The 70,400-nt window shown below is 56.7% G+C and overlaps 1 protein-coding gene across 1 annotated transcript; it reads left to right on the top strand.

The window, feature by feature from the left end:
* The first annotated feature begins 29,533 nt into the window (after positions 1-29,533).
* LOC117646323 (probable dipeptidyl-aminopeptidase B) lies at positions 29,534-70,047 on the top strand. Its single transcript, XM_034387198.1, is given in 17 exon segments — positions 29,534-29,698; positions 47,132-47,176; positions 47,178-47,346; positions 62,557-62,651; positions 63,020-63,094; positions 63,636-63,688; positions 63,919-64,151; positions 64,471-64,637; positions 64,967-65,079; positions 65,471-65,851; positions 65,977-66,306; positions 66,675-66,793; positions 67,219-67,444; positions 68,002-68,196; positions 68,529-68,692; positions 69,416-69,627; positions 69,818-70,047. Coding segments are annotated over 17 exon segments (2,886 nt in total). The 3' UTR covers positions 69,962-70,047.
* The last annotated feature ends 353 nt before the right edge of the window (positions 70,048-70,400 follow it).

The raw sequence follows: 70,400 nt of genomic DNA, 5'->3' as shown, positions 1-70,400 counted from the left end.
TATCATTGCAGCGTGCATAGAGGCTAGCCTCACCCCCACCCCTCGGGTGAGAATGGTGATCTATGTGCCGGCACGCCCCCCCCCCCCCCCTGCCACGACTTGCCCGAGACTTGCTACATTCTCCGCGGCGCGTTTTGTCGCTGGCAATGTAAGAAATGAATCCCAGGTGCTCACTGGCTCATGCGAGTCGCGGAGCTTTTGTTGTTCCTTTTCGTTTTTTCTTGTTTACGTCGTTCCGGCGCTGCCGAGAGTGGTGCCGGCGGGTGGCGCACCTACGCACAGTGGGCCAGAAGGCCGGCGCAGGCGGCCAAAACTCCGGACGCGTTTTGAGCTCTAGGGCTGCTCAATAACACTCGAACCGAACGTTTGGCCCCACCAATGGATTTCTCTCCGAACGAGGATTCCTATGGTGGGGTCACACGTTTTCTTCGAGTCCTGTCAAACCACTCTGGAGCTCAAAACGCGTCTAGAATTTTGGCCGACTCCACCGGTCTTCTGTCCCACTGTGCTACGTCTGTGGCACCCGGATTACGCATATTTGTGTTTTTTATACATTTTTTAGTGTCGAGCAACGCGTTCCGCCGCCACCACGGAGACGCCTTACACGACGGCCCGGGTCCCGAGCGCTGAATTAATGATACAAGTCGCAGCCCCCCCCCCCTCGCCCCTTTCCCCATGCGAAAATCCCTTCCCCTTATTCCCTGCAGCAGGTGGTTAGATGTGGCGCAGCCGATAAAGACCGCCCTCGCCCTTGTTGTCGGCGTTCGGGCTGCAGGCTGATTCCGGGAGTCGCTTTCGTCGCTCTGTCTCTCTCGCACTCATGGGCGGCGCCGAACAGGTGGGAGAGAGACGGAGACGTGTCTCGGAGTCAGTCTCCAGGGGGAAGGCGGCGACCCGACAGGTCGGTCGGCCCGCTGCGGCCCGCTGTGGCGGCAGCAAGCCAGCAAGGCGGCGGCAGACCCAATCTATACAGAAATTGAAGAGCCTCCCTTCTCTTTATCTGGCCCGCCTGCCGCCTCACCCACCCCTTTTTTTTTTCGTCGGCGCGCCTGGGCCACCGTAATGAACGCGCCGTCGAAATAAAAGTGTCAGCTTTCTCTCCTAATGAAGCTGAAAGTGATTGGAAGGGGAGTGCGGTGCAAGTGGCGAGGGGGAAAACACGAGAAATAATAACGATGGCGAGGGAGCAGCTTGCGGAGGCGGCGGCTGGGGGGTCCGATCCCTCCTCCGGCCGCCCCGCCACGCACTTGCCGACCCGTGGTGCCGCCGTGCCGCCGGCCTACAAGCTGGGGGTTAATGTCGTTTGCCGAAGTGACGCCCTGCCGGCCTACCGGCCCGCTACTTGCCCCGCAGAACGGCCCGGCCCGGCCAGGGGGGCCGTCGGAGGGGGCGCCACCGGCGTCTTCTCCTTCTCAACGGTTTATCGGTTAACGGGTAAGCGGGCCGGCCTAAGTTGGCCCTCCATATTCCACGCGCGAATAGTTTAGCGGTGGGGCGGGGACGTCCGGCCGTTTACATTGTGGAGGCCACACACACACACACACACACACACACACACATAGACGTGCGCACAAACGTGCACGCTTCGGGATGGTCAAACTGCGCAGTTTCGCAGAGTCAACCAGTTAGTGGACGGTTGTTGCGTTCCGTCGTTGAAACTCGGAAAATACGTGTATAATCATATAGAAACTGTTCGGAAAACTGTCTTTATTTTGAAAAACTTTTGTCTCCTTTTTGTCGTGCCAGCGGAATGGGTAGGTAGGTTAGGCTGACCCCGCAAACCGCGTTGAACTTCGAAATTGAGGAACAAAATTAATTTTTCCTCACTTGCATTGATCTTTGTTATGGAGTTCGAACCGCACTGGTAAAACAAAGGCATAAAAATTACGCCCTTAAGGGCATAAATACTCTTTTACGCCCTTCCAGGCAGGGGCATAAATCGTTTTATGCCCTTGGGAAGGGCGTGAATGGTATAGGAATTTCAAGCAAAATTTTAATGCCCTTCCCAAAGGCATTAACGATTTATGCCCTTTAAGGGCGTAAATCGTTTACGCCCTTAAAGGGCATAATTTTTATGCCTTTGTTTCACCAGTGCGATTGTTACTGAAGGACAGCTTGGTTTCGATTCCATGCCCTCGTTTTTAAGAGGGTCCTCCACTGGCCGGTCATGTCAAGAGCAGCGGCGACCGCTCTGGTGCGTGGCGCGCCTGCCGACTGATTCCGCAAATCGTTTTCGTCGCTGTCCCCTACCCACTGTGTGGCCGTTATGCGAGCAACAGAGTTATGGACAGATCGCATGCGTTCCGTCTTTTAAAAATGGGAAAATGTGTATAGTGATGTCGACACGCTTTCGGCAAACCCGTCTTTTTTTGCCAAAATTTGCCCTTTTTTTGAGCGGAAGGGGTGGTAGGTTGGCTTCTCCCCCTCGTTACTTCTTCCTTATTTTTCCTCACTTGCTTGATCTTTCTTCTCGTTCGACCCTTCTTCTGAGTCAGCTTGGTTTCTTCCCGCCCCCCGTTTTAAAAGGGTTCGTGACGTCGGGGCCGGTATTCAAAAAGCAGCGGCACCCTCTGGTGCTGGGGGCCCCCTCCTGACTTTTTCCCGGCGACGCTCGTTTCTTTGGGGCTGTCCCTACCCACTGCAGTGCCCCCCCGTGTTAAATCGAGCGATTAAGTGAAATGGAGAAAAGAACAGCAGTGCGTTTGGTCAGTTGGTTTCGCGTGTAAAAAGCGTGTTGCCGGCGGGCACGCCCAGGCTTTTGCCCAAACGCCCAGTCTTGGGGCTTTTGGCGGAACAAGGTGGCGGTTTCGCTATCTGTCCCCCCCTTTCTAGGTCCCTTTCGGTAATTATATCGACCACCAACAGCTCTTTTTTACAGTGCAATGCTTAATAGCCGCGTCAGTTCGTGGAGTGGCGGCGGGTGGCGGGTAGTAAGCGGGAAAAATGGTTGCGGGCGGCGCGCGGTCTGGTCGGCACGCCAACATTTTCCGCAGTTAGTACACAGAGCAGACGTTGCCTTTCAAAAGGATACACCCTAAAATAATGATACGTTAATGAAAATGAACGGGTGTAGGTAACGAATTTTTGACAGTTGGCAAACCATTCTTGTAGCGCCAGGTTCGCAAAAGTCGCCCCCTCCACCACCGCCGTTCCGCTGAGGCGGCCCTCTGCATAGCGCTGCCCGCGGCCTCTTCCGTGTAGCAGCTACACTGTAGGTTGTTAAGGAGGCATGTAAGCGGATCTGGGGGGGGGGGGCGTTCTCAAGGAGCGAGCAACCCGAGTCCAGGTCTGGACGTGGAGGCCGCGCACCACTGATCGGTGGCTCCTGACATATGTTACTAGGGTTGTTTTGTTTTGGCGTGCCAGACGGCCTGTTGTCAGTTTCAAAACGTGACGGTTGCAACACTTTCACTGGTATGTGCAGACAACCGCAAGCGAAGAAATTTTACCGATGATCGGACAGTTTATTTTTGTGCGTGTGGGTGTAGGCCAGAACAGAACGGTTAAAAATAAATGAGATTTTATGAAATTTTATAACATATTTTTAATACGTCTCTACAATCATAACATGGTAATGAAAATTTCATTATCTCGGATATGAAATTTCATCACATAAAGTCATGCATTGACAGTTTCATAACAACATGAAGCCTGTTCTCTTATCTGGACAGTTGCTGGTTGAGACGTTTCTCAAGAAAGGGTTCCAAATTTTCCCAGGGACTCATCGCCAATCCTTTCACTAAACGCTAACTAGGAAAGCCAGAAACCGCTTTGCTCGTCTCGTTAGGTCTGCAGACTTACGTCAATGAGTCATAATCACAAACACCAACTTAGGACAGGATTTGGCACCTTGTGGTGGGCTCGTCAATTGAGCAGTGTTTCAAAATATCAACGAGTCGGGCAAGGAAAATTTTACTCGGCCTTGAGCGGGTTCTGTCGCAGTGCCCTTGGAGGCTGTCCCCCTTCCGCGCGGACCTTCAGGTTCAGGACGGTCCTTGAAGGGCGCCTCGCGTCGCGTCGCCCCAAGTTGTTAACGAGTGTCTTTGTCTGCGCCCAGCAAAGAACTGCCGAGACAGTGGCGTCCTAACTGGCAACGGGGTGGCCCTTTCAGTGTGCACACTAAATCCTCCCGACCACGACCATCCACATGCCAGCAGCAGCGCAAAGTTCGACAGCGCGTTGTTGTCTCAATATTTAAACGATCGCCTTACGCTGTGGGGCCGAGCGACGCTAGTTTATCGAGTCGGGGCGTTGTTGGCAACTTGGCCGATATGCATGTCATCAGGCGAGCGATTCGGAAGAGTCGTTGCGTCGCTCTGTCTCTGTCGCACCCACGAGGCTCATCGTTACGGTGCGAGAGAGAGCGACAAGCCGCCCGACAGGCGCCTCCGCACAGTGGGCCAGAAGACCAGGAGAAGAAGGCCGGCGGCTAAGACTCGAGGCGCGTTTCAAGCTCCTGAGTCGCCTTACAGGTCTCGCACCGAGGGTGTGGCCCCACTAACGGATTCCTCGTCCGGGGAGCAATCCATATTTGTAGGGGCACTTGTTCAGTTCAGTCCCGGTTCGCGTCCGGGACTTTGACCGCCTCCACCGGCCTGCTGGCCCACTGTGCACCGGGTCCGCAGCCCGACGGAAAAGGGAGCGACGCCGGTGATGGCGCTCCGCCGCTTCGGCCTGCATGGCAATTTCAACTTGTTGTGGGCACAAAGTTTTCACGCCGGACACCAGTAGTTTGACCGCCTCGGCGCGGCATCGGCGGCACGGCATGCCGCGCGCCGTCCGAGCTCTGTGTTATATTGCTTATTTTCCGAACCAAAAGAGACCCGACCGACCGAGAGGCGCCCTCGCATGTGTGTGTGTGTGTGTGTGTGTGTGTGTGTGTGTGTGTGTGCGTGCGTGTATGTGTGTGTGTAAGAGGGAGGTCGGGGGAGGAATTGATAGAGACCATCGGGTGTGGCCACGGAGGCGCTGCAGGCCACATGAGGGAGCTAAGAGGGCTGTGCGGGTCGCAGGGCGACGCAGGGCGACGCAGGGCGTCGCAGGGTCGGCCTATCTAGCTGGCGCAGCTGGCGCTAGTCCGTCAACAGTGGGCCTCGATCCATTCGCAGCAAAGGGTGAGGGGAAACGGAGGAAGACACACCTCCGGAGTTTCGCTCTCGAGGCATCTGGAAAGTTTTGCGCCTCGAGGGTGGTAACATCGCTATTTTTACGCACTAATTTTCGGTATTTTGCTGTTGAGTAGATTCGTTAGTGCCTCAGTTTGAACATGCCCATAATAGTTCCTTTAGCGATCATGGCAGCAGGTCTGTTTTTTGTTATTTTTTTTCTATCTCTTTTTTGTGTGGCTCTTTGGATGGGGTGCAACGCGAGTGCCGCAGTGCCGCGTTTTTGTGCCAATCACTTTTCGACCCCGTTTTACTGTTTTGCCGCGCTGCCTTGGCAAAGTCTGGCCCGCGCTGTAATTCTGCCAGAGAGGAATTTACGTCCGCGTGCGTGGCGTGGCGCGGCGCGGAGGGGCCTGAGAAGTGAGGCCCCGGCTCCTCCGAGAGCCCCTTCCCCAGTCGGAATAATCAGGGACGATATTGCGAGAGCTGCGTGCCTTGTGGAGCCGGCAGCGCCCAGCAGCGCCCGGCAGCGGGTGTGGTCACCTTCCCTTCTTGGTGCTCCTTGAAGGCCTCCGGGGCCGTCCTTCGTCCTCCGTCGGCATTCAAGCTCGAGAGTCCCTTCGTCACGACGTGTATGCTGAGAGGAAGATCGGGGGCTCTAATGGCCGTGGATAATGCCCTTATCGTCTCTGAATGACACGAGCGTCTTTCGGAATGGTGCGCCCCAGGCCTTTTCCGACCCATCCTTGTTGATGCGAACAGTAAGAATGGCCATCGTTTTACCGCCCGAATGTTTACTCGGCTCCTATTTACAGCTCGACCGTCCGCGCCCTCCCTCGACTCCTTTGCGACGAAACCGTCGAATAATTTGGCTCTCTTTTGTTTCAGGTGAGTTGGACGGAGCAGATTGGGTGGCGAGCGGACCGCGCCGTGCCGCACCTCGCTCGCGGTACGTGGAGTGAAATCACCGCCGGAGTGGGGGGTTTACGGCAAAAGTTGGTTTTAGAACAACGGCAAGGGAAATAAATCAGCGTGCGCTTTCATCCCGCCATGGGAGTAACCCCCTCGCTCAAGTGTGAACGTGTGTGTACTTCACACAGACACACGCACATTTACTCGAGGGGGTGTGCACTCGCGTAATAGTCGGTTCACTCTGTCCACAATAGCAGGCGTAATAAAGCGTATACAGAATAGTGGCATATTAGTCGAAATTACTTTGATTAAACCTATTTTGGAGCTGTTTTAGGCTGTTTTACGCCGAATTCGGAAGGTTGTAAGGCGTTAAAGACCATTACAGGCGTCATAGTCGGGTCACAGGTTTTGACAGTGGAGACACCTTCCCATGGATGCACAATGAGATCAGAACTACGCACTAGGATTGCACATGAGTTTTACTGTGCGGATACACGCGCAACCGTATGCTGATGATAATATTGTCTCATCATCTCGTCACTCCCCACAATTTTACACTTTTTGTCAAGTTGAATTTTATTAAAGGCCGATTCGAAGGTTGCCGCTTCTCCCTCCGCGCCCTTCCCCCCACACGGAGGGCGAGGCCGCCCAGGCGGGCTGGGCCCTTTCCCTCTCGATTTTCGAGGCGGGCTGCCTGTCACGGCTCGAGGCCACAATATCGCAGGTTTAAGGACGCGCGCGCGCTGGGCGCGGTGATTTGAATATATGTAGATGCCGCGGAACCGAAATGGAAGAAGCTGCGAGGTTGTCTTCGCAGGGCGGGGGGTTGCGGCCTTGAGAAAGAATTCGGAATGATGTGACAAAACCAATCCAGCAGGTTGTGATGGCATTTCGCTTTTCCAATTAACTTTTGTTATGTATCTTGTAAACGGTAAGGGATAGAGAAGCAACACGCAGGGATTGAATTTGGAATAAGATCACTGTGCATAAATTTCCTATTTTCAGCCGTTTACGAGTTATAACGTAATTTTGCTAAATTGAAACATTATCGCACCCTGCCAATCAGGTCATTTCTCACTCTCCTGGAAAATGGCGAAGCGACGCGATGTGCCTGGCTGCGCGGTCCGCAATGAGCGTGTCCCGCCGTTGTGACAAAATGCCGCTGCTCCGCCAGCGATTTGCCAATTCACCTGATAGGACGAGCGAGCGGCGACGGTGTCCACCCCGAAAGGGGGTGATTGCGAACGTTGCTTTCGTCGCTCTGTCTCTCTCGCACCCGTCACGGGCCGCTCCGTGAGAGCGAAGGAGACGGAGCGACACCGTTCGGCTCCAGCCTGCAGCGCGGCCAGGCCGGGCCAGGCCCGGAAATTGGTGCGGCTGCTTCGGAATAATCCCATCCGATGCGCCCCGTGGCATCGGCCCCGGACGCCGCAGGCAGCCGCCCCACAATGTCCGATCCCCTCTGGTGTCGTCCTCGGGACCTTATCTCTCATATCGCCCTTTGCACAAGATGAGCCCCTTCCTTATACGCCCCCCTTGCAGCCATGGATGCCTCCAGCCGGGACCCCGGCACGCACGCGCCCCCCCACACACACACACACACACAGACGCACACAGGGACTCCTCGACCGGCGCAGAGGAGCCGCCTTTCCAGATTTGAAATGAGCTTATGTCGGCTCCGCATTGCCGCCGGCCGGAGCCCGAACCGACCCCTTTATGAGGCTTGTGCGGGGAGCATCCCCCCGCCCCCCAGGCCCCCCAGGCCACCACCACACAAACCCTCCCGCCCTCTACACCACGGCCACACCATCCCCGCCACGTTCTTACACATCTCCTTCCCTCCTCACGTCAACGCGGCCCCACGGCCCACGTCTCTCACCTGAGGCACGCCGCGCGCAAGCTTGAAAATTACCCCCTCCTTTTGGCCGTGTTTTTGCGCGCTTTTGTCTCGGGCTTGTGATAAGACTCTCTGAAGGTGACTTGTCAAGGGAACTCTTTATGCTATGGTGCCAGGACTCGTAAAGGTCAAAGTGCCGGGAAAAAAGTTTGGTATTATCAAATATTTATGTTGAAAAGAAAACAGTATCTTCTTGCGTTTAAGTTTGCTGTCTGAATCACGCTGCTAAAAATGCAAAGTTTCAATTCTTGTAGTAATTTTTAGGTTTTTTTTTCCAGTCAAGTGTTCTTAAAATTCAAATTAACTGTTGTAATCTTAACAATCCTGTTATGAAATTCTTATCCGTTCGATAAGTCACCAAATCCGAGCCGAAGCTAGTTTTCCCCTTTTCCCAGGCTGCAATTACAGCACCTTGGATATAGCACTCATTACAGAAAGCCGTCGCTGCCTCGGCAATTTACGAGTTGAAGTTGAGCCGGGAGAGGGAGGGATGGGGTGTCGTTGTAAATCTTGTCACTCATTCCACCGAACGATATCTGATAGCCCCGGCCGGCCCCCGCCTGATGGCCTTTCTTATCTCGAGTCGAGTACCTCGGCGCACGGCCCGGCGCAGAGCGCACCCTGCCGGCGCCTCCCCGAGGGGGGGGGGGTCATTTGTTAAGGGGGGCCGCCCCACATATACACCGTAATGTGATATGTATGAGTCTGTGTAAGAGGGAGGGGACAAGTAACGTGACTGCACCTGTTCCATGAATAATGTATTGCCGTATTCAGATTTCTTTTTCCTGTTCCGCTCAACAGCATCATGGCCAATGTGTGCGCCTGCTTGGCGCTCGTGGAACGCGTCGAATTGCACTGGCGGCAGCGGACCGACAGTCGCTGTCGTCGCTCTGTCTCTCTCGCACCTATTTGGTCCACCCTCGGAGTGCGAGGGAGACAGCGACGAATACGAGTCGCGCGGAATCAGTCCGCTGGGCGGCCCGGCGGTCGCCATGGCAACGCCACGGCGGCTGTGGCATCGGCGAACATGCTGAAATACCTGTCAGCGCCGCGGCACACGCGCGGCGGCACGTCGCACACTGGAAATAAAGTTTGCGCTCTGAATGTCTCCCAATGAAACTTCTTCGTAAGACCGGGGTAAAATCGGTTCCTGGTTTTCCCAGCAAGCTCATGGTGAAGACAGGCGATTTCCGGAAAGCTCCTGGGAAAAGCAGGGACCCGTCTTTACCGGGTCATTTAGAGTGTCGATAAATCAAAATCGTTCATGGTCCACTTGTTATTTTCCACGCTGTTTTTGTGAGGTATTATAGTCTCAAATTTTACTAAACAAGACAGTGCCCCAAATCGGGAAAATGACTACCCTGTTTATTCAACAATCCCCTTTTACTGAGGTTTAAGGCGGGCTTCACCCACCAGCCTGTGTACACTCGCTTTCAAGAGCGCCAGTGGCGCGTGTGTTGCCAAGCCCGTGCTCCGTGAGGGAAAAAAGGGCTGCTGTGGGGAAAGCGAGAGGACAGCCTCATCCAGGCGCGCGGTTTGGTGTATATCGGCGCCGAGCGGCGTGGCGCGGAGTGCATAGGCGTGTATAAACTCGCGTGTTTGCTGCAGGCTGTCTCCGAGAGTCAGCTCTGTCTCTCTCGCACTCATTGGTGGGCCGTGCGGGTGCGAGAGAAACAGAGCTGCGAAAGCGGCTCTCGGAATCAGCCTGCAGGGGACTACCGGGACGGCGCGCCGCGGCGTGGAGGGCCCCTTCTTCCACTGCCGTGGACTGCGCAAGGCTGAAGTACCCCCCCCCCCTTTCCTTTGCCAGGGGATGGCTTTGCGGGGGAAGGCTGGAGGAGGAAGTTGCGCTGCGTGTTTGGTTACTCTCCCGCCTGCCCGACTGAACAGTACAGTCTTAACTGTATTTCCCGCGTGATGCGATCGCGGCGTAATGGGCCGCGCGGCACACTTTGACGCGCCGACTCCCCTCTCTGTTCATGGCTGGGGAGTGGGGGCAAGGAGCGGGACACACTGGTGTAAATCTTGTCAGCATGTCAGAAACCTGTCTGAAAACCTGATCAAAATTCGCGCACCTCTGAAATCTGAAAACATCTCCTGACAGTCTGTAGAACTCAAACCGTCAATATCAGAGTAAGTTTTCAGAATATCAGCTTTCAGAGGTGCGCGAATTTTGATCAGGATTTCAGACATGTTTCTGACATTTTGACAAAATTTACACGAGTGCAGAAAACAAACGGCCTGGGAACGGCAGTTTGGAACCGGCAGCCACGGATGTATTCTCGCGGCAGGTGACATACAGAAGAAAAAGACACATTGGCAAATTTTAAAAAAATGCCTCATCAATCTCATGTTTAACAACCACAACCCTACAAAAATTCCTGGCAAATTTAGGAATTGATTGAACTTTTGAAGTACAACAATTGTTGTACAAAGTACAATGGAACCGGCATGACGAGTGCAGTGCAGTACAGGCCTCTTGTAATTCGTAGGATTCCCGTTGTACTTTCTACAGTCCCCGTTTTACTTCTCTTTTACATGTTTCTTCTTACGTTTGTTGAATTTTTTTCTTGTAATGCAATACAGCATTAAAAATAATGATGATAAAAATATCAAATTCAACGGACACATTCTTTAAATATTTTTTTATGGATTGATAAATCAGTTGGAGTTGGAGGAGTGCACCTTTTCTCTCTGTCGGTTTGACTGAGTGAGCTCACGTTTAAAACGGTTCCTGGTTTTTCCAGGAGGCCCGGAGTAGACATATTGGTGATTTCCAGGGATTTCGTGGGAAAACCAGGAACCGTTTTAACCGTGCACGTGCCCGAGGCTCGTCCGGTTCGCTGGGCATCCCTAAATGGCGGGCAGCAGCAGTTACAGTTGACTCCCGCCCGATGCTCCCGGACCGGCCCGGGCCACGGGCCACGGGGCTCAATTTCTGGCCCCTTTATGACCGAGTTTGACTTGACTCATGCGGTTCGGCCAGTGGACCTACCCCGCCCCGCTCCGGAAGCGCCCCAATCCAGCAGTCTCTTGTCCGGCCCGCTCCAGATAGACCGGGCGGCGCAGGGCTGCGCGTCGGGACGTTTCCGGCACCATTCACCGTGGCGACTTTCCCCGTGGGGTGCGTCCGAATCGCCTCTATCCCGGGTTAAACAACGAAAGGGCGCCATTTTCTAACGCGTCGTTTTTTCGGGACAGTCGGTGCGCGGTGCGTCGCGACCCCCCTTTTTGTAGGTGTGTCCGGGCGGCCCGCACCCTGCTGGGCCCTGCTGGGCCCTGCTCGCCACTTGACCCTTACTTTACGAGCGCGCCCGGCTCAAGGCTCGGCCGGCTCGTATCGGACCAAGTGGATTTGTTCTCCTCGACCGGCTCGATAGTTTACCCTGCTCCAATTTATGACCATCCGTCGCACAGTGGGCCAGGACAGCGGTGGAGGCGGCCGAAATTCTAGACGCATTTTGAACTCCAGAGCCAGCACTCGAACCGAGCGTGTGACCTCACCAATGGATTGCTCGTTTGGAGAGCAATCCGTTGGTGGGGTGGTTCGAGTGTCATTTAGCGACTCTGGAGCGCAAAACTCGTCTCGAATTTCGACCGCCTCCACTGTGGCCCACTGTGCGTCGCCCTGCTGCCTCCCGGCTGGAATGTGCAGGCATCTGACAAAAAAGGAAGTTGGGTTGCGTGCGTGGGGCAGGTGGCGCTGTTTTTCGGCTCGAGCGGCAGCTGCTGGTACTGCGAGTCGCGTCGTGCCCTCCGCGGTCGGGGCCAGGTTGCCCGCCAATAACATTCCATCCCGAGGTCCTCTTTTTCTTGCGGTTTCGGGACAGCGAGCGGGATGAGTTGGGTGATGACGGGAGCGGCTCGCCACGGCCCAGCCGGCCCGGCCACGGATTGGACGGGCGGGGTTGGAAGCGGGGTAGGGGGAGGGGGGACGTTATTGCATCGCTGATAGTATTTGCAAGGGGGCATGGCAACTTAGGCGGCGAGTTTCTGTTTCGCCCCGACCGCCGCTCCGCTCGACGGAGGGGAAAAATTATTTGCCGAGTTGTCTGGCCGCGGCATGCGTGCCGCGAGAGAGCCGACCCGCTTACCGACCCACTGCATTCCGATACAAACGCCTGTGGAACCGGAAGGCCACTGGTAAGGACTGAGGACTGGAGGAGGGGCTGTAGTGGCAGACCGGCGAGGCTCGCTCCCGGCCGAGTACACAGTGGGGCAGAAGACCGGCGCCAGGGGCCTAAACTCTCCATTCCGTCGGTGGGGATCACACGTTCGGTTCGAGTCCTGCGCTGGTCTTCTGGCCCACTGTGCACCGGATCTTATACCTGGAGACAGTATCCTCTGCTCTAAAAATCATAGCCCATCTGAACGGTCACACTCACTCACTCACTCACTTACTTACACACACACACACACACACACACACACACACACACACACACACTTCTACTCTAGCGTTCTGTGGGGGGCCACAAGGCGTGTGGGCAGGAAGTGTGTCGCCGTATTATGTCACCGGCGGAGAAGTTTATCCCGGTGGCCTCACGAGGTTATGGCACAGTAGTCTGCTGTTGCGGAGGGATTGGGGAAGGGGGAGGGGACTTTCTCCGTTGACTTTGGTCCAGCCAGGGCTGGAGGTGGTGGGGGAGCCATCCATTAAGTTAACTGTCTGCGACCGCGGCGCCCGATTGTGACTTGCTAATTTGGCGGTGAATGCGAGGGAACCACGCTCCGAGGCGTCGTTGGAAGGTGTTGGTGGGGCGGTTTACTGGTTGCTTTTTATTGGTATGCCTCGTGACTTAACAGAAACCGCAATACAGCGTGAAGTTTGTCTCCGCCGACAACCCTGTCGCAGCGGTCTTGTCCCAAGTTTTCCTTAATAATCATGGATAACTGGCAGCACTCTTGGGGTTTCACGCAGACCTACGCAGACACTCGTCTGATGAAGCTGCAAGAAACACTGTGGCAAAAAAGTTACAGAGGAATCTGTGAACAACTTGTGACAATTCTCCGTGTACCTAGAAGTCCTGCCGAGAAGATTGACAAGACGCTACGGAAAATGTTTGGGTTTGCGTACGGAGAATCATTTTAAAGAACTGACTTTTCCTTTGTTTTTTTTTGCCACAGTGAAGCGGAGAGGGTAGGGGAGAGCGAGGGGCAGAGGCTCTAACAAAACAAACTGCCGTAAGGTGTTTCCCGGGAGTGTCCTGTATCAGAATGATCCTCCGCGAGAGCGCTATGAGGCTCACCAAAGTTTGTGGGCTCAGTTTCGCTTTTAGGTACACTTGGGGCTAAATGGTTGTGTTGTGGCGTCGGGGGCACACCTAGCAAAGTCGTCGGCGAAATCGGAGAAGATAAGTCTGTCACTTTCGGTCGCCGACACTGAATGAAAATTTTGCTTGTCACTTGACAAGTTCTAGTGTAATTGATATTTTTGCAAGAATCTCACCGGGCTAGTTGGTGACATTGTAGTCACGTTCATGAAATGAGCACAGGTAGCTTTGATGGCTGTCACCAATCAGTGGTGAAAGTGTCATGATTTTATGGTGATGCAAATTTCATTCATGATATTGTAATAATTAAAGTGACAACAAATTTTACAATGTAATGTGACGTGAGTTGATAGGAACAGGGCACGGCATGACGCCTTTCTTCAAGCAAACGATGCTCCGTTCTTCGTTAAATCTGTGCAAACCTTTGTCACGTTCTAAGACTCCTTGAAACAAAGCCACTCGCATGCGTGACGCCTCGGTTTTAGGGTGGTGCGAGTATTCGACTCACTTAACGCATTCACAGCGGCGTGGGCTGCGTGGCATATCTGTGGGCGAGACGCGTTGTTTTATGCATGACGCCAAGGCCTGGCGGCCGGGCAAAAGGGCTGCAGCCGATTGGCTGGACGGGCGGCATCGTGCCATAGTGACGTCATCAAAGAGGCGCCACGGCCTGGCGGGGCCCTTTGCACTGCGTCTACTGCGGTTCCCGGCGGTTCCTCTCCTCCTGGACGGTGGGCGCCTGCGAGATGATGATGTTGATTCCGAGCACGCTCCGCGGCCCCCCTCGGGGCGTTCGCGGGCCCCGTGGCGGGGCGTGGCAGGGCGTGGCGGGGCGTGGCGGGGCGTGGCGGGGCGTGGCGGGGCGTGGCGGGGCGTGGCGGGGCGTGGCGGGGCGTGGCGCGACCCCTTGTCTTGCCCCCGCGGCGCCACCCTTCACCGCGGGGGGCGCCTGCCTAAGGACCCCATGAAAGACGCATCCCCGCTCGACCTTTTTTTTTTGTTGTCCGGCCCGCGGCCGCCCCGACCTACACCAACAACTTGCACCGCACACCAGCAGTGGGGCGTTGCTTTTTATTGCATCGATTTTTCATTACGCGGAGGCACGCCGGTCGAAATGCGGCATTTAAAAAAAGGAGGGCTTCCAAGGCGGCAGAGTGGTCTGCGCGCTGCAATTCGCTCGTCGCCCGTTTTGCCACCTGCGAAAAGAGAATCAATTGGCGATGGAGCAGTTAGGCGGCTCTGCAGGTGGCCTTGGGCGGGCTGGGCCCGCGCTCAGGGAAGAGAGAGAGAGAGGAAGAGGTTTCGAATTACTGCGGACTCGATTTGCATAATTAGCGACAAAGGAAACGACGGCGAGGGCGCGGCGGCCAGGGTTGGGGTCATTCCAACTTTTTTTATGCTTTCTTGGGATCCGCCCTCGTAATTTTTCGCAATTTCGCCCTTTATTCGCCTTATTTGGCCCGAAAGGCGAGAGGGACGGACGGCCCCTTTGTTCGGCGAGTGTTTCGCGCCTCAAGTATCGTTAGGTAATTTGCCTGTTCGTCGCCGTACATGGATCTTCCGCGGCGGCCCCCTCGCTTGGCGCGCGGCCAGAGCCTCGGTGGCTCCAACCTGCTTCATTTACGTTATCGCAGACCTTTTCGGCGGGCGTTGGTTCGAGTCCCGCTGGCGCCAGCAACTTCCTTTTTTTTTTCCTCGTCCCCGTTCTCTCTCGAATAACAGTGTATTTTTTTGGTTTGGTGTCCCCCGAAGCGCCTGCGATGCTTGGGGTAGGCTGGCCCGCAACACAGCCTTGCTCGGCGGCACGGCCTACAGCCATTACCATTACCATTAAGGGCTAGACCACACATGATCATATGCCATTTCGGGCCCGGCAGCTCGCCTGCACTGCAAAACGAGACGTGGCCGTCCTTACTAAGGTGACACTTTATCCCGAGCCACGGCGCTCGCTGGGAGACTGATGATTCAGGACTGTGCTTCTCGCTCTGTCTCTCTCGCGCCCCGCGAGTATTGCGAGCCAAAGTCGTCGGATAGCAGCCTCTTTCTCTTAATAAATTGGGCGGATTAGCCGTGTGGCTTGGTTCCTGAACGGTTCTTTCAGCCCTGTTGAAAAGCCGACGCGTTTTTGCACATCACTGCACCGCACTGCCAAACAAAAGCCTTTTGTGCTCAAGTCTAAGAACAGGGGCTCTGCCGCCGTCTCACGGGCGTCCCCACCCCCACCCCTTTGACCCCCAGAGGACCATCAATAATCGACGTGTTTTATCGGTCGGCTCAAGTCGGCATCCGTCCCGTGTACCAGCCAGTGCTGCACGCTGCACACGCCTCGTCATCACGGCCGCAAAGTAACTGGGCTGCCTCCGAAACTGATGGATTGTTGCGAGACGGCGGGACAGAGGCTTGTCGAGGGCAAGGCTATTTTTCCAATTTGTCACCCGGCGTGCCCACTCCACTGCCGTTGTGTGTGTTTTGTTTGTGTGTGTGTCCCTTTCACAAGCCTGCTGTCGCCGGCAAACAAAGAGGAAGCAGCCTAGCCGGCGTCCTCAAGCGGGCCCTCTTGGTGCATGAAAATGATAATTCGGTATGAAAATGTATTCGTGCCCTAGCTCTGGCCCTGGCGCCGCTTATACGGTCTCTCTCTCTCTCTCTCTCTCTCTCTCTCTCTCTCTCTCTCTCTCTCTCTCTCTCTCTCTCTCTCTCTCTCTAACTTACACACACACACACACACACACACACAAGATTTCCAACTGGATGCGCGCTCATTTACCACACGTCGTTCCCTGTGACTTTCACTGTCTCCGTAATCTTTGACCTGCACAGGCTGCCCGCACTGCGCTCACACTTAAAAACTGTGTGCATACAGGCAAACATTTTAAACTGTGTGCCATGCACACACTTGCGTTTGCAGAGCAGGTCTGTCTGTCTGTCTGTCTGTCTGAGCAAGCGAGCCCTAATGGCTCAGCTTTTCGAGTCGAGTGCACTCTGCGTTGCACAGTCGTGGCACTTGCAAATTCAGTGATTATTCGAATGCGGCCCTGCATGCACTCCCAGTAGTCCCCTCCGCCGCCAGGTTAGAAAGCCGTAAAAGGAGACCCCCCCCCTTCCCCCGCTTTCGCCATAACACTTACCTCTCGGCGCGAATCGCCCCCTCTCTGCTTGGCGGCGCGCCTGCTTTTTCTGCTCTCACAAAGTTAGTGCTAGTGGCGCTACCTAGCGGCGCCAGTTGAAGGGAGTATTTATTTTGGTGAGTTTATTTTTTCTCCCCCATGCCTCCCTCTCCCGCTCGGACAAGGACGCGCGTTCGTACCCTTGACAAGGACGGCACCTCGTCGACCTCCGCTCCACTCTGAAAGCCGGCAAAGTGGCCCTGCATTGTTTTTCCAGAATGTGAACGTGACGCGAAGGAACGCGTTTTTTTTTTTTGTTTTACGTAACTCTAGTGCCGCGTGGTAATATTTTTTTTTTCAAAGTTCAGCGCACTGTGTTTCTGCATGAAGGTGGTCTAAGATGGCCGGATCGGAATGAAGTTGCACACATGCTCTCTCTCTCTCTCTCTCTCTCTCTCTCTCTCTCTCTCTCTCTCTCTCTCTCTCTCTCTCTCTCTTTTTCTCTTGCTCACACACCCTACACGGCCAAGCGGGGCGGCGACGCATGTGGCGTACCGCATTCCACGCATGCAGAAAGAGGTAAAAAACAAAGTGGAGAGGAAAAAAAGACGGGAAGAAAAACCGGGATGCGAAGCTAAAACTACAGAGATGGTGTGCTCTCTGACCGTTCTGGAGCCGCAGGAAGGATCCGCACACGCTCGGCGCGCTTGGCCGGGCAAACGGCTCAATCCGTTGCCAGAAAACCGTGTTTGCTCGCGATGGCTGGCGATGGCTCGATGAAGCTGGTACAGCGGGGTCCTTCCGGCGGCGGATGGGCGCGGCACGCGCGGCACGGCCCTCAAATAAGGCGGGAATATAAATTTGAACGGAAGGACGGTGAGTCTCGCCGGTCTGCCTTCTTGGCACGGCACGGCAGATGATGCTCGGGGCGGCCTCGCTCGAGGAAGAGCAACGCCCCGAGCGACGACGACGACCTCAGAGCGCACTGCTATTCTTTCTGAAAACCTTACAAACTATGTTGGGCCCTACAAAGAAAAATTTGCAACAACAACAACAACAACTACTACAGAGTGAAAATTATTTTCCTCCAGGCACGGCGAATCTCTCGCAGCGGCGACCAGTTAGCTGGATCCGAAAAGCCGTGTCGTCACGCTGTCTCTCGCGCACCTTCACGGCGTGCTCCGTGAGTGCGAGCGAGATGGAGCGACGAAAGGCTCTCGGTAAGGAGGCCGACTGCTGCAACCAATGTCGGCCGCGGATGTGTGCGGAGGAAACAGGGCTGCCAATAGTCAGTCGCTCGGCTGCCATCAATAATTGGAGTGCTGTCTGAAACGTCGTCGTCGGCGCGCTCCGCCCGGCGTCAGTCTCGCACTGCCAAAAACAAGAAAATAGTTACGCCCTGGGTCTGCAAGGGAGTGCCGTGGTTTTTTTGGTGTTTTTTTTTTTTTTTTGCTGAGTGAATCCCCGTGTTGGCGATTTTGATCATTCTAAATGTGTCTTTCCCTTCCGGAAACCTTTCACCGTGTAACCTGACTATGAAGCTGTGCTAAGCTTTTTAATAAGCGTGTGAGGGTCAGTTGAAAACCGTAGAACAGAGAAGTCGTAGACATTTTGGAGGTTTATGGAGGCGGAATCCCAAAGCACGTGGGGCCCGTGATTTCACTTTTGGTCCCTTGACCCTTCGTCCCTATTTCCACCAGTTCGACGGCAACGAAAAGAAACAAAAGAGTTGCATTTCCCTCTGTGGCCTGGCAAGGCCGGGCTATGGCGGACTGGGCAGGGGCGGCCGTGGCACGTAATCCCTTCAACGAGGTTACTCTGAGGGGCTGCTTTTCCATACTCGCCATACCCTGTCATCGGACTTAACCCCGCTGCGGTATACACTGTTGCCCTACCAACCGCGCAAAACGAAGTGACTTTGAGTTAGGGAAAAAAACGCGCACGTCCTTGGGATATTTCTTTTTTTTTTTTCGCGGATGGCAAACCAGACTTCCATCTTGGCTTGACTGGAAGCTCGAAGCACAGAGATCCGGCCAATCATTGGTCGGGACAAGTTTTCTCATTAAAACTTGCAAATGAGATCATAGTGCACACGCAGAGACACCTCTTCGCTCGCTTGGCGCTTGGCCCCGCCTGGCCCGTGCCTAAGCAGCCTGAGCAGCGCACAGTGGGCCAGAAGACCGGGAGAGGTGGCCGAGATCCTAGACGGGTTTTGGGCTCCAGAGTCGCTAAATGGTAGACGAACCGAACGAGTGACCCCAACAATGGATTGCTCTCCGAACGAGAAATCCATTGGTGGGGTCCACGTTTGGTACGAGTCCTGTTTAGCGACGCCAGCACAAAACGCGTCTAGAGTTTTGGCCGCCTCCACCGATCATCTGGCCCACTGTGCGGCGAGCCGGAGATGGCCGCGCCCCACAGTGCCCCTTAATTAGGACGGACACCTCCTTTTCATGTTTCGCCAAGCCGAGGCGCTGCGGTCAACTTGGGAGCCTTTGAGGCAACGCCGGGCAACGCCCATTACGGGCCAACGTCCCACGTCCCGGGGCGGGGCGGGGCAAGACGGAAAGTATTTTAAACTAATGCCGAAGTAGTTCCCCCGCCCGCCCTCTCATCTCCGGCGGGGATCGCGTATTTCGACCTTACCCCGCCGTCGAAGCGGAACGTGAACAAGATGAGTGTCCCCCCCCCCTCCCTTCTCCGCCGCCGAGACATGGGTAAGAGTTCCTGGCTGGCGTTATAGGTTTGCACGAAAGAAGAGTGTGACCACCAAATGTGTTTCATGGATGCTTCATCCTTTTATCATCTTCATATTGCTGCGAGCGTTTTCTGTGTTTCTGTGCATATTTCTGATTCTCCATATCATGGTGGTGCAGCTGACATTTTAACCTACCTCCGAAAATGCATCATCGTACCCTATAGACGTACTGTCAAGTTCGTTCTGCGGAGAAAATCTCCCCAACACTTGTTGGTGCTGCCTTGCATAGAGTGTCCAAGCTGACTGGCGGTTGCCGCATTGCCAGAAGACCAGTGGACGCGTGCAAACTCTTGACGCGATTTGAGCTTTAGAGCCGCTAAACAGGACTGTAATGAAACGTGTGACCCCACCAAAGGATAGCAATTCATTGGTGGGGACTCACGTTCGGTTCGAGTCCTGTGTAGCGCCTCCACCGGTCTTCTGGCCCACTATGTGCAAGCGGTGAGAGCGGCGGGTGACAGCCAGCGCCCTCTACAGGAGGGTGGGAATACACCCTGCTGGAGGGATGCTTCGCAGCGCGGGGTAGCTCCAGCGAGGCTGTATACGCCACGCCCGGACGAACCTTCCCCCGTCCTCATGGAGTATCGACGCGGTGGAGTATCGCCACATCCTGTTGCCGCGCAAAGGGTGTCGCTGGAAGCGAACACGCACTCGTCTTAATGAAGCACCTTTGTCGCGATCCGCGGAAAGAACAACAGCGCCACACAAAGGGTGCCCATTCACAGCGGGACCGCGAGAGAATGAAAGGAAGGCAGCGCCGAAAGGGAGCCCCTTCATCGCTCGCTCACAGTCTGTCAGGATCCGCACGCGAAAAGGGGAGCGAGGGAATTTCTCGTTAACGAGTTCGCGGGGAAGCGAAGCGTTTACGGTGTCAATGCATTTCGCTTTTGCAGCAGCACGCGGTAGAGGCTGGATGCTTGCAAGCCGATTGAAGTGCGCTTTTGTCGCTGTCCCGCAGCTTATCCAAGTGTGGATCAAAATAAGGTGGTCCACGTTTTGAGAAATGGACCAAAATGGTCCACGCGTGGATCTGGTCCACACTTGGATTAGCAGTGAACGCTGCTGGAGTGGGGAGCGCCCGCGGAGCGGCGGGTAGGCAATCCCGCCGAGCGCTCACGTCAAAATGTTGCCTACCCGCCGCTTCACAGGCGGCCGGGCTCGCCTGGAACTAAAAGCTCGGAACGCAAAAACAAGAGAAAGCCACACGTTTGAAGGAGTCTACCCCGACGCACATATTTCACTGCCACGCCACTCGCTGGCCGTGCGAGCCGTGCGGTGCGTCAGCTCAGAAGATCCGTGGAGGCGGTCGAAAGCCCGAACGCGTTTTGTGCTCCAGAGTCGCTAAGTGGGACTTGAACTGAACATGTGACCCCACCAATGGATTCCTCGTCCCGAGAGCAATCCATTGCTGGGGTCACAAGTCCTGGTTGAGTCCTGGTTAGAGCTGACTCTGGAGCTCAAAACGCGTCTACAATTTTGGCCGCCTCCACAGGTCTTCTGGCCCACTGTGCGGCGGCTGGCTCGCCCACACTGCCAGACGCCACCTGCTCCGCGTGGACTCCAGCCAGTCCAGTGCCGTTTGTTGCGCGCCTCTGTCTTTTTGGCGGGGAGACGTGCCGAGGATTAAATGGTCCGACGGGCCGTGCTGAAATGGACGTGTTATGGGCTGCGAGGCTCCGAGGGGCTGCGGCCCGCCTCGCTTAGGGATGTTTTATGCCGAGGGAACAAGGATTGCAGCCGGGAAGGGGAGGGGCGGGGGGCACGCAGTGTTATGGCCGGACGTAAAGAGAAGTAGGTTTCGGGGTTAGAAAGAAAGACAAGGGAGAGCTGGGAGGGGGGGATGGCACGCAAAGACACAGCCGGACGGACGGGACGCGACTTCTATTGTAAGGAACGCAATGTCGCGCTGCTGCCATCTTGTCGCATCTTGTGGCCGGCCGGACAGTGGGCCAGAAGACCGGCGCAGGCGGCCTAAATTCTACACGCGTTTTGAACTCCGGAGCTGATGCCTCGGGACAATTTTCGATGGCTGTTATGCCTATGCTATGCGAATAGTTCGGTATATCGAATCGGATCAGGGGCGATTCGATTCGGGGACCAACAATCTCGGACCTTCGAGACCAGGTCGATGCCGACACGACGGTCAGTTTCGGACTCGGTCGTGATACACTGGAAAAGTTTTCACTGTGCACCCCTTTGTTTACTTGATTGACGCTAGCGTCCTTGCTTGGACCGCGCCATGAATAAGCAATCTGCCTCGTTATTGGCTACCGTCCTGGAGGCCGCAAAGGCGGGGGCCCGGGCCCTTGGCTGAGCCAAGGGAGCCAAGGGCGGCCTCCTGAATCATTTAATCGGCGAAAGGGACGGAGCAACGCGACGGTGGTATAAGTGGAGGGCTGAAAAAATAATGGATGGCGGGCGGAAGGGTTTGACGTCGATGTCCGTGTACCCAGGGGCGGCCTGGGGGCAGGGAGGGGGTTGACAAGGGCTCAGCGCGCACGCTTGTCGCCCGTCGTCCGTCGTGTCCCCACTGATCTTGATACACCGTTGCCGCACGTGGCACACCATTATAAACATTCAACGACCGTCTGCCACTGTACGCCGCCTCGGCTGAGTTTTGGCGTCCAGTGGAAGAGATACCGACAGGATGGCCGGATGCTGGGAAAAATAATCGTGGAACGATAGGGTGCATCCTGGACTCTACTGAGCACCGGACGTTCTGAAGTGGCGAACTTTTTTCTTCCTCCGGAATGACGATCACTTTTTTACAGTGCGTCTGTCAGTTTCTCGTGGAGTCCGGAAGCAAAAGAGTTCCTATTTTTTGGTCACCCCGCATTGCGTGCGTGTTCAGAACAGCCACGCCATTTCTTTTCTCTCTCTCTCTCTCTCTCTCTCTCTCTCTCTCTCTCTCTCTCTCCTCTCTCTCTCTCTCTCTCCTCTCTCTCTCTCGCCCTCCCACGCTCTTCTGATTAACAGAATATCCACTTGAGCCCCACGAACGAGGCGGCGCTGCTCCTCCTCACTCAGTGACAGTGTGATCCCCTCGTATTTCACCCTTCTCTACTCTCGCTGTCTCCTGGTCGAGTGTGTGTGAGAGAGAGAGGGGGGGAGGGAGAGACTGTGTTTGGGTTTTCTGCCAATGTGACGGCACGCGGGTTTGAGTGTACGGGTGCGACCCACAATGCGGAATGTTGCACGTGCACAAAGTCTGCTGTCGTGTGTGTGTGTGTGTGTGTGTGTGTGTGTGTGTGTGTGGATTGAAAACGTGCGCTTGCTGCCCGCTGGGATTACGTCCTGTACATCGCCACACCCTCTCGCTAATGCGGCGCGTCCATTCCCCTTGATGATCTCGCCGAACGCAGCAGCTATCCTCGCTTTTGGCCTCTTTTCTACCGTTTGCCGTGTAGCGCGCGCCACCTGTGGCTCTCTCTCTCTCTCTCTCTCTCTCTCTCTCTCTCTCTCTCTCTCTCTCTCTCTCTCTCTCTCCCTCTCTCCACGTGCCGCGCACGGCGGGCATGGATTCGCGCTTCGCAGCCGGCGCCTTGCGAGTGGGGAAGCGGTGAAAGTTATGCCTGGCCACGGGGCGTTGTGGGGCGCTTGGGGCCTGGGGGCTCAAGTTTCGGCGCCCGGCGTCGCGGCGAGCCAGCGCGTTCAAAGCGAAGACGCACTGCTCTGCCGGCCATGCACAGTGGGGGCTGCAAGACCGGTGGAGTCGGCCAGTATTCTGGCAGCGTTTCGAGCTCCGGATTCGCTGAACAGGCCAGAGCCGAGCGTGTGATCCCACCAATGGATTGCTCTCCAAACGAGGAATCCATTGGTGGGGTCACACGGATGGGTCTAGTCCTGTTCAGCGACTCTGGAGCTCAAAACGCTTCTGGAATTTTAGCCGCCTCCACCGGACTTGGCCCAGTGTGCCATGGCAGGCCGAGGGCCTGACCCTCTCGCTAGACTCGCCCCCCGAGGCCCCGCGGCCCCGAGGCCCCGAGGACGGCGCGGAGGGAGCGGCAGTGCGCCACGACGCCGTCGACTCGCCTGATGAATTGGAAATCAATATTCCGGAGCGTGTGGAGTGGAGCCTCGCGCTCTCTCGCGCGTGCCAGTAGTGCCTGCGGTAGGCGGGGCGGGGCGTGGCGGGGCGCGCAGCAAACGGGCCCTAGGTACGTGCCGGGCCGGGGCGGTCGCAAGGGCGGTCGCGGACAAAAGCGAGCTGCCTGCCTCGGCGCGCGTTTTTGTTGATGGTTTTGTTGTTTTTGACCCATTTGGGCCGAACCTAACCTTCTCTTTCAGGACGCGCACGCTTAAACCTTACGAAGTATTTTGAGCAGAGAGACAGAGCGACGGAAACGACTCTCGGAATCAGTCTACCAAGGCGCCGCGGGCATCGCGAGTCGAAACATGAAAGCAGCCGCCGCTTGTCTGCGTTGAATCATTAACGAGGCCACCGGAGTGCGTGTGGCGCGCGTGCGTCTGCCGCCGTGGAGGAAAGAAGACCCTGTCTCTTCAGCAGTCCGGCAGAGCGACAGAGAGAGAAGGGAGAGAGAGAGAGAGAGAGAGAGAGAGAGAGAGAGAGAGAGAGAAAGAACGAGGGAAAGCGCTGAGGGCGGCCACGGTGGTGGGGGCATCATCTGGAAATGAACGCTAGAAGATGAATCGGGAAAATTTGGCTTCGCGAGAAAGTGCGTTGCGCCGTGGCCAGGAAGGGCGGCGCCGCCGGCACTAAAGGCAGAGGCAGCTCCCGGTAGAAGAGGAAAAATAAGAAAATCCTATGGTAGCTTTTTGTGTGAATTTCCGAACTGATTTCGCGGCAAATCTACCCGACTTAAGGTTTTCCTATTTTTTTTTAGTGGTAAGATGAATTACAAATTAAATACGACTTAGTTTGGTTGGATACTTTTTTTTTAAAAATTTCATAAGTGTTTTGTCCATGTGCTTTTGACGGGACCACGTGGGTTTTCGGCTAGCGATTATAAGGGGTGCCGAAACGATTGCCGCGCCAAGCACAGAGGCCGGCTCGGCTCCCCAGACCCTTTTCTTGATTCCAGCGGCCGCCACGGCCTCTGCGACCCTGGAGCGGGGCAAAAGGGGTATGTGCCCCAAAAGGGTTTTGGTTGCTCAAAGGGGTCGGGGGTATGAGGCTCCAAAGAGATTAAAAGCGCCCCGGGCGTCTTCGTGCTGGCTCGCGCTGGCGCGGCCTGAGGAGGCCTGGCCCTGCCCGCCCCGGCGTCGCTCTTAAAAGGCCTTCATGCTCGTCATTAGTTGGTTTCCTGGCGGGGCAGCGCGGCGGAATGGCCATTGTTTAGGGGCGGCCACACGGCAAAAACCAAGAGGCGACCCACATCAAAATTTTATGTACAATGATTCTGGTAATTTACTGGAATGTGCCAGATTTCTGACGTATTTGCGATACATGTTACCTAGGTGTTTTTGTCACCTAAAATGTAGAATGTGCTCAAATTTTGTACCTGCAATGAATGTTGTGAAGTTGTTGGCACACCGACGCGCCGGGCGAGCTCGGTTCGTCCCCGCAGTGATGGGATCGGGGGCGTCGGTGTCTTTGCATGGTCCGGGGCTTCGGGCTTTGTGCGAGCCAGGCACGTTGTGTGTCCAACCCTATCACCCGAGCCCCAGCCGCCCCGGCCGCCGAGCCGCCGGATCAGCCCGGGGCTGCCTGGAGCTTAGAGACACGCCTGGCGGCGGCGGCTGGGTTTTCTTGCCCAGCAGGCCGCGCGCTTCTTCACCAGAGCCCGTCACTGCAAGAACTGAACTAAAGATGGGGTGCTTTGGAGGAAACCGAGACCGGCAGTCAGCAACAGAATGGGGAGACGAAAGAGCGCCGCGCGGCCGAGCTGAGCGGTGGTGGGGGCTGAACTGGGCAGAGTGGGGCTAAAGGCGGTGCGCGCACGTTACCCCCACTCTGCCCGTTTCGTCCACCACCACCGCTCAGCTCGACCGCTCAGCTCGACCGCTCAGCTCGGCCGTGCCACGCTCCTTCGTTTCTCCCCTTCTGTTGCCGATTGCCGGTCTGGATTTCTTTTAAAGTACCCAATACCGTATTGTTGCGATGAAACGGAGTCTGCAAGTTCCCACGACTCATCGCACGCTGGCGGGGTGCAGTTTTTATTCCATAACCAACCATCCGAGTTTTGCTTTTGAAAAGCATTTTGCAGTACTTGTACGGGATTTTGCAGTAAAATAATTTAATTTGTATTTTGAAAACACTCAATTGCATCAAAAATATTGCAAGCAAATGTGTTTCGAAATGTTCATGGTAAGGTGGTCACAGATTTCTGCCTTAGGCTAGTTCTCCCGCCGTTCGACGTATCCGAACATGACGTTGAGTCAAAACTTGGCTACTGTTCAAGTGCATTACTTTCCCGGGGGACAAATGGCATGAACAAGCTTCATTCCGCGAGTATAGAGACACATCTGGAGTCATCTGAAGTTCAGTGCAGTCGTCACGTCACGACAGTGGCTGCTAACTCCAGCCTTATCCGGGGTGTCAATGCGCCCCCAGGGTGCCAAAGCCCCGACCTGCCGTCGCTGGAGCCTGCCAGGGATTACCCGACGCGCTATTGTGCGGGGGCACGCGCTGTGTGTGTGTGGTTGTTAGGACTTGTGTGTGTGTGTGTGTGCGCGCGAGCCTTCAACGGAAGCTTCCTTTGACACGAAGCGACCGGGGCGATGCGATCACGAAGCCCCGCCTGGCCCTGGGGCGGCGCCCCACCCCACCGTGCGAAAGCCACAGTGGGCAGTGGCGCGGCGGCAGCGATCCTTCCAAGACTTGCCGGTCAATACGGGTGGCGCTCCGCGGGGACCCGGAGCAGAACGGATCGAGGAGGTGGCCGGGCCGCCGTGGCGTAGCCGTGGCGCGTTCCCTGGCCGCGCTGCCGTAGCGCGGGGCGACGCGACGCGCTCGGAGCGGCTCGGCCCGGGTCCCCTCCCCCAGCGAGTCCCCCAGCGAGGCGGGGCGGGCGGCCCCACGGTGGCTCCCCATCCGCTGTGGAGCGATGCCGCGTCGCGCTCGCCTCGCCCTGCACTGCGAGAAAAAGTGTGGATAGTACAACAAAAGTACAACAAAAACTGTACAATAAAAGTACAACAGGGATTGTTTAAAGTACAACGAAAATTGTACAAACCACAACGAGGCCTGGACTGCACAGCACTCGTCATGCCGATTCCATTGTACTTTGTACAACAATTGTTGTACTTAAAAAGTACAATAAATACCTGATAAAAAATTTGCCAGAAATTTGTGTACTTTTGTTGTGGTTATTTCTAGCAGTGTGTCTCCCTCGCACGGCTGCCGCGCGCTCCACGAGTGCGAGAGAGACGGAGTGCGGGTGGTGGAATCGCTCACGGGGTCCTGGCGATGACCCTCCGCGGGGAGCTCTCCGGGATGTTGTCGTTGTATTGCTGGCGATCTGTTTGGGGCGGGGCAGCCGAAGATCTCTGTTCGGGGCGGTTCCGTTTCGGACTGCCTTTATTGGGGGGTGAAGTGCCACCATGGTGAGCCTTGAGGCCCTGCGGTCCACTCCACGACTCCCGGTCGCGTGGCACAGCCCTGTAAGACAACACTCACGCCAGTCCGACGCCACAGTGGGCCAGAAGACCGGTGGAGAATTCTTGAGGCGTTTTGACCCCCAGAGTCGCTCAAAAAGGCTCGAACCGAGTGTGGACCCCAGCAATGGATTCCTCGTTCGGCGAGCAATCCATTGGCGGGGTCACACGTGTCGTTCGGGTCGCGTTTAGCGACTCTGGAGCTCAAAACGCCCCTGGAAGTGTGGCCGACTCCACCGGTCTTCTGGCCCACTGTGCGCCTTCTACCCCTCTCCCTTGCACCTCCCCGCCTTCCCTACCTGTGGAGCGGCCGACCTTATCCGTCACGCGCGTGACGCTCGCTCTCCCGCACGCGCCGAGGGGAGTGGGGAGGGGATGGGGAGGGGGGATGGGCACGGGATGGGGGAATGGGCACGGGATGGGGGAACGGGGAGGGGTGGGGAGGGGGATGGGCACGGGATGGGGGAATGGGGAGGGCGGTGGCTGTGCTGGCCGCGGCAGCGCGGGGCAGCCCAGGGCGGGTACCCACACCGAGGCCCAGGGCCTGGCCAGGGCCTGGCGGTCCCTGGCGTGATTTTCAGCACTTGTTCCTCGCCACCTGAAAGCACGTGGAGCCAACGCCCTGCCCGCCGCGGCGGCGCGCTGCTGGTCCAGAGGGTGGCGCCACCCCCCGCCACCCCCTGCTGCCCCAGCGCGTGAGTTGCCGCCCGTCCGCTGTGCCGCGCCGTGCCGAGCCGTGGCGCCGCGTGGGGCCGCGTGGCAACCCTAGGCCCTGGCGGCTCCGGCGGTGGCTTGCAGCTCTTGCCTGTGGCCGGGCTCAGCAGCGGGCGAGCGTCCCAGTGAGGACCCGTCGTGCGCAGCGAGCAGACGCGCGTGCGCACGCCGTGAGGACCGCCGCCTCGCCTGCCCGCGTCCAGCGCCGACCGCGCCGCGCCCGGCCACACCCAGCGTCGCGCCTCGCCGTCAACCCCGTCCGCGTCGTCCGCGTCCTCGTCGTCGTGCTGCGCACCGAGCGCGGTGTTGGTACCCGAGCTATGCCCTGGGCGGGTGCCCCGGCGGCCTCCACAAGTGGTCGCCCTCCTCGCCCCGCCGCGGCCCCCGGCCCGCGGCCCGCAGCCCGCAAGGGTCGACCGGAGCACAGTGGGCCAGAAGCCGGTGGAGGCGGCCAAAACTCTAGACGCGTTTTGAGCTCCAGAGTCGCTAAATGGGACTCAAACCGAACGTGTGACCCCACCAATGGATTCCTCGTTCGGAGAGCAATCCATCGGTGGGGTCACACGTTCGGTTCGAGTCCCATTTAGCGACTCTGGAGCTCAAAACGCGTCCAGAGTTTTGGCCGCCTCCACCGGCTTCTGGCCCACTGTGCGGAGGCCGCCGGGGTCGCGCGGGAGAGAGTAGTGCCTTTGTTTACACGCCGCGGAGGTATTCGGTCCGCGCGCCAGTCCTGCCCTCCTTCACCTCGACGCGCGGCGTGGGCCGCGGGGCGCGCGCACAAAGATGCCATGTTTACCAACATTGGGGCCCTGCCACGCCGTGGGCGCCTCGATGGCCGGCCCTTTGTAAATTGGGAACAATGAGTGGGAGCGCGGGCGTGTGTGTGAGTGTGTGTGTGTATGTGCGTGCGTGTGTTTGTGCGTGTGTGTGTGTTTTTTTGTGCGTGTGTAAGAGTACATGTGAGTGTGAGAGATGAGAGAAAAAGGAGAGAGAGACAGACAGAGAGAGAGAAAGAGAGAGAGAGAGAGAGAGAGAGAGAGAGAGGAGAGAGAAGAGAGATTATGCGACTGTGGTATGAGTGACTGTCAGCGCGACAGTGTGTGTGTATGTGTTTGTTTGTGTGTGTGCGTGCGTGCACGTGCGAGAAAAGAGTCAGAGATTTTGTATGTGAGTGCGTGAGGCCCGAGCAAAGTTTGAGAAAGCGACCCTTCGCCCTCGGTCGCGTGTTGTTGCTTTGCTTGGACGGCATTACGCGTCGTTGAATGAAACATTTTAATCCCCACGTCGGTGCGGCGCGGTGGTTTCGTCAGTGCCGTTTGATTCTGGGAGAAACGGTCGACGAAGGCCGTCAGCAAGGACGCGCCTTGCTTCGTCACACAGTGGCCGAGGACCGGTGCAGCCGGCCAAAACTCTAGACGCGTTTTGAGCCCCAGAGTCGCTAAACATGACTCAAACCGACGGAGATTAGAACGGCGAGTCCAGTGCTGAAAACGAACCGCCATTTTGTCGGATTCCTCACACGGCATACATATTCGCTTTGCACAGATGGTCCCTTGTTTGTCTGCATCATGCATGCGGGGGCACCGTTGTTTGCGTGGAGGTGCGGCCCTGTGTGTGTGTGTGTGTGTGTGTGTGTGTGTGTGTGTGTGGTGTGTGTGTGTGTGTGTGTGTGTGTGTGTGTGTGGACAAAGAGGTGTTGTGTACGTGTGAGTGAGACGAGCATGTGTGTGGGTTTGTGTGGCAGTACAAGAGGGCGTCTGGGGGAGCGTGGATGCGTCCTGCCCCGCGGTCCAGTCCGACACGCGGGTGTTCCTACGCGCGTCGAACGACTGGGCGGCGGGACGATGATAGCAGTTCCCTCGATTTCCGGAAACACGCCAACGTTCAGTCAATGTCGATACTTTTGCAGAAAATTCGGGAGTAAATGTTACTCCCGGGACAACCACTTGCGCAATCCTGTGTCCACCTTTGCACCTGAAATCCCTTGGAATCCGAGGACGGACAAAATCGTGCGTGAACATTTAGCGTGTAGACAGAGAGCTCACGAAACGCTCGAGGGGCGCGCGGTCTGGGGTTTGGGCACTGGGAGCGGGCAGCCCCGCGTGAGTCCCTCCAGCTCCAGTTTCTCGTCTCAGCTTCGAGTGCGGGCGTCGCGTAGAACGACGTAGACTCGCTGACGCTGACCGAAGCCTCCGACTCCGGGAGACAGCATGACGGGCGCCGGGTCCGGGTCGGGCTCGGGCGCCGGGCAGCCAGACAAGGCCCCCGTCAAGGACGACTCGCAGACCGGCGCGTCCACCGCCAGCGACAACAAGGCCACCACCAGCAACAACAATAACAACAACAAGCGCGTCGTGCTGATGCCGGACAAGGAGGTGAGGCTGACCAGCGAGCTGACCAGCGTGCCCGGCGCGGCGCACTGGGCCAGGAGACCGGACGCGTTTCGAGCTGCAGAGTCGTTATATGGGACCTGAACCCGGCGTGTGACCCCACCAATGGATTGCTCTCCGAACGAGCAATCCATTGGTGGGGTCACACGTCCGGTTCGAGTGCCACTTAGCGACTCTGGAGCTCAAAACGCGTCAAGAGTTTTGTCCGCCTCCACCGTTCCCCTGGTCCACTGTGCGCGGCTTGTTTTATGGCCCGGCTTCTCTAGAAACTCAATCTCGGCGGAACGGCCGACTCGGCGGCTCCTTCTCCCCGTTGTTTGCCACGGGGAATGATTGGGCGAGGGAGGACGCGGCCAACTCCGTTACCGTCCTGTCTTCCTGCAGAGCCTCTGTCTCTATCGCACTCATCGGGTTCCCGTACAGAGGGACAGAGCGACGCTGCCTGGCGCCGCGGCAGTCGCGGCCCTTTACGTTTGTTACAGGAGAGCCTTCTCTGTGTGAGTGAGCGCGTGTAGCATGATCCACTTGACGCTGCGCCCATTAATCATGAACTTTGTTGCGAACGCCTATTGTCTGCGCTGCAAAACATAAGAGGCACGTCGCGCGCACGTGGCGTTTGATCGGTGAGGAGGGTTCAAGGCCCACGGGGTGGCTCGAGGAGGCACCCTCCCCTATCGGCACCAATTGCTGAACCGGCTTACAGTGGGTCAGAGGACCGGCCAAAACACTTGACGCCTTTTGAGCTTCAGAGTCGCTAAATCGAATTGGAATCAAACGTGTGATCCCACCAATGGATTCCTCGTCTGGATAGAAATCGATTGGTGGGATCACGTTTGGTTTGAGTTCCACCGGTCTTCTGGCCCACGGCAATTAACCAAAGAGCCGCTTGTTGGAGAGTGGACTGATGAGCAATCTATGATTTGAGTGTACTAAAATTTAGCAACAACCTCTCTCGGATTTAAAAAGACTGACGACGGTGTTTTGTTGCTGTTTTTCTTGCTTGAGGCCGTCTCGATGGTGGGGGCCGATGCTAGGCGTCGCGGTCCGTTTATTTGTTTATAAACAAGCAGCCCACGGCTCTGTCAGGCCGTTCTTGTCTCAGTAGGGGCCGGCGGACACGGCCAGGCGGACGGGACGCTCGGCGCCTCGCGAAGGCAGGCACCTCTGTTCACTTCATGAAGGGCGGCATGGAGCTGCAGATTGTGGCGGCAGCGGCCGCGGACGACGAGGTGGTGGCCAGCGCGGCCCCGCACGCACATCGCCGCGCCGCAGAGGCACAGGTAGAGACCGCGGCCTCGGATTCCAATTGACTACGTAGAAACTGACCAACTAGAGCACTGAAAAACCAAACGTGGTCTAGACCACACCAACTGGTGTGGTCTAGACCACGTTTGGTTTTGCAGTGAGATTTGGGGAAGAAAGGGTAAGAAAAGAACAACCTTAAGAAGCTGACAACTTGAATTTGAGCCCACCCCCAACCAGTTAGTTCACTTAAAAATATGAATCTGAGTGTGAATTTCCTGTCAAATGCTCGGATTTGGTGCCATACCTTCGGAAGGAAGCACTTTTGGCGAAGTTCCGTAACCCAGGAAGTGTATTCAATTTCCGAATTTTTCATGACCTGATCCGAGTTGAGAATTTCAGCGTTCTTTTGACGGTGCACTCGTCCTATGAATCTCCATCCAATTACTCGCAGCATAATGTGGCAAAGCCAACTTTTGTCCGGGTGCAACTTCGGTAACAACGTCACTGCATCATTATAAACCAGTTCCCGCTGTGGAATTCGTTTTTCAGGTTAAAGTTTCAGGTGAAGCCCTTGTCGTTCCGTAGTTTGGAGTATAGCAGCAGTGCGGCTCTGTGTGCCTACCCGCCAGCTGCGAGAGAGAGAGGCGGGGAGGGGGAAATACGCACCCTGCATGCCGTAGATAATTTTCACGACCAGCTTGACCCAATTGTTGCAAAGACATACGTTGCTGGAAAAGGCTACAACTAAAACCAATCCTAGCATTTATATCATGGATAAATAAATTGTAATTGCAAAGTACAACAATTGTTTACTAAGAAACAATGAGATCAGCATAACAAGTGCACTCCAGTGCGGGCTTACTGTACTTTTTGCAATACTGGTTGTTGCTATTTGCAAACTTACTTTCACCGTTTACGTTGAACCTCTGTTGTGCCATTCACGCTTGCAGCGTATTGCGCGCGTGCACTTGTTGAAACCACTTTGGCAGCTCGGCGACGTTTCCGTGCCAAAGGCCGACTTTGCGGTGCAATTAGGGAACTTGACCTGGGCGTGGCGCTCGGCGTGGCGCTCGGCGTGGCGGCCCACCGAGCCGGGCCCGGCCCGCTGACCTCCGCTCCGGCCTCTGGCGCCTCTGGCCCGGGCCCTCGCCGTGGCGGGCTGCCAGCGCTGCCAGCCATCGCGGGCGGCCCGGCCAGTGTGTCGATGGTCCGCTGTGTCGATCGCCCCGCCCGGCCGCCAGCCCGGCCGCCGCCGGGGACTGCCCGGCGCCGTAGTGCCTGGTAGTGCCCCGATGGGCTCCGCGCCGCGAGGATGAGGCACCCCGGGGGCCTGCAGGGCATGGCCTAGCTCGCGGTCGAGCTCGACCAGCCTCGGGACTTTGGTCTCTTGGCCCACTGAGATATCTGAGCAGGCCAGATATCTGCTCCTTAACTGCTAGTAGCGCCCCGTGATGGGTGTGCGCGGGCCGCGGGCGTCCTCGGCGAGGCGAGGCGGTGGCGGTGCGTCGTCGGCCGACCCGCCCACCGCCGTGGTGGTGGCGGCCACGCCGTCCGGCTCCGTCAAGGTCACGGCCGCCGCGGCCGCAGTCACCAGGACGCCGCCGAAGCTGAGGAGGCTGTCGTCGCTGGTGAGGGACATGACGCGGCCGCCGCGGATTTGACAGCTGGGCTTCGGGACGCCTTCGGAAGCTCTGCTTCGTAGTCTAGACGTGCAGTTGAGGAAAGCTGCGGCGTCCGATCCGTCTGACAGCAGAACCCGCGGGACTCCGAACTGCCCCATGGACGTTAATTGAGATTCTGTGATGGTGCCAGCGGTTCCCTCGACCTGACGATGATGGTGTGGTAGCAAGGCGCCATGGCGTGGAATTTAGCTAAGAGCGGCTTCGGCTTTGGAGAGGCCGAAGCCGCGCCCCTAGTTCTAGTATAAAAGCCCTAAACGGCCTCCTCTGACTTAGCTTAGAACCTTAGCAGTAGCAACAAGATGTAAATCATACCTAGACGTAGTAAATAACAGGAAAAGTAGCGAAATACATCGGCAACTTTGGCCCGTCGTAATAAAAACGTACGAAATTTCACAATGTTTGACCCGACGGAATTAAAACCTGATCTGGGTTAAAATATGTCATTTTCGTCATCAGCACCCTTAAAACATCAGAAACAATGCAAAAACTCGAATAAAAAGCATCAAAAAATACCCCGCTGGGATTGAACCCGGTCCAAATTCTCCGATTCGCTGGAAACTGGCACCATGTTTTTTTCTCGTCGCCCCGATTCCAAAAACCCACTGCCCTCCTAGCTGCATCCGTTGCCGAGATCCTCCCTTTACCCCATGTAGACCATGATGCACCTGCAGCAGCCCCCGGGCTCGGATCGGATTTGCTCCCGGGCGGTTCTTGGTCACCCAAGAGCTGCATACCAATTTGGTCAAGCGGCACGGGAAGTCCTCGGACGAACGGACGGACGGACGACGGACGGCGACGACGGACGGAGCACAGGGATCATACTATATGCCCGTCCCTCCGTCATTTTTTTACAAAAAATGAACGGGACGGGCCCAAAATGGGGAAAGCCGAAAGGCAACCCCAAATAACTGTAGTGTAAAGTGTAATGTAACACTGCCAAAAGACCAATAAATCTCTTCAAAAAGTGAAAAAAATTGTGCACACCCTGTCGCCAGGGCCGCCAACACCACTAGTGCCCACGTTAGCAAGGAGACATGTGCATGCCGGCAAACCCCCGCAGTTTATTGACTCGTGTTTTTAAATGTGAAATTCATTTGATTTGGGACCGAAATTTACAGAAATTCCCCTTTGAGTACGAGGCACAGAGTGACACGCATCTGAATAATCGTCCCTCGTTGCACCTCGCCACCACACCAGAGGCAGCAAATAATTTTCGAGTGCGGCTGCGCGGCGCCACGCGGCCGGCGTGTGCGGTGGCGTGTGCTGTCCGTCTGCGGTTGTCTCTGCGGTGAATCAATATCCTGTCTGCTCACTCCCTGTCTCTCTCGCACCCACCAGGGGACGCCCCATGAGTGCGAGAGGGACTGAGCGAGGACTGCTTGGCCGCAGCCTGTGCTGCCCACGGCTTTCGTGTGTGCGCCGCCAGAGCAAATCCCTTGCGCGAAAGCTGGCGAAAACCTCGCACGTGTTGAAGGGGTCGCAGGGTCGCCCACACGCCAGCCACGCAAAGCAGCGAAGCAGCGCGCTCTGGCGGTCGAGGGCGGCAGCACATAGGGATAGCGCCTCCACTATGAAAGTTTGCGTTGTCCCTTGATGACAATTTCAAGGCTAATTTTCCTTTCAGCAAAGGTATCAAACCATTTGATAATATGGTTGTCACGCCCATGCAAAAGGGCGTGAGCAGCTATGATGAAAATATCATCCACTATTTTGTCGAAAAGTGACTACATGGTTTGGCGCGGTTTGGCGGGAAATCTGTGTCGGGTTCACTGGAAATCCAGGAATTTGCCTCGGCTCGGGCAACATTGGGACTGAGTCCGCGGCGATGATGATCGAACGAACGTCCGAGGGTTCACGTTGAATGGGAAACGTGGCATCCCTGGGTTCCCAGTGTTTGGCCACGCGAAAGCGGCCATAACGGGGAAACTCGATCCTCTTTCTGCTTTCCGTGGAGACCGCTGCGATTGGAGGACGAGCGTACGACACCCGTTCGGCGCCGGTGTGAACTTCCCCACGTGTGCCCTGACAAATTGTTTAAACTTCTTTTCCGATTTTTTTGGGGGGAGGATTTTTTTGTTGTGTTTCTTGTTATTCCTCTGGAAGCGAGCGACTGTCCCTGTGCGGTCAGCGCGTTGCGTGATGGCTTCGGTCACGCGAGACCAACCTGAGCGCCGCACTGCACGGTGCATGCTGGGCAGTGCCGGCCCGGGTAATGGACTTGCTGAGTGCGCGGGGTGGGGCGGGGTGCTCTTGGCATCCGTTGTTATAAGTTTCAGTTCACCATGTGGAGCGGGGTGGCGCGGCGCAAGGTCAACCCAGGGTAAAGGGGGAGGGGGTCTACGAAGTCTCGCCGCGGCTCCACCTTGACCGGCACGCACACAAACACGTCAACACGCATTTCCACCACCACCTTCGGGAGGAAGAATTCTTTGCCTCACACACTTTACTCCACTCACACATACGCGCGCGCTTTTGGCCGAAGACTGGGCCAACTTTCATCCCGACCAGGAAGCGGTCTACTAGACCGAAGCTACGCTCCACAGTGGGCCAGAAGAGCGGCGGCGGCGGCCAAAACTCTAGACACGTTTTGAGCTGTAGAGTCGCTAAACAGGACTCGGACCGGACGTGTGACTCCACCAGCGGATTCCTCGTTCGGAGACCAACCCATTGGTGGGGTCATACGTTCGGTTCCGGTCCCATTTTGTGACTTTGGAGTTGGAAACGCGGCCGGGATTTTGACCGCCTCCACCGGTCCTCTGGCCCACTGTGGGGCTGGCAAGTCGCTGGCAGGGCGAGCGAGGCGCACAAAAAGGAAAACGAGAGTTTGATGGGCGTGCCGCTATTCTCCTCAATTTGTCGAGGTTGGTCCAGTCGGCGGTGCACTCTCTCCTCCTCTTCTTGTTTTTGTTTCCCTTCTGGTCTTCTTATTATTTTGACGCTCTATCTCTCCTCCTCCCGCCGGTCTCCTCTTTTTTCGTGTTTCGCGTCGTTTTCCGAGTCTTTGTGGTCCGGAGACGAGGCGGATGGCAGATTGTGCCGCCATTTGGCAACAAGTCGTTTTGTCTTTGGTACGTCCGTTCGCGAAACTTCGCATTAATGTTTCCTGCCTCTTGCTTTGTTGTCTCTTTTCATTTTCCGCTTATTTTTGACTTTATCCGCGAACGGCCGCGTCCACCGAGCGGGCTCTCCTCGTCAGCTCTCCAGCGTTTGCAAGCCGCTTTAGCCCCGTGCCACCGCCAATGTTTGCAGAGGAAATTCAGACTGGGGAAGGGGGGGGGGGGGTTGCAACGCCAACGGGAAACGGAATGGGGGAGGCTGGCCGGGGCTGGTGGCGGGGAATGTAGCAAAGGGGCCGCGCGACGTTGGAAACTATTCCGCCCACAAAGACTGACGCCGATTTCACTGCAACCCAAGGCACAAACGCTGTGTGTGTGTGTGTTTGTGTGTGTTTGCGGCGTGTGGTGGGCGTTTGTTGTGGGAGTGCAGTCGACACTGCAGAAAATAACCACAACAAAAGTACACAAATTTCTGGCAAATTTTTAATCAGGGATTTAGTGTACTTTTCAAGTACAACAATTGTTGTACAATGTACAACGGAACCGGCATGACGAGTGCTGGGCAGTCTAGGGCTGGTTGTGGTTTGTACAATTCTCGTTGTACTTTCTACAATCCCTGTTGTACTTTTATGTACAGTTTTTGTTGTACTTTTGTTGTACTTTTCACGCTTTTTCTTGCAGTGGACGGGTGAAGGCGGCACGGCCCACCGTAGGCACACCGTCTCCGCACACCGCAGCCGCCAGGTTGCCGCCTGCCTTGCCTAAGGGCGGGTTTTAAGGGGGGCCAGGCAACAGGCTTCCTGACCCCTAGAAAGCCGCCTGGAAGGTACACTCGTAAAAGTCGACGAAAGCATTTGCTACAAGGAAAATGCAGCCCTTGTGGAATTGCTCCGTACTCTGAAGAAGTGCTTCGTATGACAAAGGATTTTGCCTATACGAAGTATTTCGTCATAGATTTTAAAATGCCGTCATTTTCTTCAAAGCTACGCTTTGTACACTTTTTTTTCTGTGTACGCAATCGGTGCTTCGTCCTTGGAAGTGGGCAAACTGCAACGCTTGCCCTCTGAAAATAGGCCTCAAGATTTGCCCCTCCCTCAGGTCGATGCTGGATCCACCCTTGGCCGTGTCCGCCCACGCTAGAGAGTCCAACGCCCCCGCGCTTCGCCTCGACAGTTATTTATTTATCTAGTTTGGATAATTCTGGGACCTGGCCGTTGAGGACGCGTCTCTCTGTGTCCATTAAGACGAGGGGGAGGGTCGGAGAACGGTGATCAGCGTGCCTGCAGCTTGAGAGAGAGAGAGAGAGAGAGAGAGAGAGAGAGAGAGAGAGAGAGAGAGAGAGCGGTAAGACGGACTGGTGCCATTTGCCGGATACGGCGCGAGGCAGATGAAGAATGGAGAGGGTTGACAGGGAGGTCAGTTGATCGACTAGTGCCCCGAGCTAGTTGCAGAGGAGCCCCCCGGAGTTGAGGGAGGAGGTGGAGGGGGGGTTAGCTCCCCGGCGGCGCGCGGCTGGGGGGCGCTTCCTGCCTTTGGCCCGAAATGAGCGTTGAAGTGGGCCGAACAGACGTACGCGAATTAGAGGGGCCGGAGATTAATGGAGAAACCGGTCGGACCCTCTCACTCGCACTTACGGGTCGTCCCGTGTGGCGCGAGCGAAGAGAGAGAGAGAGAGAGAGAGAGAGAGAGAGAGAGAGAGAGAGAGAGAGAGAGAGAGAGAGAGAGAGAGAGAGAGAGGGACGGAACCCCCGCGCCCGGAATCAGCCTGCAGGGCGTGCCGCGTGGCGCTGTAGGGCTGCCGTTGAGGTTTCCCCCGGGACGCCCTTAGCCTTTGCTGTCTGGGGCAAATCAGGTGAGACAAGGGGGCTGGGCCGCGGCCTGGCCGTTCGCCGCAGATAAGGGTTGAAGGCAGGGCTCTCTCTCTCTCTCTCTCTCTCTCTCTCTCTCTCTCTCTCTCTCTCTCTCTCTCTCTCTCTCTCTCTCTCTCTCCCACCCCTCCGGAACGCCATATACGAGTCGGAGACGGAAGAGCGACGAACACAGCCTTTCCGAATCAGCCACGGTAGAGGCGGGTTTGGCTTAAGGGTGGAGGGGAGGGGATTGGGGATTGTTTGCACCGTGTTTGTCTTTTTTCTTTTCGTTTTCAAGTGGCGTGGCAAGGCGCCTTGCGCGCCGAGGTGGGACGCTTTGGCTAATCATAACGACGCGTTGCAAGAGAAAGACCGTACAGTTGATCTGCCCTGTGGTGTAGTGCACTCTAAATGTCTTTCAGAAAGGCTGCATCAGCATATTGTGGCAGAGGGGCAACGTGGCATTGTGAAGACTGGTGGCCAAATAAACTGCCGCATTCTTCGTCTGCTATTTTATTTTCCCATGTTAATTCCCCAAGAACTCTCACCACACTTTAAGAAGTCACCATCTATGTTATGATGGTGGTCGCATTATTAGAACATTTAAGACATATGCATGCAAAACGACGAAACATTGTTAGTTTTGTGAAGAATTTAAAAATCAGAGGTTCCAATTATTTCAGTTACTGACTGTACGCATTGCTTCAATTCAGCGGAGATGAGATCATAGGACGTCGTACAGTATACGTACTGTCGTAGAAGCATTCATGATCAAATAAAAGCCTTGCTTCTTTGCCTCATTACCGCCACCGTCTGCCTCAAGATGCTGCTGGTAACAAAAATAGAGTGAGACGACTCCCCCGCCGGCAAGCAGTCCTGATTCCGAGCAGCGCTGCCGTCGCTCTGTCTCTGTCGCACTCCTTGGGGGCAAGAGAGGCGGCGCCAAAAGAAAGAACTGTTGGGAATCAGCCTGCTGTGACGCCTGAATGACGTTGAAACGACGGAGCAATGGCAGAGCCGAGGCAGAGCCGAGGCAGAGCCTCCACTGTGAACGACGCCTCTCATCCCCCGCCACTGCCTTTCACGATGTCAGCAGGTCCCTGTGTCCAAGGGAAAATGCGGGGACTTTTTTTTTATACAGTGCTCTTGGTCAACCTTGTTTTTTAGTGTAGCGTTTTTTTTTCCTTTGCCTCGACCCCATCGCTCCACTACACGTAATCACTTTCTCGCCTCGGGCGCAGTACGTGACGGGGTCCCCTGTACGACCGATTACGTAATATCGGAAGGCGAGGCCCCTGGACTTGCTTGGCAGCCTGGCCTGGCCACCCTGCCCTGGCCCAGCCTGGTCGACCTTCGGCCCTTTTCTTACACTGCGGGCGCCGTTGTGCCCCTCAAAGCCGCCCCGGACCAATTTGGTTCGTCGTTTTAGGGCGACGTGTCGAAGGGCCCCGTATCCAACAATCGAAGAGTCGCAAGTGGGGGCTGTGGTAAGGGCTCAGGGGTGGTCGTAGGGTGGGAAGAAAAGTATGCAGCTTGTTACTGTGTAACTTTTGCTTTATCATTCGTAATGTAAACCTCAACAGCTCAGAATCTACTAGGAGTTGGTGGCCCTAACATTCCGTTTAAGCTAACACGGTAAAACCGGTTTCTGGTGTCTCAAGGAAGCCGATGGTACAGGCGATTTCCAGGAACCGCTTTCACCGTGAATCTTTACAAAGAACAACTAAAGAAACCATAAGAAGGGTGTGATTTTCAGTGGAGTGTGGAAGCGAGACCACGATGTTGAACTGGGTGTCGTCGGTGCAAACTCGTCCCCCGCTACCCCGTCCACGTCTACCCACATCGACCTGCCTGTCAGCCGCTGGTTGAAAAGCCATCCGGTGCGAGGAGGCTGACCCCGACCGGGGCGGGGCTGGCGGGGCCCCACCCTACTTGACGCTGCGTCCGTCCGCCTGTCCGTTCGAGTGTCCTGATACTCGATCCGCGATTTCGGCGTCCGCTTCACCTTGATGAAAATGGAACGGACCGGAAAAGACGGCAAAGTGCTGGCGAGTGAAGCCTCTCACGGTCCCCCGGCACTTCTCTCGTCCCGGGAGAAAGAGAGAGAGATAGAGACAGAGAGGGGGGGAGACGGAGAGAGGCGGAAAGGTAGAGGAAGAGAGAGTTTTTGGTTACGTTACGTTGCCACATCTATTATGTGATGACTTGCTCCAAAACGTGTGACATTAGCTCGATATTTTTCTCATTGCTGCCACAGTTGCAATTTCAGGAAATCACATAGGGCCTTTTATCACTGCTTATGAAAGCCATCGCATTAGAAATACGATAATTAAAGACACTGTTACAAGGCAGGTCACTCATTGTGGTATTAGGAGATCTCGCCTTCTATGTCATTCTGGCTAAAGCGCTTGCGTATGACAACTTGCGACGCAAACTGAAAACAAAAGCCTTTGGCTACGTTTCTATCAAAGTTACGTCTTGTTCCTCTGTCACTGACGGGGGCACAATATGGCAGCGACATGCCAGGCCAGGCCTGCTCTGCCGTGCCAATATCTCCTTGGGCGGGGGCGGGGCGGGGGGGGGGGGGGGGGCTGCAAATAGTGAGGCGGGGCGGCGCGCAGCATATTGCCTCAGGATTGCGCCTCAGTTTTGTCGTCTGCCAGGGCCTGTGTCGTCGCGCCGCTCGGAACACTTAGTCGGCTGCTGCCTGCAGCCGCCTTAGGCTTTACTGTTGTTGTTGTTGTTGTTTTGGGATAGATGCATGCGAGGAGGGGTCGACGGGGGGTTGGGGGGGCCTTGCACTGGGCGCCGAAGCGGAAAACGATCCTGAATTGGTTGTCGGCCATGATGGATGGAGCGCGCCCGGAGCATTACCCCCTCCCCCTCCATCCCCATTGCTCCAATCACGGCATCAAACCGAGTGTGATAGCGTCGCTCAAACACAGCGGGGATGCGCGCACGCGACGCGCACGCGAATCCAGTCGTGAGGCGCTCTGGCTCGACTTCGCAGTGCTCCGCGGCCGGGGGCGCCGCTCTGATAAGCTGCAAGATAGCGACGCGTTTGCCGCACCGAGCGCCGCGGGGGATCCAGAGCACTTACAGTGGGGAGACAGCTGACTCGCAGCATTTGCGTGGGGTTGCTGGGAAAAGGGGAGGGGGGAGCCCCACGCTGTGCCCGTGGCCTGCGTAATCATAATGGTATTGTTTTAGGTCCGATGGCGGCTCAGCGTGTTGACTGTTCGCTGGCGCGTTCTCGTTGGCGCTGCCACGTCCTTCGCACAAGACACACGCTGCGCAGTGGTCCAGACCGGTGGGGGCGGACAAAATTCTCGACGCGATTTGGGCTCCAGAGTCGCTATAAGTTGGAGTCACAAAACCGAACGTGTGTCCCCACCAATCGATTGTTCTATGGATGAGGCATCCATGTCACACGTCCGGGGCTTTAAAACGCGTGTAGAGTTTCCGCGGCCTCCACTGGTCCTCTAGCCCATTGTGGGCTGCTGAGAGCAGTTACAGTCCCGATGCTATGTCGCCTGTAAAATCAGGTCAAATTCAGGAGGGCTTGGTTCCGCTTTGTGTCACAGTAACCACGAAGGCCTTGGCCCAGACTTTGGATCCTATGACGAACGTGGAGACGCGAAACGAGACGACATTCAGCACCAAATGTTCCGTCTCTGAGTCGAATTGGATGACATCTTCGTTACTCTTGAAAACAATGGCTGCTGCCTTTTGTCATCAAGGTCCTAGAAAATAAAGTAAAAATCATTTCTTTTACGCCATGTGTGATGACGTTCTTGTATGAAGACTCGGCCTTTTAAATCTTCGTCACGTGACAGTTCAATTTTTTTCACAGTGCACAGAGCTTTTGTGCCAGTAACTTTTTGCACTCTGCGAGAAAAAAATAGTTGTCACTCTCTTGTCGTTTTCGTCCTGAATATTCGAGGCGCGCGCTGCCGCTCGCTCTCTCCTCCTTTTTTCCTGTTTTTACCTCGACGACACGATGACACGTAGACACCCCAGCGCCGCGCCCCGACTGCGCCAAATCAAATTACGCGCCAAAATTGTTGCGGCTGTAATTCCGGACTGCACCGACGACGGAGCCTCTCTCTCTCTCTCTCTCTCTCTCTCTCTCTCTCTCTCTCTCTCTCTCTCTCTCTCTCTCTCTCTCTCGCACTCGTGGTGGGGTCCACTTGGGTGTGAGAGAGACGGAGTGACTGACGAAGGCACTGTTCGGAATCAGACTGCCGCGAGACTACGTGGAGGCCTCTACGTGGCGCCGTTGCAAATAGGACGAGCATGTCAGGCTGCGGCACCTTCGTGGCAGACATTGCGCGCATGCCAAATTTCTGGATCCTCGATGGGGCCCTGTCTAGGGAAGCAGGACAAGTACCACCATGACAAACGACTCATGGAAAAAAAACTGCTAATTGCACTAAAAATGTTCTTGAAGATGCGAGCTGTTACAGTGCACTCTAAAAACCTTACTATTTTGGGCCCTACCAAGGAAAGCAGCTTAGAACAAAGTATTTTCCAAACTTCTATCAGTGTGCACGGAAGTGTGGGAGGTGGGGGCACGACAGCAAGTATATGTTTTTCTCCAATCCACGGAGAGCGTTTCGTTTCATTCTGCTGCAACGAAATCCGAGAGCCTTCCGGCCCTGCCTAGCCGGGTCGTCTCGGTGGAACGCAATGCCTGGATTCCCGAATTCGCATCGATGTTTCCGAGCGGCAGTGCGCCGTGGAGTTTGACTGAGTCGCAATACGGAGAGGGAATGATGGAATGCGGAGCGGGCGGGGTTAGTGGAAAGGTGGTAGGGGGGGGGGGGGCTGTAAGGGGCACCCTTGCCGTTCTGCGAACGGGCGGTACAGTCGCAGTCAAAAAGAATGCTTCGCGTAAAACTGTAAGACTCCGACCCACGACTTCTTTCCCGAAGGATGAATGAGTACACGAGCAAGGCTGAGTACACAATACTAGACTCGTCACTTTCTCATTTTTAAACATTTTGGAGCGTTTTTAGGCTTAATGTCGCGTTTTAGGTGACAACGCGAAATCGTGCGAAACGTTTTAAACTCGTGGGTTCACTGGATACGGGCCAATTTATACGCCTGACACTCAAAATATCTCGGAATAGAATTTGAGCTATGTTTCAGTAAATTCGGCGAAAGCATCTTTTTAGTATTTTCAGATACAAAGAATCGCAAAGAATAACCTTCGCAATGCGAAGAAAAACAACCTTCGTATTTTGCTTGCGCTATTTCCTTCGACTTGTGCGGGAAATTTCTTAAGACATTGAGAGTAGGGTACACTTGTGATTCACCCCTCGTTCTCTCCCCACCACGCCCTCACCGCGCCACAATGCGTGGCCGTGACGTGGTGGCGGCACAACGCTTCTCGGCCGCTACGCTGTAAAGGGGTAGTGGTAACGGTCTCATAATGCGCGCACGGGCCGGGGAGGCCGGGGGTGGGGGAAGTACTTCGGTCAGTAATTACCCACCGTGTGCTCGGCCGGGCCTGGGGCCGGGCTCGGCAGACCTCGTCTTATTCGGGGGAAACTGCCAGAGGCCTTGCCCGAAGCTTGGCGGGGTCAGAGGCGTACCCACGCGGTTCTAAGAGGCTCCCACAGAGTTAAAAAGATAATCCTAGGAAGTATTTTGACGAGCATCCACGCAATTCTTTGAATAATGCACGAGACTCTACAGACTCTACATACTTACGTTTCAAAATCACGGTCACTTTTATCAACGATTCTTTACGAAGTGAGTGTCTTTGTAGAAACATGCAGTGTTCGTCGTGAGGCCTGGACAAAAGATTGGAAGGTTTCACTCTGGCTACTCCACTCATGAGAGTCGAGGCAAAGAGCTATGGCAGAAACCTTCTAACCTCTTCCAGTGGCACGACTTTCCGCTGACTGATTCCACAAGCATCCCTCTTGCCACGCGTGCAAGAGACGGAGCGAGGGGGGCTGTGTGTGGAAGCAGCCTGCTGGGTCCACCGTTGGCGCACAGTGGGCCAGAAAACCGGCGGAGGCGGCCAAAACTCTGGACGCGTTTTGAGCCCCAGAACCGCTTAACAGGACTCGAACCGAACGTGTGACCCTACCAATGGATTCCTCGTTCGGAGATCAATCCATTGGTGGGGTAACACGTTCGGTTCGAGTCCCATTTAGCGACTCTGGAGCTCAAAACGCGTCTAGAGTTTTGGCCGCCTCCACCGGTCTTCTAGCCCACTGTGTGGCGCCGGGTCCACTGGCCAGGGACGACCGGAGTGTTTACATACCTCTCGCCGCGCCTCTCGCAGCCGCTATCGATTTATCTAAAGCCACTGAGTTCCCACTGGGGGGACCGACGCGTGTAGCCGAGGGCGGCCGGGGGCGGCCCGGGGCCTTGGACTGAGGCGGGGGCAGACGGCGAAGCGGGGGCGGGCAGCGGGGGCGGCAGCATGGTCCCCGGGGGCAGTTGTTACGTCCTGCGACCAACCCTCCAGGAGAAACGGGAACGGAGGCGGGGGAGTGCACTTTGGAACATCTTCGAAGAAATTTCCCATATTGGAAGGAAATGGCGCAGCATAATTCTTCGTATTTCGAAGGTCTTCCTTTGAGGCCCCCACTGGAACAATCTGTGTACGCAGGGCGCAGAGACGTGTGAAACGCGTTTAAGTTGGCAAAAGGCGCGACTGAATCTTAAAGAATCTCAAAGAGTGCAACTCGTTAGAACCACGGGAAGAGCAGCATTCTGAGTACGGGGCCCTCTCGGATTTTTCAGCATCTGAGAATGAAAATGGGAGCAAACATTCTTACTGGGGAGAAATTTTGCATCGCATTTAGGCTTGAGCCAAATGTGGCATGGCTTCACGGGAAGACATTTCGCGTGTGGCCGCGATGATGATAGATACAGCATGGTTGCTTCATTTGATTCCAAAGCCCATCGTGGCACTGGGCTGGCATGCCAATTAAGGCGAGTGGTGGGAAACAAAGACCTCTGTGAGCGAGGAGCGCGCCTCCGCACAGTGGGCCAGAAGACCGTTGGAGGCGGCCCAAGTTCTAGACGCGTTTTGAGGTCCAGAGTCGCTAAACAGGGCTCGAACCAAACGTGTGACCTCACCAATGGATTCATTGTTCGGAGAGCAATCCATTGGTAGGTTCACAAGTTTGGTTCGAGACCCGTTTAGGGACTCGGGAGCTCAAAAGGCCTCTGGAATTTTGGCCGCCTGCGCCGGTCGTCTGGCCCACTGTGCTCCGGTCGTGGAAGAGGATCTCCCGGCCCGTGGTCGGCGTCGTGCCCTGGCTGGTGACGGGTGTGACACCCTGAGGTTCAATTAGCGCGACCGAGGGCCTGGCTGGTGCTGCCTGCGGAAATCCAGGACTAGATTATTCAGCTCCGTTTGTCATATCAATTAGCCGAGTTGGCCGCCTCTCCCGGCGCAGCGCGCAGCCCAGTTGCCAGTCATTAATCTTGCCATTACTAAACGTCACTCACTGCTTGTAACATTTCCACTGTGAGCTGCCGTACCACGCAAAACCATGACCCCCGATTGCGGAAAAAATAAGAATCGGAAGGAAATTTTCGTACTCTTTGAAGAGCATTGAGCTCGTATGCTTAAAAGCAACCGACCTAACCATTTTCCCAACAGGAAGAGATCCCAATGTCAGACATTGAGAGGGAAAGAAGGTCCGCGGAGATGTCTGATACGGTGGCTCGCGGGCCTTGGGTCTCCCCCACTGGTTCGTGGAACGAGGCCTCTGGCACCGCCTGGGCGCCTAGCCCGGCGGTGTTGCCCGAGCCCACTGCGTATTCACGGCGAGGCTACTACAGAAAGAGATTGGATCTGCCTCGCCTCGCGACTGCAGATAATTAACCCTTTGGCCAGCACGGCGCCACTGCCGGCGAACCGTTTTCGGAAGGCCCCATTTGGCTTCGAAATCGCTTCAGGACGGCCGCGGCCCAGAGCGAAGGGGCTGGTGGTACAGTGTGGCAACAGAGACTGACGGCGAATGGTCGTTGAGGGAGTCGAGTTTCCAAACAACGCGCAATTAATCAGAGTTTGGTTACCCTTTTTTTGTTAATCAGGTGTGTATTTATTCTATTCTAGATGGTCAGATACTGTGATGAGGGCGAAATAATGAGCACACAGTATAGCTTTATCGTGTGCCCACACACACACCCGTCCGCTGTAAACACACGGGCGCATGCGCGCGCCCAGGCAAGCAAACATCCACTGGAGGCACGCACAAACACACAGAGGGAGACCGCAGTCCGCGCAGCCGCCGGCAGCCAATCGGGGTGCAGGCAAGCTAGGGGCCAGCCAGGGGCCAGCTAGGGGCCAGCCAGGGGCCAGCCAGGGGCCAGCCAGGGCCAGCCAGAGGCCAGCCAGGGGCCAGCCGCCGGCCTCCTTGGCCTAATTTGTAGAGCCGAATGCCGGCCCACTGCAAACTCGAAACGGGCCAAGGGCCGCCGCCGAACCGCATGTCCGAAACCAGGGTATGCGTTTGCGTTGCGTCCTGCTTTCCGTCCTGTTCCGCGTATACACTGAAAATCGAAAGGTGAAGCATCTCTCATCCTTTTCATGAATAACCATGAATGTCTGACCGCAAAAGGGTGATAGTACTCGGATGTTTATGACCGTAGGTGATACTTCAATACATGACCAAAAAAGGGGGATGCTTTTTATATCGCCCTAAAGGGCGTTGTTTTTGTGAGAAAAACGAGAGAAAGTCCCGCATATGACTGACGTTTCTTACACTCATACATTGGAGTAAACGCTTTTTTTCGGTGGAACATAGTACTTATCGGTAATGCTTTTTGTATCGCCAAAAATTGGTCAGACGTTCTCACCCTTCGAATTTTAGCATGTCCGTGGAGGAGACGCATTTTTAAGTTAGATTTTTTTGTGCGTCGCAGAATACTCTGCAAGGCGGAAGAAGTAGGTAAACAGGACAAGCAAAAAAAAATTAACTAAAATATTGGGGAGATAAGAAAAAAGAAAAAGTTTGTAACACCGAAAAACTTTAATTTTTCCCCTCCCTCCGCCTGTGTGTCGTGTTTCTGAGGATGAGAATTTCGGAGCCTACCCCGGGATGAGGCTACGAGTCTCATCCCCCAGCAAGCTTCCCATTTGGTGGCTGCCTGGCGTCCCCATTGTGCGTTCAGGTTTGATTTCCACTGACGAGGCAGTACGGAGGTAATAAAGGCCTAGCCCTGGGGAAGGGGAAACGGGAGTGGGGAGGAGGAGGAAAGGGGAAGCTGGATTGCTTCGTAAAGGCCTATAGAGCCCCAACCCACCTCTGGGTGTAACGTGTAAAGGGAAATTGCTGGATCAATCAATGCCTGGGACGAGCATCCTGGTTTGTTACCCTCATAAACCTGTTGACACTGATGCCTCTCTCTAACATTTTCGCAGGGGTTTCCTTGCTCTCGTTTTATGTTTGACATTAAAGATGGTCCGATTTAGGGACCAAAGCGTCTAGTATTTCGGCCGCCTCCACCTGCCTTTTGGCCCAACTGTGTTCCGGCGTACCTGTAGCATGCTGACGTCACATCCCTTACAGCTGTCCAAGGCGTTTTTCTGACCACCTCGTATGCCTACAGGAACTGGTGGCCGCCTCCCCGGCGCAGCGAAACTGGCGGGGCATTCCTGATCGCGCTGCTGGTCATCGTGGCCGTGCTGGGGCTCATCATGTTCTCCATCGTGCTGCTGTCCCCGCCGGACGAGGGGCAGCGCTACAAGGGCGAGAAGCTGACGCTCAAGGACCTGACGGAGGACCTGTTTCTCGCGCCGCCCTTCAACGGCACCTGGATCAGCGGTGAGTGGCGATGCAGCAAACCCCGGAAAGTGACTTAGAAGCTTCGGGGTGAAAACGGTTTGCCCATCAACTCCCTGGAAATCGCGTATACCTTAACTTAGGACAACTTAGGAAACCGTTTTCACCGCATCCCTCGGGAGTTTCCGGAGACTTCGTTTCCTTCGATTTACTTCGGCCGGCCGCCTCCACCGGCCTTCTGGCCCACTGTGCGCCGCCTAGTCTCGCAGTGTACCTGCCGCGGGATGCTTTGTGCAGCGTGAACCCTTTGAGCGGCGCGAGCTTCTGCTAAAGCGCCGCAAAGCAAGAGCAGGCGCAGACAGGGGAGACATTTCAGTCCTCTCCTCTTCCTTCTTCTTCTCCTTGTCCCTCTCGAGTGTCTGCTCCGTGCCGCTGCGGAGAAGAGGCTCCCCGAGGCACTCAAGGGCCTTACCTCTGTGCGCCGAGCCTTAATGCATCGTGCAGGGCCTAGGCCGTGCCGTGCTTGGCTGTGTTGTGCTTTTTAAGTGCGGGACTCTCGTCACACTGCGCGCGCTGGAAGCGCACAGTGGGCCAGAAGACCGGCGCAGGCGGCCAAAACTCTAGACGCGTTTTGTGCTCCAAAGTCACTAAACAGGGCTCGAATCGAACGTGTGACCCCACCAATGGATTGCTCTCCGATCAAGGAATCCAATGGTGGGGTCACACGTACGGTTCGAATCCCGTTCAGCGACACTAGAGCTCAAAACGCGTCTAGAGTTTTGGCCGCCTGCGCCGGTCGTCTGGCCCACTGTGAAGCGCTGGAAGCACCGCCTTCCACTTTCCAAAGGGACAACCCACCACCAAACAAAAGCAAAACAGTAAGACCATCGAGGGGACCCTCCAGGGGGAAGTTTCCTTTGACGCCTTGCTCGCATTTTTGTCGTTTTTGTTATTGTTGGTTTTTACGAAATTCCGTTTGAAGGCGACGACGGTAGGGCCGCCGCACGCGATACGGGCGAATCGCTCCGGGAGGGTGAAGGGTTCTGCCGAGGCGCGGATCCAATGAAATTGAACGACGCAATGTCTCTGCCGCGAGCCGTTCCCTGCGATGGCGCCGTGTGCACACTGTGCAGACGGTTCACAGGCGTCTTTCGCCGGATCCGGAACTGAATATGGTGAGCGTTGTGGGACTGCCAACCCAAGTACACCCGAAAGGGGGGGAATTCTTGGGCAACCAAACGGGTTGCAGTGCTGGACCAAGCATTGAAAATAGACAGGTGAGACGTTTGGCTCTATAACGGGTGATACTGGAATGTATGACCACTAAAGAGTCGTACTACTAAAATCTCTGACCACAAAAAGGTCATATTTTTCGATGAATGACTGAAAAATGGTCATACTGTTTTGTATCACTGATAGAGGTTGGTATGTGCCCAAGCGTAAGATGGGCCAGTGTCGCTGATGTATGACCTTTTTACGGTCAAACATTTCCTTTTTCGGTCATACATTTTGTATCGCCAAAAATTGGTCAGACGTCTCACCCTCTGTTTTCAGACAAAATTCTTGGCCTTGGTTCTCCTTTATAAAACTGCTTCACATGATTTTTTTTTTTAATTTAAGTTTTTTCAAAGTTCTCGTTGGAGGCGCGCTTCAGAGGTCTCGCCTGGGTGGGCCGCCGAGCGGACCGGCGCGACGCGTGGAGATGAAGGGGAAGTCCCTGAGGACACTAAATGTTTTTGTACAAATTTTGTACGAGACATCACAGTTTTTTGTGCACACGAACTTTTCATACAAATTTATACAAAATTTTGTACAATTTTGTACAAAAATGGCGAAAAATGTGCAGTTTTTCGTACGAAAATTGTACGAAAATTTCGTGTGCACAAAACAGGGTAAAAACGCTTCCTGGAATCAGGAATCTCCTGAACTCCTATACCTTATAAATAGTCCTGGGAACCCAGTTTCGTTTTACGAAAACTGTGATGTCTCGTACAAAATTGTACATAACATTTAGTGTGAGGACCGCGGCCAAGGCGCCAAGGCCTGGCGCGGCCCAGGCCGAGGCCGAGGCGAAGGCCAACCTGGATTCCGCGCCTCGATTGAGTGCCAGATTGAAGATGGGGCGTGTCGCTGGCGGCGGCCGGGGCGATAGGGAGGAGGGGGGGAGGGGAGGGGGAAAGAGACGGCGTCAGCGACAAATGGAGGGAATATTTTCAGGTCCGTTAGACGCCCGGCTTGAGGAAACTTTTGTGTTTGGAAGGCTGTGCGTGCTGGGGGGGGGGGGGGCCTGGGTGTGGGTGGCGGCGGCGGCGTGGAGCAGGGTTGACGGTGGAATTCTATTTGGCAGCGTTTGAGCCAGGTAAGGCCGACGGGGTGGGTTGGGGGGAGGGGGCGTTTTCCTGGACAGGACACTTTGACAACAACGGTCCCGCCGTGGAGCACGCTAATACGACCATTGTGCGGTCCATTGTCCGGCCCATGGCTGCCCGGCCCGTCGCCACGCCCCATGAAGCACCCCCCCCCTCCCGCCGTGCCGTCGCATACAAGCCATTCGACGACCTATTTTTCGGGGGGCGTCCCCATGCCGCCCCGGCCTGGAGGATGACCCGCGCGGTGACAGGGAAGCGGAGCGCACAAAAGACAGTCGCGCAGAGGATGATTACGTGTTAGGAGGAGAGAGTGTCCGTCGTCTTATATTTCTGTTTTTGTTCGTTTGTTTTTTCTTATTTTAATTTTACAAGCTTTTTAAAACGCACTTTGAAAATATTACAGCTTACTGGGCCTCGCACAAAGAAATAATGAAAGCTTGTTATAACAAAATATTCTGAGCACACGTAAGCTTGCAACGAAAAACAAAAACTTAGCGACTCTGGAGCTCAAAACGCGTCTAGAATTTTGGCCGCGTCCACCGTTCTTCTGACCCACTGTGTAGCTTGTCCCGCTACACAGGTCGCCCGCAGGGACCGCCCGACACGGCGGCGCACCGCGGAATCAGCCGGAATCAACGCACCGCATAATGGAACAAGCCTTTGTACTCTGCTGCGCGCGCTGCATCGCGCACTCGATCTACATTTATACTTTTATATTTCTTTTTCTGTCGATTTTTTTTTTTTTTTTTTTTTTTTTGGGGCGTGGGAAGGGGGTGGAGGAGACGGAAATGTCAGCCGCAACACGTCTCGCATGTCATCGGCGCACTCTTTTCGTTTCACGAGTCATTGAACAAGGCCCCTCTGCTGCTTCACAAGCGTGGCCGCTCAAAAACAAACGGAACGAGCCCACGAGGGAGGGGGGCGATGTATATAATATTCATCTCTCTCTCTCTCTCTCTCTCTCTCTCTCTCTCTCACTCACTCTCTCTCACTCTCCTCCTCTCTCTCTCTCTCTCTCTCTCTCTCTCTCTCTCTCTCTCACACACACACACACACACACACACACGCGCGCGCGCGCGCGCGCGGCGCACTCTTTGAAAGTGGGCCGATTGTACCAGACAGCGAGGGGAAAGTGAAGCGAATTAGATTGATGGTGCCGACTGGTCCATCACACTCACTCACTCACACGCAGCCCCCGCCACCTCTCTCCTTGTTCGTCGTGTCCGTGTGTGGAGCAGTCGGGCTGTTTGTGCCCGGCAAGCGCCTCCAAGTTTGGACCCCTCTCCGCACCTGTACCCCCTTCCCCCCACCCCACCCCTCCCCTTTCCGTTTCCAAACGGCGGCGGCACGACGGCGGCGTCGCGCGCGCGGAGTTTGCCTAGCAAAATTTAGTTAGTCAGTTCTTGGGCCGGAAAGTTTTTGCGCGGACGCGCGGAGGCACGGTCCGCATCTATCGCGGCGTGGCGTGGCGGGGTGGGGTGGGGTGGGGTGGGGTGAGGCGGGGTGGGGCGGGGCGGGTCCAGTAGATTGGCGGCCACTCATTACTTTTAGGTCCGGTTATTTCGTTTGGCAAGCGCCGGTGGACTTCGGGATAGGCAGCACGCTACACATGGCTGCGTGCGGGAGGCCTGCCTGTCCCGCCTTTTCTCTCCCCACCCCGCCTCACCCCACCCCACCCCGCCGCGTGCGCGCAAAGGCCTGGCCACCCTGACAGCCCCCCCCCCCCCCCCCCCGCCCCATGGGCACTGTCCGGGAGCGGCGCTCTGGGGCACCCTGCCGCTGCCCGCTCTGCCTGTTCAGGGTTTCCGGGGTTTCCAGGCGTTTCCAAGGTTTCCAGGGTTTCCAGGCGTTCCCAGGAACCGGACGCGTGGTGCCCCATCCCGCTGAGGAGACGTTGGCCAAATTACGTGGAAAAGACGAACGGAAGTCAGAACGGTGTACAACACTTGGCAAACGACGGACCGAAACGGAACGCCAGAGTTTTGAAGCGTAGCACTGGAAGTTGTCGCTTTGGCAGCAAGATTAATACGCTCGTCAGTATGTTGACATGCGTTCGCTTGCAACCACTCATTTTTTTTCGTGTTTTTAGGCGATGTCCGTCAGTGGGTCAGAAGACCGGCGGAGGCGGCGGAAATGCCAAACGTGTTTTTGAGCTCCATAGTCGCTAAACAAGACTCGAATCGAGCCTGTATGATCCAACCGGTGGATTCCTCGCTCGCAGAGCAATCTATTGGTGAGGGTCACGACGTTCGGTTCGAGTCGCAGGTCACGCTCTTAAATCGGAAGCGCTCTTTGGTTTTTATAGCGTGGCCCGCGAACCAAACGGGTGTGCAAGCGCGCGCCTCGCGCGACACGGTTTGAACTCGAAACCCGCCCTGTGACGCTGCCACTCTCCTCGCTCCTGCAAAGTTTACTTTCACACACACACACACACACACACACACGCACGCACTTAGGACGCGCACTCACACAATCGGAGGCTCATTTCCATGGCGGGGTGTTAATGGGCCCCAAGGGATCCGAGGGGTCGGGGGACGGGGTTGGGGACGAGCGATGAGCTTGGGCAGTGCCCCCCCCCCCCAAATCCCTTTCCCCCAGCGGTGATCAACACACACACACACGGTATCGCCTGAACGTGCCCCTAGCTGTTGTTGTCAATGACGAATTCACCCGCCGCGCCCGCGAGGCCCGCGCGCAGTGGGCCAGAAGACCGGCGCCGGCGGCCAAAATTCTAGGCACGTTTTGAGCTCCAGAGTCACTAATCAGGAGACGGACCGACCGTGTGACCCCACCAATGGATTCCTCGTTCGGAGAGCAATCCATTGGTGGGGTCACACGTTCGGTTCGAGTGCCATTTAGCGACTCTGGAGCTCAAAGCGCGTCCGGGATTACGGCCGCCTCCACCGGCCTTCCAGCCCACTGTGCCGCGAGGCCCGCGAGCTGCTACACTTGTGTGTCCCTGTGTGAGGGTCGCATTATGCGGGCAAGTTTCGGGGCGCAACTTACACGCCGTGCAAATGTAAACACGCCGTCAGTCGCGCCGGAGTGTCGCTCTTCCTCGAGTGGGTCGCGCGCAAAACCGCAGCGCGCTCTGTCGCACTGTTCCGCCGACGGCGACGACGCGCCAGCGCAGGACTGCTCTCGTTGATCAAAGTCTTTCTCGCACTCGTAGAGCGTTCCGTAAGGGTGAGAGAGAGAGAGAGAGAGAGAGAGAGAGAGAGAGAGAGAGAGAGAGAGAGAGAGGGAGAGGGAGAGAGGGAGAGAGAGAGACTAAGCAGTGCTCGGAACCAACCGCCGCAGGCCGGGCTAGACCGGGCGTCCTCCCTTACCACAACAACACGTTTTCCGAAGTGTGACGCATGGTTCAATTTGCACTGGGCGTGCGGTGCGGTCGACCGCGTTTCTGCACGTGTGTGTGTGTGTGTGTGAGAGAGAGAGAGAGAGAGAGAGAGAGAGAGAGAGAGAGAGAGAGGGGGGGGGGGGGGGAGAAACTCTCTCTATGTGTGGTTGGTCCGGTTTTAATTAACTTTTTCCCTTTCAATTACTAGCTTTCACGCGTCTGGTCGGAGTTTTCCCGGTTTTCCGAGTTTTCGCGGTTTTCGCGGTTTTCCCTGCGTTCCGCTTGTATGTGGATTGCTCCATGGCCGGGAGGAAGGCGGCGGTCGCTTACAAATCCCACGCGCGTGTGCTTTTACCCCTTTCTCACATTTTCCCGCGACCAAAAGCGAATGAAAAAACTAGTCTGGCCCACTGTGCCGCGCTGGTTCACGGCTCCGCGCTCGCCCGTTCCACGAAGGGGCATGAAGGGACATGAAGGGACATGCGGCCCCGCCCTGATGGCGCCGCGGTTCGTGTCCACATGCCAAACTGCGATTTACAGCCACGGCCCGTCCGCGACACTGTGACACGCCAACACCGCCAAGTGTCACGCGTGCCTACAGTGCTGTTACGCGCGGCCGTGCACACCCGAGGGTGTGACATGCGTGATGATTCCCACGATCGAGGGAGAGAGAGAGAGGGGGGGGTGAAGAGAGAGGGAGAACGTTTTATGCAAATCCCAAGTGCCTCATGTCGGGCGATCCGATCTGGATTTGATGCGCTCCGATTATGGTGATGGCGGTGGGCAGCGTATCGGACTGTCGCACGACTCCATGTTGAAGCGATAGCCATAGATTTGGCACTCTTGTAAATCTTATCAGAACGTCAGAAACCTGTCTGAAAATCTGATCAAATTTCGCGCACCTCTGAAATCTGGCCTGGCCTTACCTGTTGAGCAGGGTAGCACGAGGCGGGCGGCGACGAGTACACGCGTCCAGATTGTAGGAGCGCTTGCCTTGCCTCCTCATTGGCCGGTCATGCCGAGTGTCGGTGATGAGAGTGATGACGGTGTGGGAGAAGGTGGTGAGCTTATGCGCTTGAAACCTTACGAATTATTTCGAGCATACACGCAACCAATATACTCTGTGATAACGAAGTGATAGTTCGTAAATTACGAAGCATTTTTTCAGCATCTCTCTCTCCCTCTATTTTCCTCTCTCCTCACACTGCCTCTCTCTCTCTCTCTCTCTCTCTCTCTCTCTCTCTCTCTCTCTCTCTCTCTCTCTCTCTCTCTCTTCGTCCACACAGCCGGTGAGGCCAGCCCCGCTCCTTATAAATACGGAATAACAATGATTCCAGAGGTCTCCCTCCAGTCGCCGCCCGGTTCCCTTTCGCTCGTGGGTATGGCGCCATCTGTGGCTCCACCTCGGCCGGGCGTGCACTGTCGTGCCACATCGACACGCGACGCCATGTAGCACCGCCCCCCCCCCCCCCCTGCCCCTATGACCCTCTTCACCGCCTTGCGAGGGCCGCGAGGCAAAAGTTACGGCCCATCGACTGTATGCGTAGCGCGCGGGGCCCTCATATAACGGAGCGGCCGCGGGAGGGGAGGGGAAGGGGCAATATAAACGGGCAGCTGCTTTATGTGCATTTCCCCCTGCCTCGCCCCGCTTCTGGGAAACGCGTGGCGGTCCAGCAACGCCCAGACCGCGCAATCATTGCCCACTCTGGGGCCCTCTCTCTCTCTCTCTCTCTCTCTCTCTCTCTCTCTCTCTCTCTCTCCTCTCTCTCTCTCCCCCTGGAGCCAGGTGATGGACGTATTTTGAATCAAACAGACACATACTCGCGCACACCCTCACCTCCCCCTCCCCCGCCTCCCTCTCCGCCCTTATGCATTTAGAACGCGGTGGACGTGACCGAGTGCGGACTCCCACTAAATTGTCGACGTAGGAACGGCCCCCCTTGACCACGGCATAGTACAGTGTGGGGCTGCTTGCTTGTCTTGCCGTGCGCGGCGCGTGTACTCCAGTGGAAATGAGCTAGCACCCCGAGAGCTTCTCTCCTTTTTCTTCTCCTCAAGATTTCCTTTTTTTTATAACTTTTTTTTGTTTTCTGTCCGGCGCTCGAGTCAAGAGGTCAAGGCCTGCTGGGTTCAGGCGGGTGGGACGGACCGGCCGTGAAGTTGCACGTAATGAAGAGGCATGGGGTGGACACGGCGGGGCGGGGCGGGGGCGGGGCGGGGCGGGGCGGGGCGGGGCGGGGCGGGGTGTGCAGCAGAGGCCGTGACGGAGGCGTCCCCCTTCCTCCTCGATAGGGCCTCTGGACCTGGGCGCTCGGCGCGCTCCGTCGAACGGCCTCTGCGTCGTTCTGTCTCTTTCGAACTAATGCGGCGTACTGAATAGGTGCGAGAGAGACAGAGCGATGAAAAAGACTCTCGTAATGCTCGCTTGCGCGGACGTGGAATGCCTGCGTTGCGATTGGTTGCCAGGTGATTCATTGTCTGTTGCCCGCGGCAGGCTCTCTTTTATCTCGAAAAGTACTCGGTCGTTGCCGGGAAAGTACACCCCGTGCAGCGGACTCTCGTCTCTCCAGGGCTGCACAGTGGGCCAGAAGACTGGCGCAGACTGCAAAATCCCTGGACGCGTTTCGAGCTCCAGAGTCGCTAAATGGGACTCGAATCGAACGCTGTGACTCCACCAATGGATTGCTCTCCGAACGGGAAATCCACGGTAGGGTCACACGTTCGGTTCGAGAGCCATTTAGAGACTCTGAGGCTTGTGTGGCCGTCCCCACCGGTCTTCTTGCCCACTGTGGCCTGCCCGTCGGCCGTAATAGATTCTTCCCGCCTCTTCCGAACCGATGGCTGCCAAAAGGTTGCGGGGTTCTCGGCGGCCGCCAAGCGCCTTGTCAGTGTGGCTGCCGTCTCAGGGACCGAGGACTGGATGGCCGCGGCCTTGCCCACGTCTGCCCCCCCCCCCCCACCGTCACCGCGGAGATGGACGACACCGCCGAGTCATTCCCGCCTCATTCAATCAGATCGCCACTTTTCGGCCATTTTTCTTACGCGGGCTCGCGCGCTCCCTTGTCACTTGACATTTGCCCTTTTCACCGCATTGACTTTTCATTTTCGCCCCATTGTTGTCGGGTTGGTACGCCAGCTCGCGGCGCCCACGTCGGTCCCGGGTCCTCGCAGAGTGGAATTTGCCAGAAGACCGGCGCGGGCGGCCAAAACTCTAGACGCGATTTGAGCTGCAGGTTGGTTGAATGGGACTCGAACCGATCGTGTGACCCCACCAATGGATTGCTCTCCGAACGAGGAGTCCACTGGTGGGGTCACCTGTTCGATGGAGTCCTGTTCAGCGGCTCTGGAGCTCAAAACGCGTCTCGTGTTTTGATCGCCTCCGCGGGTCTTCTGGCCCACTGTGCCCGGGCCCCCCTCCGTGTGATGATTGGTACAGAAAAGGAGAAAAAGAGGGGGGCTGTTGGCCGCGCCGCCGCCGCCGACTGGGTCGACTTTAGGGCGCTGTAAAGGGTGGGGATTTCTCGCGGCAAAGATTCCGCTGGGTCCGCTCGAGGCTCGAGCCCCATCGTTACTCTGCCCCCGGGGAGCAACCCCCACCCCGCCCCCCTCCTCTCTTTCCACCCCATTTCGCACCTCAGCGGGCCATGGGCGCCTTGGGTTCCTGGCGCGGCGGACCGCCTCACGTGTTTGTCTGTCTACCGCTATGCGCTGTGGAAACTTCACCGAGTGTTCGGAACGTGTAAGCCATGGCCAGGACGAACTTTCATCTTCGGTACAGGAACAATATGGGAACAAATCGCTTCCTTAACTACAAACTATATTTTCTAGTCGGGTCCTTTGTGGAAACACGACCTTCTTTGATTAGCCAACACTATTCATCGCATCCGTGCAACAAGCAGCTGAACAACGACCTATCGTCAACAACCTATCTCAACATGGTACCGTCAACAACAACCTATCTCTATGCGCTAAGACGAGCAGATAGGCTGTTATTGACGATACCAAGTCGAGATAGGTGCTTCTTGCACGGATGCGCCGCCCCAGCTCTTCAATCTTGTATCTCGAAGGGCGTCATACTTTCTCCCGTCCCCACAGCCTCTGTTTCAACTTTTTAAGCAATTTGTTTTTGTTGTTGTTGTTGTTTTTGTTGGTTGTTGGTGGTGGTGGCGCGTGGTTTATCGCTGCCGCCGTCGCGGTTGTCCGGCAGTCATCAACGCGACGCGGCGCCGAGACGCGCCTACTTTCACTCCCCTGCGGTGTTTATAGTTGGGATTTAGGGCGTCTGGCACGCCACTGTCGCGCGTCGTGTTTTTGTTGTGCCGCCTGGGATGTCCGTGGAAAGGGGGGGGGGGGGGTCAGCGGCCGCGTGACACGGTCGGATAGACGGCGGGGGATGAACGACCTCGCCGTCGAAATGGGGCCTCGGTGGGGCTGGCCACCCGTTTTCAAGTGAAGCTTGCCGTCGCCTGGGAACCCGCGCCGTGACACAGACTTCAGCTGCTTCGGCCCTGGACGTGGATTGGTCGGCCCAATCTGCTGGAGAATGATCCTGCAACGCGATGGCGCTCCTCCTTCCCCTCACGCCGCTCGGAGATGTTACCTGATATCGGTGGGCCCCGCCCCGCCCCGCCGCCCCGGGGATCCAGGCTCCAGGCCTGGGGTGGCCTGGGGTGGCTTCTGGATTATCAGCTGGATTCTTCCCGGAGCCGCCAGTCAGGCTCAGTCGAGCCTCCAGTTGAACCTCCAGCCAGGCTCCAGCATGGCCTACGACATGGCCTCCAGCACGGCCTCCAGCACGGACTCCAGCACGGCCTCCAGCACGGCCTCCAGCACGGCCTCCAGCACGGCCTCCAGCACGGCCTCCACCCACGGCCTCCAGCCGGCCTCCAGCACGGCCTCCAGCAGGCCTAACGCCCACCATGGCCTCCAGCACGGCCTCCAGCACGGCCTCCAGCACGGCCTCCAGCACGGCCTCCAGCACGGCCTCCAGCACGGACTCCAGCACGGCCTCCAGCACGGCCTCCAGCACGGCCTCCAGCACGGCCTCCAGCACGGCCTCCAGCATGACCTCCACCATGGCCTCCAGGAAGTCCAACGGCGGGGCCTCCAGTGCCGGCCAACTTGTCCCTGTCGAAGGGAGGGCGCCGAGCCGCGCACAAGCGCGCGCCGAGCAGCTCAAAGTTGGGGTAGAACTTGCTCGAGCCCGGGGGGAGGGGGGGAGGATGCGGCCGGAGAGTGGCGGAGATTTGTTCAGAAGCCTTTCGGGTTGGCCTGCTGCCGGACGACAGGGCGACGCGCGCGTTAACACGAAATCGATGAACACTTCGTGTGTGTGTGTGTGTGTGTGGAGAGAGAGAGAGAGAGAGAGAGAGAGAGAGAGAGAGAGAGAGAGAGAGAGACTCACCAATCAGTCCCCCGTTCGCCGCTACCCTAATCCATCGCTCTCCTCGCTTTGTTGCCATTGGTTTCTTTTCGAGGAGGCACTTTAAGCGGGTGTTGCGGAGTAGGGGGTCGACCCGGGCAGAGACTGTAGTTTGGCTGTGTTGCCGCCGACGCGCGGATTATGAAATAATTGGATAATTGTTTCCGATCCCTCCGAACGTGTGGGATTGCTCTCCGAGGAATCCATTGGTGGGGTCACACGTTCGGTTCGAGTCCTGTTTAGCGGCACTGGAGCTCGAAACGCGTCTAGAATTTTGGCCGTCAGCACCGGTCTTCTGGTCCACTGTGCGGCACAGCGGCAGGAGAGCGCCTGTGAAGTCGAGGGTAGGCCAGCCCGCGGGGCACGCACGTCCAACGGGCGGGCATCCCCTATTACCATTACCACTACGGGCTAGACCACACACTCTCGCAGGGGCGCGGACGGACGGACCGGCCACAGCGACAATGTGTCCATTCACTTTGAAAAGTGTTCCAATTTAGGGCGCTTTGGCCGCATGCATCGGTCCACTGTAAGGCATTTCCTCCGAGTGTGCGTCAGGCCCGGTTGGCCCGGCCACCGAGACCGGTATTGGCAGTGCGAGGGCCTCGCTTTCAGTTCCCTTCAGTGTGCAGCCACCGAGAGTAATTACGGTTGTTTTGTTGGCCGACTGAAATGGGACATGAAATATGCACGACGAGACGCAGGGGCGCGCGCACGTTCCCGCGAAAAGAACAAAAAGTGCCACGCCGCGGATGCCTTTCGTTCCCTCTTTTTTTTTTGTTCCTGAGAAGCGCGTGTGCGGCGCAACAGGTTCCCGGTTCAAAGACGGCTACGCTAAGGGTTTTTTTTTTTGTTGTTTCGTTTTTCCTTTTATTTTTCTGAAACAATAATATTCTGAATTGTTCCGAAAGAGCTGGCTCCAAAAGAGCACGTCGTATTCATTCCGAGACCTCGCCGCACAATGGCGCTGCAATGAAAGTAAAAGTGGAGCGGCGGAGGGTGGCGACAGGGCTGTACTTTCCAAAAAGTCGAGTCACATTCCAGCCCGGCCAGAAGACAGGTGCAGGCGGCCAAACTTCGAGACGCGTTTTGAGCTCCAGAGTCGCCAAATGGGACTCGAACTGAACGTGTGACCCCACCAATGGATAGCTCTCCGCACGAGGAATCCATTGGTGGGGGTCACTCGTGCGGTTCGAGTCCCATTGGGCGACTCTGGAGCTCAAAACGCGTCGAGAGTTTTGGCCGCCTGCACCTGTCTTCTGGCCTCGCTTGTGGCCCAGTGTTCAGTGTGCGTGCAGCAATAATAACAATAACGCGCCGTTTGCTGAGGCACTGCTTGGCCGGCAGAGAAAAAAACAACAACAAAAAACAAGCGCGTAACGCAATCAAAACGGAGTGGGACGGGGGTGCATAAATCACGTAGAGCTGCGAGAAATCAAATCCATATTTATTCATATTATTTTTTTTCGTGGGGGGGATATTTTCAAGTAATGTAAAAGCTTTCAAATTTATGTATTTATTTTGACCGCATTGGGAGCGAAACGGGCTGACAAGTGTGACGTTAAGTATGGGAGCCGCTTGCTGATTTACGGCAGCGAGTCCCTGGTGTCTGTCTGTCTGTCTGTCTGTCTGTCTGTCTGCCTGTCTGCCTGTCTGTCTGCCTGTCTGTCTGCCTGTCTGTCTGTCTGTCTGTCTGTCTGTCTGTCTGTCTGTGTCTCTGTCTAGCTTCCCTCGGCGTTGTTTGTATTTTCTTTTGTCGCCACACCACTCTTAAAATTTGCCCGCTCTCGCCGGGGTTTTCATTCCCACGGCTAAGCTTCCTGTCTGTCCGTCCGCCCGTCCGTCTGTCTTTCATTCACCCCCTTCTGCTGACGCCGCTCAAGTGTCGCCAGCTTGCGCCAGCGTGCCTCGTTTCTCCCCGCAAGCAAGCCGCGCGCCGAGCGTGGCCAAGCGTGGCGGAGCCTGGCGGAGCGTGGCGCCACAGATTAGTTTCCGTCTCCATTATGCAGAATGACAGCAGCGAAAAGGAGGCGCGACTGCGCCCCACCGCCCCGCCTTACCCCACCCCGCCCCACCCCGCCCCCCGCCCCACCCACCCCCCCGCCCCACCCCGCCCCCCCCCCCCCCACCCCGCCCCACCCCACCCCACCCCCCCACCCCACCCCACCCCCCCCGCCCCGCCCCCCCCCACCCCGCCCCCCACCCCGCCTCGTCACCCCGCCCGCGCCCTGCCCTGCCTTGCCACGCCCCGTGCCGCAGCACCGATCCCGCTGGAACATCTTTGACACGGTTTCGCAGTTTGCGACTCACCGCGGCCCGCTGTGATTGGTTTGACGTCGCCGTGCACCAACTCTGCTGGGGAAGGGGGCCAGGGCAGGGACCACGGGCCGAAAAGGGGGGGGGCACCCCCTCCACCACACCCACTCCGCCGGGCGGGAGACCTCCGCTTTGAAGAGTGGTAGATTGCTCAATTTTGTCTCTCAGGCAAACAGTAATTACCACGCTCCGAAAACCTTAAAAAAAAGAGGCGTTTACAAACCAAAGTAACCAAGTATTTTGAGCATACTTAAGCTTGCAAATGGGTGGGGTCACACGCTCGGTTCGAGGCCTGTCTAGCGACTCTGGAGCTCAAAACGCGTCTTTGGCCGCCGGCGTCGGTCTGGGCAAACCCACTGCGGGGCGGCGGAGCGATTTCGCGCGGTGAGCGACCCGCGCCGCCACTGAGCTCCTGAAATATGGCAGGTCTCACCTCCGCGGCAAAAACACGGCCGCCAAATTAATTCGCGGCGCCAGCAGGCTGCCTCCCCGGAGTCGCTTCCGACGCTCCTCCGTCTCTGTCGCACTCACGAGGCATTCCGCAGGGGGGAGAGGGGGGGAGAGAGAGAGAGAGAGAGCAGAGAGAGAGAGAGAGAGAGAGAGAGAGAGAGCTGTTTAGAGGCCTGTTTAGCGACTCTGGAGCTCAAAACGCGTCTAGAGTTTTGTCCGCGTCCACCGGTCTTCTGGCCCACTGTGCGCCGAGGCACTGTGGCACCCCACTCCCAGGGAGTTCCTCTTTCTCCTTCATCGCCGTGCATGTGCATGCCGCGCTGCTGCAGGTTCGTTCCGAGAGTCGTCCGGCGTCTCGTCGCTGTCTCTGTCGCACCCACGGCGGGGTTGCGAGAGAGACAGCGACGAAGTGCTTCGCCGTGCCACCGTTGTCCCGGATTGCCGCCCCTGTCCGCGGGCGGGGACGCTGTAGACTGATTCCGAGAGTCGTTTTCGTCGCGCCGTCTCGCTCGCACCTCTACGGGAGCCCCGTGAGTGCGAGAGAGGCAGGGCGGCGAAAACGACTCTCGGAATCAGTCTGCTGCGGCGCTGTTTTTGCGGAACGGCGGTGGCGACGGCTTTCGCTCGACATGTGTCGCTGTCTCGGCCACGCCGCCCACGCCGCCCCCACGCCGCCCCCACGCCGCCCAGCGCCCCCACGCCGCCCCCACGCCGCCCCACGCCGCCCCCACGCCGCCCCACGCCGCCCCAGCCGCCCGCCCCCACGCCGCCCCCACGCCGCCCCCACGCCGCCCCCACGCCGCCCCCACGCCGCCCCAGCCGCCCCCACGCCGCCCATGCCCCCACGCCCCCACGCCGCCCCCACACCGCCCCCACGCCGCCCCCACGCCCCCACCAGCAGGCCGACTCGCACCCGCACGGCGTTTCGTCGCGCTGTCTCTCTCGCTCCCCCACCGTAACGGCGAACGCCCTGTGAGTGCGACAGTGTCGGTCCAGTCGCACCTCAGGGTTTTTGTTGTTGTTTTCTTTTGTTGAATACTTCAATATATTTCATTTTAAACAAAAGGGAGTAAAAATGTAAAAAAAGAAAATAAATTAGAATCAGTAATTTTAAATAAATAAACATCATCAACTTCAATTACAGTGGTGTGTGGTACTTGCTTGACTAAAACGGCTACAATGTTTGAAAAGCTTGGAAGCTGGACGTCACATGATGCTCCTCTGCTCCAGACAGGACAGCGGTGGCCAGACAACGCGCCTATGCAGACGGGCGACTCTCCACACGACGCATTTCGAGCGCCACCTTCTTTAAACGGCCCACTGAACGATATCGTGTTTTTGGTTGTGTGTTGCAGACGTGGAACTGGTGTACCGGGATGCCAACAACGGGCTGAGCGTGCTCAACGCAGTGACGCTGCACAGCAGAGTCATCATGACCAACTCCACCTTCGTGAGTATCGAGAGCTCCATGAAAACGACCAAGCAAACTCGGCGATGAACCTCTATAGTGGGCCAGAAGACCGGTGCAGGCGTCCGAAATTCAAGACGCGTTTTGAGCTCCAGAGTCGCTAAATAATGGGACACGAACCGAACGTGTGACCCCCACCACTGGATTGCTTTCCGAAAGAGCAATCCATTGATGGAGTCACACGTTCGGTTCGAGTCCTGTTTAGCTACTTCGGAGCTCTAAACGCATCTAGAAGTTTGGCCGCCTCCGCCGGTCTTCTGGCCCACTGTGCGGCGGCGCTTCTCTGTTTCCCTCACTCTTTCCTTTGTTCGTGCGCCTCATTTTTGAAATTTGTGTTCCGTCTTTCGCAGAGGCAGTTGAACGCCGTGGACTTCAAGGTGTCCCGGGACCTCAAGTTCGTCCTGCTCATCTCGGAGAAGCGGCGGGTGAGTGTACGACCCCGTGTCTCTGTCTAAGCTCTGCCCCCCCCCCCTTTTCTGTTCCCACTCCACTCCGTTCCCCGCCTCGCTGCTCCTCGGTCCTCGGGAGCCCCGAATCCACTTCCAATCAGCCCGTTCGCCCTTCGTTGACACTCCCTCCCCATTCTGACGTGGTTTCCTTATCGTTTTATTTTTGTTCTTGCTCTCTCTCTCCCTCCTTCTCTCTCTCTCTCTCTCCCTATCTATCCCCTGCTCCGTGTTCCAACTCCTTCCCACGGGTTGATCTGCAAAGTACGGCTTTTGATGAATTTTCCCAGCCAGAATGGCTGCCGCTCGAACTGGCCGAGAGGCAGCCTCCCTCCCATCAAACTTGGTGTGCTTCCCTCGACATTTTCTCGCCACCCGCTCCTGGAACTCTGACCCGGCCCCCCCTCCCCCCCCCCTTTTCTCCCGCCAAGCCCCTTTGCCTCGCCCCATCCCCCTTCCCCCTAAACGTCAGCGCTTCCTCCTGCTCTATTCGCTCAACAACGCCCTTCTCTGTTGACAGGTGTTCGACTACTCCTACGAGGCCAAGTACACGGTGTTCGAGGTGGCGACACAGTAAGTAAACCGCGAATTAAGGGCATCACTAGCCTTGAAAATTTAAATTTTTTTCAAAACTTAAAAGGCCGGTCGCGCCCTCAATTTTACTTCTTTATTTTTTTTTTTCAAAATTAAGTACAAATTCCGAATCAGCAGAAAAAATGCTACAAAATGCGCCATCTAACTTTCAAGAAAATTTCGAAAAAAAATGTGTGATTTCGACCACTCTTGACGCTCTTGCGTTGCAGGACGCGCTACCCGCTGCGGGTCAACGAGAGCGACGAGCCGGGCGGCGGCGCGGCCGGCGCCAAGTGGCTGCAGCTGGTGGACTGGGGTCCCACGGGCAGCCAGCTGGTGCTGGTGCAGGACAACGACATCTACTACAAGGCCAACGGCTCCACCCAGGCCCGCGCCGTGCGCCTCACCAGCTCCGGCAAGAGGGGCGTCGTCTTCAACGGCATCCCCGACTGGCTCTACGAGGGTGCGTAGCACTGCGTAGCAATGCGTACTACCTCCGTGTGTGTTTGTGTGTGTGTGTCACTGACTGTCTGTCATTGTCTGTCATGCCCCTCGCCCCCCCCCCTCTTCTCTCTCTCTCTCTCTCTCTCTCTCTCTCTCTCTCTCTCTCTCTCTCTCTCTCTCTCTCTCTCTCTCTCTCTCTCTAGTCCTACATCATCCCAATGATTGTTAATTCAAATCCCCCCAATAAAACATTTTTATAAACTAAACTCTCTCTCTCTCTCTCTCCCCCTCTCTCTCTCTCTGTCATTGCCTGTCATGTCCCTCGCCTCTGCCTGCAGTTGAGATCCTGCGCAGCGACCGCGCCATCTGGATTTCCCCGGACTCCAAGTACATGCTCTTCGCCTCCTTCAACGACTCCCGTGTGGGCGAGCTCAAGTACCCGTACTACGGCTCCCTGCAGGAGGGGCTGCGGTACCCGAAGATCAACACGCTCCGGTACCCCAAGGTGAGTGAGTGAGTGAGTGAGTGAGTGAGTGAGTGAGTGAGTGAGTGAGTGAGTGAGTGAGTGAGTGAGTGAGTGAGTGAGTGAGTGAGTGAGTGAGAGAGTGAGACGCGTTTTGAGCTCCAGAGTCGCTGAATGGCAGTCGAACCGAGCGTGTGACCCCACCAATGGATTCCTCGTTTGGAGAGCAATCCAATGGTGGGGTCACACGATCGCTTCGGAGTCCCATTTAGCGACACTGGAGCTCAAAACACGTCTGGGATTTTGACCGCCTCCGCCGGTCTTCTGGCCCACTGTGCGCACCCACACGGGTAACATGGTCTTGATTGCAGGCGGGGACCCCGAACCCCGAAGTGGCCCTCCGCCTCCTGACCCTGGACGGCAGCGGCGGGGTGGGGCAGGCCCCCGTCGAGCTCAAGCCGCCGCCCTGCATCACCAACAGGGAGTGAGTACTTCACAACGCACAAACCAATAATTCCGTCGCTCTGTATCTCTCGCACCTGGGCGCGACGCCCCGTGAGTGCGAGAGAGACAGCGAGTCAGTCTGCAGGTAGAGCCGCACTGGAATGAGGGGTGCACTGCACTGGTAAAACTAAAGCGTAGTTTTCAAGGGTAATCAGCTTAAGCTTGAAACCAAGCGTAACAGGCTCCCTATCTAAATGCATGGTGAGATTTCTAGAGTATGCTTCATTGTAAAGTCTTCCAGCGAAACTCTATGCGTGACTCAAGCATGGAGTTTCGCTTCAGTTTTACCAGTGTGTAATAGAAGATTTTAATTGGCGAAAATGATCGGTTGAGCGTGTTTGGTAGTGAATTCCCCTCCCCCTCTGGCGCAGGTCCGACTACTACTTCACGGCCGTGACGTGGATCGACAGCCAGTCCTTCTCGGTGGTGTGGATGAACCGGCGCCAGAACCTGTCGTGCGTCTCGGTGTGCCGGTGGTCGTCCTGGAACTGCGACGACGTGTACGACGACCAGTCGCCCTTCTGGGTGGACGTGTACCAGCCGCCCGTCTTCTCGGCGGACGGCACGCAGCTGGTGGCGCGCCTGCCCGTCAACGACGGCGAGCAGGGCTCGTTCCGGCAGGTGGTGCAGGTGGCCGTGAGCGGCGGCGGCAGCGGGGCCGGCGCGCTGGCCGCCACCTCGCTCACGCCCCTCACGTACGGGCCCATGCACGTGACCGAGGTGCTGGCCTGGGACGAGGAGAACCACCTCGTGTAAGTACGCGGCGGCACGCGGCGCGCCGAGTCCCCGGTCCCAGACCCGATCTTATACACTCTCGCCCTATTATTGACTTTTCCGTGAGTAACCAGGTCACTCTAAAGCACCACCGCGGTTGCAGGTACTTCGTGGCGGCGCCTTCGTACGCCCCTGACCAGCGCCATCTGTACCGAGTCCCGGACGCCAAGGGAGCCGCCGCGGCCGCGGGCTGGACGGGCACCGCCACGGGCACCGCCACGGCCTCCGGGCCCGCCGGGCTGACGGCCACGGCCGCGCCGAACGGGGCCCCGAACGGGGCGGCGGGCCCCACCTGGCAGTGCCTCACCTGCCCGCCGTGCCCGCCGCCCGCCCCGGTCCTGGAGCCCGGGCAGGAGGAGGCCGCCGTCGTGGAGGACGACGACCTGCCCATCCCCGAGGCCACGGCGACGGCGGCACCCGTCAACGCCACCAGGTGCGGGGACGCACAGTGGGCTAGAAGACCGGCGGAGGCGGCCAAACTTCTAGACGCGTTTTGAGCTCCAGAGTCGCCAAATGGGACTCGAACCGAACGTGTGACCTCACCAATGGATTGATCTCCGAACGAGGAATCCATTGGTGGGGTCACACGTTCGGTTCGAGTCCTTTTTAGCTACTTCGGAGCTCAAAACGCGTTTTAGAATGTTTAGCCTGTCGTCGCGCTGCAATCTCACTTCATGGGAGGCCTTCTAGCTCTCTCCCTCCCTCTCGCACTCATGGGACGATCCGTGGTGCCAGAGAGGAGGGAAAGACCGACGGAGGCATCACTCTGCTGCAACTGCAACCAACCCCTTTTGCTTTCAGCAGCAACGAGACGCTCTGGGACTGGCAGTGGGGCAACCCGGGCTCCGCCGTGTGCCTGTTCAGCCACGCCCACTTCCCGCCGGGCCGCAGGCTCCGCTTCTACATCCTCGAGTGCCAGGGTGAGGTTCCCACGATGGCCACGCCACCGTAAGCCCCACCACCGCTAGCTCCGCCACCCGGCGGACTGATTCCGAGAGTCCTTTCCGTCGCTCTGTCTCTCTCGCCCCTGCAGGGGAGGCTCCACGAGTGCGAGGGAGACAGAGCGACGAAGACGACGACTCTCGGAAGCAGTCGCACCTAATTACCAGGCACTGAACTATTCCAAGTTCGCCGTTCGTTGTTTTGTCCTCGGCGAGCGCGTCGTCGCGACCCTGGTTCTTTGCCAAGGGCCAAACAACTACTTCGAGAAATTTTGTGCACCGTTTTTTTTTAATTCACGTTATTTCCGGTTATTTTACGTTATTTCACGTTGTTTCAACGTTATTTTGCGTTCTTGCAAACGTACACCAAAACTCAAGTTGTTTCCCCCTCGTTGTTCGCGCAGGCCCCGAGGTGCCCGAGGCCATCCTGGTGAACGCCACCAGCAACCTGCCCCTGCTCAGCCTGCAGCACAACTCGAGGCTCCGGGACATGTTCAACAAAAGGGCGCGGCCCCAGATCAAGACCTTCAAGGTGCAGATCGACAACGACTACCACGCGCAGGTGCGCCTCTTCCTGCCGCCCGGCCTGCGCGACTACGAGGAGGTCACGTTCCCGCTCGTGCTGCACGTGTGAGTACCGCTCGGCGCCCCGCCGCCCCTACAGTGGATCAGAGACGCCGACCCGAATTGGGCCAGAAGACCGGTGGAGGCGGTCAAAATCCCGGACGCGTTTTGAGCTCCAGAGTCACTAAATAGGACGCGAACTGATCGTGTGACCCCACTATTGGACTGCTCTCCGAACGAGGAATCCATTGGTGGGGTGAACGCTCGGTTCGAGTCCCATCCAGCGACTCTGGAGCTCAAAACGCGCGCATAGTTTTGGCCGCCGGCGCCGGTCTTCTGGCCCACTGTGCGCCCCTAGAATGCTTGCTGCTGCACGATCCCGGCACTGCGAGAAGTACAGAAAAAGTACGGAACGTGTCTGGTCAATAATTTGCCTGGACCGTCCGTACCTGTCCAACTACGGAACTTCTGTACCTTTTTTCCGCCCCCTTTTGCATGAATTCGTATGGAACAAGTACGCACGTTCCGTACTTCCGTACTTTAGTCTTCTGTTCATCTTCTGTTCAAAATTTCGGATTTTTTTTTTCACAGTGTGGGTTGATGCTTTTCTCACTGTCGTGCAGCGACGCCGCTCCCGGCTCGCAGCTCGTGTCGCAGCGCTGGGCCGTGGACTACTCGGCCTACTTGGCCTCCAACCGGAACTACATCGTGGCCGAGATAGACGGTCGCGGCTCCGGCTTCCAGAGCGACCGCTTCCTGTTCGAGCCGTACCGGCGCCTGGGCTCCGTCGAGCTGGAGGACCAGATCGCCATCGTCAAGTAAGCGTCGCAATTATTTCTCGTTTTCTTTATTATTTTAGTTTTCGTTTGTTTTTGTTTTTTTAGTTGTTTTTTTTTGTGAAGGACATATATGCCCGGATTGAAATGCCGCCGCCGGCTGGTTTGTTCTCAGTGCGGCGTGTGCAGGAATTTTGAAAGGGCGAGGGGGTTGAATCCGTGCTTTTTTCCTGCATTCATGTGGAATGTAATGCAATTTGCCCACCTGAAAGACGCTTGTCTTCGTGTCCCAAAGCGATCATGACACCCCGCGCATCTGGTTTTCCTCCTTTTCTCTTTCTTTTTGTAAATCTTTTCTGTTTTTGTCCTCGCAGGTACCTGAGCGACAAACTCAAGTACGTGGACCGGGACCGCGTGGGGCTGTGGGGCCGCGGCTACGGCGGCTTCTCGACGGCCATGATCCTCAGCGAAGACCGCAGCCCCGGAGTGTTCGCTTGCGGCATCGCCGTCGCCCCCGTCACCAACTGGGCGCACTACGGTAAGGCCGACTGGCGGGGCCGTCGCCCCCCACTCACAGTGAGCCAGAAGACCGGCGCTGGTGGCCGGGACTCTGTCTGGACGTGGTCTGAGCTCTACAGTCGCGAAACAGGACTCGAACTTCGAACCGACCGTGTGACCCCACCAGTGGATTCTTCGTTCGGAGAGCAATCCATTGGTGGGGTCACACGTTCGACTCGAGTCCTGTTTAGCGACTCTGGAGCTCAAAACGCGTCCCGGCCCGAGGCGTAGCGGCCCGAAAGCGCCTGCGAAGTCGAGGGTAGGCCAGCCCGCGGCGCACGCACGTGACGCACGTCCAACGGGCGGGCATCCCGCACACTCGCAGGGGCGCGGACGGACGGACCGGCCACAGCGATAATGTGTCCATTTATTGCGGTGCACTGCCTCTGCCTTTGAGCTCTGAGCCACCGAGCTGCATTAAAACCCCTCGCCCAAACGTAGACCGGAGTCTTCTTTGATAGAATAACCCGAGTTTCAGAAGTAAACTGAAGGAAATGTAGTCATACTTAATAGAACCCATGTCTCTTCTCAGAGCGGCCTCGGCGAACTTGGGTTTGCACCCAGGCAGTAAAAACTTGGAGAAATCGTGTACAGACTACTCTTACTTACTTACGCCGAAGGGTGTGGCTACCTTCTCCCCTCGGTTTGCAGAGTGTTCTCCACTTTTGGTTTCACAGTGGGCCCTCGTGTGTACTGTCCGCAGATTCCGTGTTCGCGGAGCGCTACCTGTGCACTCCAAACGTGACGGACAACTACCGCGGCTACGAGGACGCCGACGTGAGCAAGAAGGCAGGCAACCTGCGCGACAAGCGCTTCCTGCTGATCCACGGCACGGCCGACCTGCGCGCGCACTACACGCAGTCCATGCTGCTGGTCAGGGCACTGGCCAGAGAGGGCGCGCTCTTCCAGCACCAGGTAGGCAGCCGTAGGCACCGTAGGCAAGGCAGCCGACTGATTCCGAGAGTCGTTTTCTTCGCTCTGTCTCTCTCGTCCATCCCCACTGGGTCAACTGTGGATCCGCCACTGCTTCTTTTTCCGCACCCTCTCCAAATGCGGACGAAAAGTGAAAGACCGCTAGAGTTTGAAGTGTTTCCTCCGTTTCCAGACGTACCCAGACGAGGGCCACGACCTGCGCGGAGTGCGGGACCACATGTACCGCACCATGGACGCCTTCTGGGACGACTGCTTCGGCCCGCTCGACCTGGAGGACTGGGAAGACGGGGTGGGGCTGTTCTCCTTCAAGCAATAGTGGCGCGCCCAGGGCGTGGGGGCGGGCCCGAACCGGTCCGCCCTCAACGGCGCCCTGCTGCACAAGGCCATCCTCACGCAGTCCGTCGGCGCCACGGGGCCGCGCCACGGCCACGCCCCCACGCAGCGGCCTCCCGGCCACGGCCACGGCCACGGCCACGGCCACGGCCTCGGTGGCGGTGTCGGGGGGCCGACGGCGGGGACGGCACCGACGCACCAGCCGGCCCCCATCCGGCACGCTGCCCGCGGCCACCGAGCGGGTTGAAGGTCCTGGAGGCCCTGGAGGCCCTGGAGGCCCCAAGGGCGCCCCACGAAGCGCCATCCCTCGTTTCAGAGCCTCTCCGACGCGTCGCGACGTGGCAGTTGGTCCTGCCCTGTCGTGTTTCGCCATGGTTCCGCCGTGCCCCGGCCTTCATGCTGCGGATGCTCAGCTAGCCGCG

Source organism: Thrips palmi, unplaced genomic scaffold (assembly GCF_012932325.1).
Source record: "Thrips palmi isolate BJ-2018 unplaced genomic scaffold, TpBJ-2018v1 HiC_scaffold_19, whole genome shotgun sequence".
NCBI lineage: Eukaryota > Metazoa > Arthropoda > Insecta > Thysanoptera > Thripidae > Thrips > Thrips palmi.
This window is presented reverse-complemented; position numbering and strand designations above follow the sequence as displayed.